Source organism: Peromyscus eremicus, unplaced genomic scaffold, assembly GCF_949786415.1.
Source record: "Peromyscus eremicus unplaced genomic scaffold, PerEre_H2_v1 PerEre#2#unplaced_75, whole genome shotgun sequence".
Taxonomy (NCBI): Eukaryota; Metazoa; Chordata; class Mammalia; order Rodentia; family Cricetidae; genus Peromyscus; species Peromyscus eremicus.
In genome coordinates this window covers 107,757-179,845 of record NW_026734316.1, presented here as the reverse complement: position 1 = coordinate 179,845, position 72,089 = coordinate 107,757, and the positions used below count along the sequence as shown (strand labels likewise).

The following is a 72,089-nucleotide window of genomic DNA, read 5'->3' as shown; positions in this document are numbered from 1 at the left end:
CTGGGTTTTCTAGCTAAATTTGTGACAACGTTTGTGAACGTCTTTCTGTATGCTGAAATACATCCCTAGATAGCTTAATAATACTTACCGCAATGCTCTTATTATGGAAGTACCTATTACCTATAGATATTTATTGTGTAGACAATAAAAAGAAGAAAAATAATCTCCTTATAGTACAGATGCAAGTTGTTTTTCCAATACTCTTTTCTGCTTTTGCTTAAGTTCACAGATTCAGAACACAGACACAGCTGGACTCCTGAACGTAGCCTTAAACACTTGCTCTGTCTGTCACGATTTACATGTTGGGTCCTATAACATTTACATATTTGGATTGCTTTTGGAAGGTCATACAATCTTCTGAAGGCACAAAGTGAATAATGGTTGAAATTAGTGGGTCCCCATGGGCCATTCACTTTCGTTCTAAAGATGCAGCTGTGGTGGAGTTGTATAGAATGATTTTTTTTAATTAATTTTCTGGAGCTGAGGACCGAACCCAGGGCCTTGTGCTTGCTAGGCAAGCGTTCCTGAGCTAAATCCCCAACTCTTAGAATGAGTTTTGAAACCCTTGGTCAAGTTGATTCTTTGAGAGGTCAGATTTATATAGCCATTAATATACTGAGAAAGTGTATTTTTAAGGATATGGATGAAGATGTTGTCTTACTGATAGAGAAACTTGGTTTGATTATTGCACATTTTACCAGTTTTCCTTTGAGCAGTTTTGTTGTTGCTGGGTGAAAGGTTTTTGTTTATTTATTTCAGTGCTGTATTTGTTTTTGTGAAGGATTTCTGTTTCCCTTTGCCTCCACAGACACTCAGGCTTGCATCATTCAGAAGCATTGGGGCACTTTCCTGTCCTCAAATTATCTTCCTGTGCATTGCCTTAGTGATTTGGCACATGCTTTCTCCTTGGAGTTTCTGAACACTTCACAATGCCTTCCATTGTTTAGCCCCAATTTATCCCACTACTTTCAATTTTAAATGTATCTGTTTCCAGGAAACCCATTCCTTTCCTGCAATCTGGGATAAATTGGCTTCTTGTCTAATTTTATAGTTCCCTGTGTTTATCTGAATACTATCACATATCATAACTCTCACGTATCTTTGACTCACTTATCTGAATTTCATGTTGGTCATTTGAGGTCCTTGAAAACATTGGATTTGCATACCAGCATGAATGTTGCTAGGCATGAAGAACTTGGTGTAGGGTAAAATGGACAGAAAATATGAATATCAAATCAGATAATATACACTTTTTGAGAATTAACTTAGCAATTCTAATGTCAGCACAAAATAACTTTCTCAATTTATCTTACAATGACTATGTTTAGTTCAGGTAATCTATTTAAGATAAATAGGGTAGTTTATACATACATGAATGAGTTCTCTAAAATGGTAATATTTAAAAGAAATTTCAAGTTTTCCCTTTGATAAACTTGTTCTACTATAATAACTTCTATGCATAGTGAATTTAATAATGAAAATTCTTAAATATTATTAAGGACCAGTTTTAATATTATTCTTCCCAGGGGCCCAGAAGAGATCCTACAAACGGCAAGAATTATTTTTGAGGAAAGAATCCAAGTACACTGCGCTCTTAGTCCGTTTACTTTATACTGTTACCTATACAGCTTCAGTTCAAACTCATGCCTAGCTCCTCTCTTGCCTGATTTCTCGCTGCCTCTATCGACTGCCCCCTCTATGTTCTGAATTCTTAATTCTCTCATGTTAGTTTTACCCCAATCTTGGTCTTTCTCATCTTGTTCTTACCCGTCTTGTTCTTCCCCATCTGGCTCTTCTTCATCTTCCATCTCATCCTCAAGTTCTCCATCTAGTTCTCCAGTCAAAATCCTCTCCATTTAAAATCCTCAAAAAGTCCTCTCTAAGTCTCTGAGGTTTACAGTCATATACCCTTGCAATAGTACTACTCTAGCTAAAGCAAGGTCACCAGGCTTGAAATCTTACTGGGTCATAAAAGAAGACAAGAGTTTTCCTCAGGCAGTGACCATCAGGCTTTCTTTAACAACTCAAAAGGGGAGTGGTAAAGGAGGAGGTCTACTAAGAGCTAAAATGGGTCAATATATCAGACAAAGGGAATTTATGTGCTCAAACTTCATTCCTAGAGGTGGTTAGGTAAATGTTAGGAGTCTAAAATGTTAGTATGAATACCACTAAGGTTGTATAAGAAAGGAAGGTCTGAGCTTAATTTACCTTAATTCAGGAGGTTGTTTGACCCTGGATGCTTGATAGGTGTTTCAGATAAGATACACTGTTATGAGTTCTTGGAAGCATACATAGCATACAAGGAAATCATTGCAGGAATCAGCTAATATATATACAAAAGCTAAAATGTCACCAGGATTTCTTAAGGCACAGCTTGACCTTTAGAAATGTCCTTGACTTTTCAAGGTAGTAGCTTTTGTGATAGTAGGTGAATTCCATTACATTTTCCTGTGGCTTACAGCAGTTCTGTTTTTTGTGTTTAGTAAAAAAAAAAAGGATAATGTTTAATTCTCTCTAGGGCAGTAAAAAACGTGGATAAATTTAAATATGAAGATGACTGACTTGAAAAATAAAAAGTAATGGTTAATTAATATGGATACTTAATATTTGTATCAATAATAATATATATTTATAATTGATAGTCTCTATAAATAGAAAGCTGAGAATTAGTATAACTATCTAATAGGTATAGTTGTATAAGTTAGAATACCTCTGTCCCAAAAAGGGAACAACGGAATAACATAAAAAATCTATCATAAACTAGTATGACATAATATGGTCAGGTGTGTCTGAATACTATGAGTCTCAGTTGTTATAAAGAAATGATTAGTTTGAAACATTAACTCTATCTATTAATCTCTGATTGGTGGTATTAATTGAGTAAAATTGTATTTTCAAGAGGCATTGTTAAATAAGGAGTTACCTGAGTTAGTCACGAGCATCTGTGCGGCCAAGGCTGCAGTTGAAGCTTACCTAGTTTAAATTTGTAATCAAGGCAATATTAAACCATTGAGCTATGTGAGGACAGTAATAACCTGTGTCAGGGTATACATAGCAAGGCTTTTATACAGAATAATTGTCATAAGTACATGAGGAGAATGTCTGATAGTGTATATATTTCAGGATCATGGGCAGAAGTTATACAATAATAGAACATTTTTAAAGGGCAGTCCACCCCTAGGCTGGAAAGTTCAGTATAGAAAGATGGGTAAGTGACAAAGGCTGTAGAAATCATTCTTGGTTGCTTCCTGCTGATATGGGAGTGAAGCTGGGGGTCCTGATGGCTACAATGCTGTGGAAGCCCAGGAAGCATAGGCTGTTTCAGGCTCTATGAGACATGTAGTGTCCTGTCTCGTGGGCTGGAGGGTGGGATGCAGGCCTGAGCTGGGTAGCACATCTGTGTGGGCTGGAGGAAGGGGTGCAGACCTGCAGCTAGACAGCATGTCTGTGGTCCAGAACATGACAACCTGTAACTCTCTAAATGATTAGAATTTCTGTATTAATGATAAACATGCAGTTGAGGAGTTTTAAGGAAGAAACTTTTTCTCATAGGAGTATGTAGATGAGGAGTCTTATTAAATAAGAAACACAGAGCCAAATGCACAGTTCAAAGCCCAAGAGGTCAGAGCAGTAGCTGAGAGCTGAGACTTAAAAACCTCCTGCCGCCTCTCCTCATGTACTTATGACACTTCCTGCCGCCAATGTCCTTCCGCTCAGAAAGAGACCTACTTCCTGTGTGTCTTTTTATTGACTTTTTTGTTCTGCCTCCTCATTGGTTGTAAACCCAACCACATGACCTCATCATCACTGCCTGTCTATACAGACCTCCAGGTCTTCTGTGGTTGGTATTGAGATTAAAGGCATGTGTCTCCATGCTGGCTGTATCTTTGAACACACAGAGATCTGTCTGTCATGTGATCTGGATTAAAGGTGTCCACCACCACTGCCTGGCTTCTGCTATGGCTTGCTATTAGCTCTGATCCCCACGCAACTTTATTTATTAAATACAAATAAAATCACATTTCAGTACAAATAAAATATCACCATATTTCCCCTTTTCTATTTTAATAAAAAGAAAAAAGGACAAAAGTTATAACTAATATAAGAAAAACTATATAAAATGTTATGACATTATGATTTTTTTGTTACATAAATTAATTTTAATTGATTTTACATTTGTTCAATATGTTAAATAAACATTTTATAAGCTTGTATTTTAAGGTACTTTATTTTTTTCACTAGTGAATTTTATTAGAATATTATGATTTTTTGCTACTACATAAATTAATTTTAATTCATTTTACATTTGTTCACTGTTAAATAAATATTTTATGTGTTTATGTTCTTTTCCTTATATGTTTTCTATGTTTATTTATACATTATTTAATTTTGAAATTTTTAGAAGTGATAATACAATCACATCCTTTCCTTTTCTATTTCCTTCCCTTCCATATCCTCTCCTCCTGGTTACCTTTCAAATTTATGATCTCTTTTCCTTAATTATCACACACACACACACACACACACACACACACACACACACCCATAAATATATTAATACAGCATTCCCAGTCTATTTAGTTTTTCTTGTATATGTATATGATTCAGAGCTGACGACTTGATATTGGTAACCAGTTAAAAGGGTCATCCCTGGGGAAGACTAATTCTTTTGCAGTCTGTAGTTATTTGTTTAAGGGTAAACCCTATGAGATTTCCCCCTTTCAAGTGAGCATATTGATTGGTTTGTCCTTATTCAGGTCTTGTTCAGGCAGTCATATTGTTGAAATATCAACTGTGAAGCTTCCCTTTGATTTCTGGTTCCTACAAACTTTCCTCTTCCTCTTAATGATGCTCCCTGAGCCTTAGGCCCAGGAGTTGATATATATGTGTGTGTGTGTGTGTGTGTGTGTGTGTGTGTGTGTGTGTCTTGGGGCTAGACACCCCACAATCACTTGTTCTCTGAATTTGAGTGGTTGTGGTTTTCTGCAATGGTCTCTCTCTGTTGCAAAGAGAAGCTTTTTTTTTGGTGAGGGTGAGAGCTACACTTATTTGTAGTAAGTGGAATTCACTTAGGAATTGTACTGATTTAGTCAAGTGGTAGTACTGCATTCTCCTCTAGGACGCATGACCTCACTAGCCCCAGCTAATTTCCTAGCTTTCAAGCACCTGGCATGATTTCCCTGCTGTTGAATGGGCCTAAGTCTAATTAGAGAGCTGTTGGTGGGGTTTCAGCAGCAGCGGTGGAATGTAGGTGTTGGAGAGTTCCAAGGACGAATTTTTAGACAATAACAGATTCTTGAACTAAGCCATGAGTATCCTTAGAAATTGAAAGTGAACAGGAAGGGAAGTACACATTTCTGTTCGCAGAAGTCCGGTGGCTTCCACGAGATGAGATGTGGTCTGAAGGATGGTGTGACTACAAGCGACTTCCAGGAAATCAAGCACAGGGATGGTATCACTACAAGTGACTACCAGGAAAACAAGCGCCTCCTTGGAACCATCCCAGTGATGGCAACCGTTGTGCCAAACAGACCGCCTCTGGGAGACAAGAGACCATCTCTGCTAGCCAGACTCGATGAAGGAGGCTACAGTAGATACTACTGTCACATGGATTACCAAAAATGGGATGAAGGCCGCTGTTTTTCTCAGAATCCAAGAAGTGGCCCACCCTACAAAAGAGGCCCTTATGGCTCCCCATGGTCAAGAGATGAGTATGCCACAAGCCGACAGCCTCAATACAGGGCCATGAGAAACGGCTTTAGTAGAAGACGTTTGTATTCTTCCCATTATTCAAGACAACGATCTCCCCATAAACGAGGCGCTCCATTTTTGAGAGAATCACGTGTGGGCGGGAAGGACTCCCTACCCAGCAGATTTGGCTCCAGTCTCAGCAGTAGAAGCAGGATGCGCTCCTTCCATCAGTCTCGACATCGATGTAAAGAGAGAGCCATCCAGTTTTTGAAAACATCAAGAGATACTGTGCCTTCAGGTTCTTCATCCAAGGTGTTAAAAAGCCCCAGCCGGCTGACGGAGAAGGAACAGGCTGATGCTGCAAGCAAGTGGGCTAATGAAAATCCCAAGAAGTCAGAAGAAAACAACTTGTCTGAAATTTTCGAGTTTGAGACGGGATCCAAGGCACCGTTATGTATCAACCAGACAGAAGAACCCGAGTCAAACACAAGAGCTGGCACAGAATTGTGTGAAGACAGCCAGCTTAGCAGTCGCTCAAAAGCGATTGCATCAAAAATCACGGAGATTGAGAAGGTTTACCGACAAGTCTGTGAAACTTTCGGGATGGTGGTGGAAAGGCTGGTTGAAAAGGATCGTTCCTTAGAAAAATCTATACAGTTTGCAATGAAGCAGAGTTTGCATGAAATAGGTGAGCAACATGTTGAAGAACTCAAGCATTTCACTATGGAGTATAGTAATTCTACTCCAGATTTTGTCGACCCTTTTTAGAAGAATTAGGGCTCGGTTCAAACCAATTTTTAAAGCTTCTAAATATTTCCCTTTGGACTTTTGAAATCCTTACTATTTTGTGATGAAGAGAAATACTTTATGATAACTGACCACATTGCTAGTATCAAATAAAAATCTACAATAGTTTTTAAAGTCTTTTAATTAGAATGTTTTCCCTATGTTTAGAATCGTCTAATCCATCTTCATACATCTCCTCTCTTCCAAAAATAATGTACCAGGCTTTCCTGTTCCCCCATGGAGGGACTAACCCTTTTGGAGGAGGGCATGGGGCATTGGGGGCGAAGGAGGGAGGAGATGGAGGAGCGTTGAGAGGGTGATCTGTAGTTGGTATGTAAATTGAATTAAAAAATTAAAAAATAAAGCCATTTCGTGTACCCAGGATAAGACCTGGTCCCATTGCCAGGGGATGGCATGAGGAGAACTTGCAGGGAAGCGGGAGAAAGGGAAGGAGGGAGAACTGGGGTTGGTAAGTAAAATTTTAAAAGGTATATAAAAAATTAAAAAAAGAAATGTGGCAGAAGACATCAAGGCCAGCAGAGCTCCCCTCAACTTGTAAGTGAGTCAGTTAACAGAGAGGAGACTATTTGGACATTACACTCACTTCTTGATCCTTCCCAGCATAGCACTGAGCCAAAATACACAATTTGGGGCAATAGGTACATTAAAAATCATGGTTTGAATTACATCTCAATTTCATTATCTCCTTTTTTTGAGTCAAGGTTTTACAGTCTGGACCTAGGTAGACTGGAAACCATTGTGTACACCAGGCTGTCCTCAAAATCACAGAGATCCCCCTGCCTCTGCCTCCTGCATGCTGGGATTAAACACATGTGCTACCATCCTCAGTATTCACTTCCTTATGGCCAAGATGTAAGAGTTATGATGCATACTTGTAGGCAGAGTTTTTTTCCTTTGGGCCTCCAGCTCACAATTTAAAAAATGACATGGAGACATACTATTAATAATGAAAAGCTCAGCCTATAGCTTATGCTTGTCCCACTAGCTCCCATAACTTAACCCATTTATATCAATCTATGTTTTGCCTCATGGCTTTTTACCTCTCTTCCATCTTGCAACTCCCCTTTCCTCTCCATGTGCCCTGGTGTCTGTCACATGCCTAGATGCATCTCTCTTCCTCACTTTCTGCCTGGAAGTCCTGTCCAACCTCTTTCCACCTAGCTATTGGCCATTCACCTCTTTATTAAAGCAATCAGAAGGCACCTTGGCAAAGACACATCTTCACAGTGTACAAAATAATTATTCCACACTACATACTTATTGATTTTTTGCCAAGCTGGTCTTTGTGGTACTTTGATGTCACAGCTGGTTAGGTGTACTTGTTGTTTCCTTCCCTTGGCAGCTTGCACAGCACCAAGTACTATGAAAATTAGTCCTCAGGGTGCAGACTTTCAGGTCAGTTCCAGCTTGGATCCTTCCAGTCCGGTGTCTGAAGCACATGGTATTTTCAGCAAGAGAGACTTACCTCCAACTTCTGTGAGATGGTCAAGGGCAATGTCAATAAACCCATATTGTTTTGGGACTCTCAAACTCCCCTTACCAACAACTCAAAAGGGAGTGTTTCATCCCTGGTACTGGGGATTTTGCTAGACAGTCTATGGCTTTTTGCAGAAACATTGATATCTCAGCTGAGTGAATTTTCATTTAAAGTACAGATGTATACACACACACACACACACACACACACACACGAACACATACAAGTAATTTTAGATAAATAATCATTTTCTTATTTAGGGTTTCTGTTGCTGTGATGAAGCACCATGACTCAAAAATGAGTTGAGGAGGACAGGGTTTATTTGGCTTACATTCCATATCACTGTTCATCAGTCAGGATACGAACCTGGAGGTAGGAGCTGATGCAAAGGCCATGAAGGAATACTTCTTATTAGCTTGCTCCCCATGGCTTACTCACCCTGCTTTCTTATAGAACCCAGAAACACCAGCCCAGAGATTGTACCAACCACAGTTTGCTGGGCCATACTCAACAATCACTAACTAAGAAAATGCCCTACTGGGTTGCCTACAGCCCAATCTTATGGAGGCATTTTCTCAGTTGAGGCTCCCTCCACTCAGATGATGCTAGTTTGTGTAAAGTTGACACAAAACTAGCCACCACAATCACTATGGCTTTTTTCAAGCATCCTTACTGCTATTTCTACCTCTTCTCCTCCATCCCCAATTGTATTGACCACCTTCTCTCCACTCTAATGAAAACCTCCCCTGTTTTCACTATTTCCCCTCACATCATTTGTGTATTGTTATTCTTCACTCTAGGGCTCCTTCCCATGACCTCCCCTCTGTGCTACCACTTGACTTTCATAGTTTCTGCACATACGCCAGTTTTCATATTCACATCTGAAGATTTGGAGGTAGGAATCACAGAATAATGAGAACATGTGTCATTTGACTTTCTGTGTCTGTGTTAATTCACTTAATACAATATTTTCTAGTTCCATCCCTTTGCCTCTAGATTTCATTTTCTTTACAGATAAATAGTATTCCACAGTGTATATGTACTGCATTCTCATTACCCATTCATTAGTTGAAAGCTATTTAGGTTATTTCCTTTTCCTAGTCTATGTGAATAGAGTGGTAATGAACAAGACTGAGCAAGTATCTGGGGTAGGATATCAAGAATTTTGGACATATGCCAAAGAACTTCATAGCATGCTTATCAGGTATGAGTTTTCCTGCATATGTATACACACTACATGTATGTCATGCCCACGGAGATCAGAAGAGGTATCAGTTCTTTTGGAACTGGAGATAAAAAATGTTGTGAGCCTCTAAGTAGGTAATGGGAATTTAAGCTTGGTCCTCTGCAAGAGAAAAATGCTGTTAACCACTGAGACATGAACCATTTCTTTCTCTTTTTTCATTTTTCTTTATTAAGAAATTGTCTACTCACTCTACATACCACCCACAGATCCCACCTCCTTCCTTCTCCAACCCCCAGCCCTCTCTTCCAAGCCACCCAACATCCCCACCTTTCCCAAATCAAGGTCTCCCATGTGGAGTCAGTAGAACCCAGCACACTAAGCCCGAGCAAGTCCAAGCCCCTTCCCACTGCACCAAGGCTGCACAAGGCATCACACCACAGGCACCAGATTCCCAAAAGCCTGCCCAATTTTTTTTATGAGGCTACAGTTACCCTGATATCGAAAACACACAAAGATGCAACAAGGTAAGAAAATTACAGACCAATCTCTCTCATGAACATTGATGTAAAAATACTCAATGGAATACTGCCCAACCGAATCCAGGAACACATCAAAAAATTTATCCACCATGACCAAGTAGGCTTCATCCCAGGGATGCAAGAATGGTTGAACATATGAAAATCTGTCAATGTAATACACCATATAAACAAACTGAAAGAAAACAACCGCATGATCATCTCATTAGATGCTGAAAAGGCCTTTGACAAAATCCAAAACACCTTCATGATAAAAGTTTTAGAGAGTTCTGAAATACAAGGAACATACCTAAACATAGTAAAGGCAATGTACAGCAAGCCAACAGCTTAATGGAGAGAAACTCAAGAGAACTTCAAGTACTATGTTGAATAAATATGGAGAGAGTGAACAGCATTGTCTTGTTCCTGCTTTTAGTAGAATCTCTTTGAACTTTTTGATGTTGGCTGTTTTCTTGCCGTAAATTGTAAACTTACAGTAAATTTAGTATGTTCAACCATCCTTGCATGTCTTGGATAAAGCCTACTTGATTATGGTGGATACTTTTTTTTATGTGTTTTTGGATTTGGTTTGCCAATATTTTATTGGCAATGTTCATGAGGGAGATTGGTCTGTAATTCTCTTTCTTTGTTGCATGTTTGTTTGGCTTGGGAATCAGAGTAACTGTAGCCTCATAAAAGGAGTTTGTTAAGGTCCCTTCTGTTTCTATTGTGTGGAATAATTTGCAGAGTGTTGGTATTAACTCTTCTTTGAAAATCTGGTAGAATTCTGGGTTGAAACCATCTTGTCCTGGGATTTTTTTGGTTGGGAGACTTTTAATGTCTGTTTCTCTTTCCTTAGGGCTTATTGGTCTATTCAAATTGTTTATCTGGTCTTGATTTAACTTTGGTATGTGGTACCTGTCTAGAAAAATTATCTGTTTCCAATTTTGAAGAGTACAGGTGTTAGAAGTATGACCTGATGATTCTCTGGATTTCCTCGTTGTCTGTTGTTATGTCTCCCTTTTCATTTCTTATTTTGTTAATTTGGATGCTCTCTCTCTCTCTCTGCCTTTTGGTTAGCTTGGATAAGGGCTTGTGTATCTTATTCATTTTCTCAAAGAACCAACTCTTTGTTTCACTGATTCTTTGATTTGTTCTCTTTGTTTGTATTTCATTGACTCCAACTCTCAATTTGATTATTTCCTGGCATCTCTTCCTCCTGAGTGAGTTTGTTTCTTTTTGTTCTAGAGCTTATAGGTGTGCTATTTAGTCACTAGTGTGAGATTTCTCCAATTTCTTTATGTGGGTATCTAGTGCTATGAATTTTCCTCTTAGCACTGCTTTCATAGTGTCCCACAAGTTTGAGTATGTAGTACATTCATTTTCATTGAATTGTAGGAAGTCTTTAATTTCTTTCTTCATTTCTTCCTTTACCCATTGGTGATTCAGTTGAGGATTATTCAGTTCCCATGAGATTGTAGGCCTACTGTAATTTTTGTTGTTGTTGAAATCTAAATTTAAACCATGGTGGTCTGATAGACTACAGGAGGTTATTCTAACTTTTTTTGTATCTATTGAGATTTGCTTTGTGACCGAGTATGTGGTTGATTTTAGAGAAAGTTCCATGGGGTGCTACGGATAAGGTATATTCTTTATTGTTATGGTGGGATATTCTGTGGATATCTATTAGGTCCATTTGAGTCATAACATCTGTTAGATCCCTTATTTCTCTGTTAAGTTTCAATGTGGCAGATCTGTCCAGTATTGAGAGTGGGATGTTGAAGTCTCCTACTACTAACGTGTGGAGTTTGATGTGCGATTTAAGCCTTATTAATGTTTCTTTTACATATGTTGGTGCCCTTGTATTTGGGGCATAAACATTCAGAATTGAGACTTCATCTTGGTGGATCTTTCTTGTGATGAGTATGTAATGTCCTTCCCAATCTCTTTTGATTGATTTTAGTTTGAAGTCTATGTTGTTAGAATTTAGGATAGCCACACCAGCTTGCTTCTTAAGTCCATTTGATTGGAAAGTCTTTTCCCAGCCTTTTACTCTGAGGTAATGTCTGTCTTTGCAGTTGAAGTGTGTTTGTTTTATGCAGCAGAAGGATGGATCCTGTTTTCGTACCCATTCTGTTAGCCTGTGTCTTTTTATGGGCAAATTGAGTCAGTCCATTGATAGTAAGAGATATTAATGACCAGTGATTGTTAATTCCTGTTATTTTTTTTTTGTTGGTGATGTTTGTGTGTATGCATTTTCCTTCTTTGAGATTTGCTGCTGTCTATTGCCTGTGTTTTTGTGGGAGCAGCTAACTTCCTTGGGTTGGAGTTTTTCTTCTAGTACTTTCTGTAGTGCTGGATTTATGGATAGGTATTGTTTAAATCAGGTTTTATCTTGGAATATCTTGTTTTCTCTGTCTGTAGTCATTGAAAGCTTTACTGCAAAATGTCTGTCTAGGACCTTCTTCCTTTCAGATTCTCCTTTGAGAACTTGGGTGTAATACTGATAGGTCTTCTTTATGTGTTTCTTGACCGTTTTCCTTTGCAGCTCTTAATATTCTGTCTCTATTCTGTATATTTAGCATTTTAATTATTATGTGGTGAAGGGGATTTTTATTTTCTTCCAGTCTATTTGGTATTCTGTAAGATTCTTGTACCTTCTTAGGCATGTCCTCCTTTAGGTTGGGAAAATTTTCTTCTATGATTTTGTTGAATATATTTTCTGTGCCTTTGAGATAGAATTCTTCTTCTATCCACATTACACTTTGTTGCTTGGATTCAAACGGCTTCCTAGGGGCCAGGGGTCAGAAGGTGTGGCATCAATGACACAGCCACCATAACTCTGTGAAAGCAAATAACAAACTCTTTAATTCAATAACCGGGAAGGCCTTATATACCCTCCTCCCAACACCCAGTCTGTGTGGTCATCCCTCATTGGCTGCGCATGATCAGGAACTCGGACAGAGACTGTTGTTAGGTCCTTAGGCAGAATTGGCATGATCAGGAACTCTGACATTGACTAGGAACTCTGAGCTTCTATTGCTAGGCCCTCAGGCAGACTCTAGGTTGGCTCTTAAGGAGTACACTATGAGCATGCCTTGGCTATAGGGCTGAGCCAATTTCCTCGACCCTATGGGCCTGTCCTACTACATATCCACCCTTTTATTTTATTACCTGGGTACTCAGCAGGAGTCGGAGTTCTTTGCTCCAGCCTTGTTGACCCTGCCTCAGGGCAACTCAGCAATTGGACTGTGCCTGTCTTAGGATGGGTTGCAAAAACAAGATCTTACCCATGTTTGACTACCGGCTCTCAAAGAACATCCATCCCTGTGGAGTCACCCTGGGTGGTGAATGTAGGCAGTATTTCGAACTTCAGAAAGCCAGACATGCATAATATCCTGTGGAGGGCTATGGGTTCGATGTCTAAGAGCCATCAACACTTATAGTCACCTTAGTGGCTGCCTGTCATTGTTAGATGTGCCAGATATATGTTAATGAAAATATACACAGCTGGGGGCAGTTATCCAATTACCCCAAATGTATAGGGAAAGTTGAGCCCAAGATTGAGATGCAATCATGAGATTACATGTACACATAACATGGAAATGCACCGTAAATGGAGAGAATCACAGCTGTTATTGCACAAGAAGTTTACAACAAGTGACAGCCAATTCATCCAAAAGGCAGGAATTTCATAATGCACTGAGTGATGGTTTCCTGTAACAGAACCCTTAGTTCTGATAGGTAGACCTTCTCAACTCTAGTTGTCACTGCTGCATGCTCTCACGGACTTTTGCTACCAGTGGCTCTAAATAACAAATGGTGCTTTTCTCAGTGGTTAATAGCATTTTTACTCTTGCAGGGGACCAAGCTTCGATTCCCATAACCTACTTAGAGGATCACAACATTATTTAACTCCAATTCCAAAAGAACTAACACCTCTTCTGTTCTCCGTGGGCATGACATACATGTAGTGTGGACACACATGCAGGCAAACAGATACCTTATAAGCAAGCTATGCAGTTCTTTGGCATGTGTCCAAAATTCTTGACATCCTACCCCAGATACTTGCTCAGTCTTGTTCATTACCACTCTATTCACATAGACTAGGAAAAGGAAATAACTTAGATAGTTTTTAACTATCTAATGAATGGGTAATGAGAATGCAGTACATATACTGTGGAATACTATTCATCTGTAAAGAAAATGAAATCTAGAGGCAAAGGGATGGAACTAGAAATTATTGTATTAAGTGAATTAACCCAGACACAGAAAGTCAAATGGCACATGTTCTCATTATTCTGTGAATCCTAACTCCAAATCTTCAGATGTGAATATGAAACCTGGAGTAAATGCAGAAACTATGAAAGTCAAGTGGTAGCACAGAGGGGAGGGTGTGGGAAGGAGCCCTAGAGTGAAGAATAACAATACACAAATGATATGAGGGGAAATAGTGAAAACAGGGGAGGTTTTCATTGGAGTGGGGAGAAGATGGTCAATACAAATGGGGATGGAGGGGAAGAGGTGGAAATAACAGTAAGATTGCTTGAAAAAAGCCACAGCGATTGTGGTGGCTAGTTTTGTGTCAACTTTACACAAACTAGCATCATCTGAGTGGAGGGAGCCTCAACTGAGAAAATGCCTCCAAAAGATTGGGCTGTAGGCAAGCCTGTAGGGCATTTTCTTAGTTAGTGATTGTTGGGTATTGCCCAGCAAACTGTGGGTGGTGCAATGCCTGGGGTGGTGGTCCTGGGTTCTATAAGAAAGCAGGCTGAGTAAGCCATGGGGAGCAAGCTAGTAAGAAGTATTCCTTCATGGCCTTTGCATCAGCTCCTGCCTCTAGATTCCTGTCCTGACTTCCTTCGATGATGAACAGTGATATGGAAGTGTAAGCCAAATAAACACTTTCCTCCTCAACTTGTTTTTGGGTCATGGTGCTTCATTACAGCAACAGAAACCCTAAATAAGACAATGATTATTTATATAAAATTACTTGTATGTGTTGATGAGTGTGTGTGAGTGTGTGTTTGTGTGTGTGTGTGTGTGTGTATACATTTGTACTTTAAATGAAATTTCCCCAGCTGAGCTGTCAATGTTTCTGCAAAAAGCCATAGACTGTCTAGCAAAATCCCCAGTACCAGGGATGAAACACTCCCTTTTGATTTGTTAGTAAGGGGAGTTTGAGAGTCGCAAAGCAATATGGGGTATTGACATTGCCTTTGTCCATCTCACAGAAGTTGGAGGTAAGTCTCTCTTGCTGAAAATACCATGTGCTTCAGACACCGGACTGGAAGGATCCGAGCTGGAACTGACCTGAAAGTCTGCACCCTGAGGACTAGTTTTCATAGTACTTGGTGCTGTTCAATCAGCCAAGGGAAGGAAACAACAAATACACCTACCCAGCTGTGACAAAAAAGTACCACAATGAAGAGCTTGGCAAAATATTGCTAAGTACATATGGTGGTATTTTATTTGTACTGAAATGCAATTTTAATTGTATGTTAATAAATAAAGTTACCCGGTGGTCAGAGCTATTAGAGCCATAGCAAGAGCGTGGCGGTTGTGGCGCACGCCTTTAATCCCAGCACTTGGTAGACAGAGCTAGGTAGATCTCTGTGTGTAAAAGGATACAGCCAGCTTTGGAGACACATGCTTTTAATCTCAATACCAACCATAGAAGACGTGGAAGTCTCTACAGACAGGCAGTGATGAGGCAGTCATGTGTTTGGGTTTACAACCAATGAGAAGGCAGAACTGAAAGACTATATAAAGACATACATACAGGAAGTAGGTCCCTTTCGGAGAGCTCTCTTGGCTGAAGCAGGAAGGGTAAGGCTCTTAGTTCTGATCTCTTGGCTTTCTTCTCTGAATCGGCTCTGTGTTTCTTATTTAATAAGACAGTTGGTTACATCTACAAGTATATATTGTGGAATAATTGTTTTGTACACTGTGAAGATGTGTCTTTGCCAAGGTGCCTTCTGATTGCTTTAATAAAGAGCCCAATGGCCAATAGCTAGGCATAAAGAGGTTAGACAGGACTTTTGGGCAGAAAGTGAGGAAGAGAGATGCATCTAGGTGTGTCACAGACACCAGGGGACATGGAGAGGAAAAAGGAAGTGCAAGAAGGAAGAGAGGTAAAAAGCCATGAGGCAAAACATAGATTGATATAAATGGGTTAATTTAAGTTATAGGAGCTAGTGGGACAAGCATAAGCTATAGGCTGAGTTTTTCATAATTAATAGTGTGTCTCTATGTCATTTTTTAAATTGTGAGGTGGAGGCCCAAAGGAAAAAACACTGCCTACAAGTATGCATCATCAACTGTTACATCTTGGCCATAACAAACATAATACTGAGGATGGCAGCACATGTGTTTAATCCCAGCATGCAGTAGGCAGAGGCAGGGCAATTTCTGTGATTTTGAGGCCAGCCTGGTCTACACAATGGTTTTCAGTCTAGCTAAGTCTAGACTATAAAACCTTGACTCAAAAAAAGGAGGCAATGAAATTGGGAAGTAATTAAAACCGTGATTTTAATGTACCTATTGTCACAAATTGTATATTGTGGTTCAGTGCTATGCTGGGAAGGATCAAGAAGTGAATGGAATGTCCTAATTATGTCTTCGCTGATTCACTGACTCACTTACAAGGTGAGGGGAGCTCTGCTGGCCTTGCTGTCTTCTGCCATGTTTCTTTTTATTTTAATTTTTTATATACTATTTTTTTCATTTTACTTACCAACCCCAGTTCTCCCTTCCTCCCCTTCTCCCGCTTTCCCCCAAGTTCTCCTCATCCCATCCCCTGGCAATGGGACCAGTTCTTATCCTGGGTACATGAAATGGCTTTATTTTTTAATTTTTTAATTCAATTTACATACCTACCATAGATCACCCTTTTATCTCTCCTCCATCTCCTCCCTCCTTCCCCCCCAAACCCCCATCCCCTCCTCCAAAAGGGTTCGTCCTTCCATGGGGGAACAGGAAAGCCTGGTACATTCAGTTGAGTCAGGACCAAGCTCCTCCACCATGCGTCAAGGGTGAGCAAGGTGTCCCACCACAGGTAATGGGATCCAGAAAGCCAGGTCATGCACCAGGGATAGATCCTGATCCCACTGCCAGGGGACCCTCAAAGAGACCATGTTTCTCCTGCATGCAGAGGGTAGTATAGTCCCATGAGGGCTCCACAGCTGTTGGTCTAAAGTTCATGAGTTTCCACGAACATGGTCCAGTTGTCTCTGTAGATTTCCCCATCATGATCCTGACCCCGTATTCCTCATTCTTATTCCTTCTCTTCAACTGGCTCCTGGAGCTCGGCGTGATGCTTGGTTGTGGATCTCTGTACCTGTTTCCATCAGTTACTGGATGAAGGCTCTATGATGACAGGATATTCACCAATCTGATTACCAGGGTAGGCCAGTTCAACCACCTCCTCCACTATTGCTAGTAGTCTAATCTGGGGTCATTCTTGTGGATTCCTGGGAATTCCCCTAGCTCCAGGTTTCTCCCTAGCCCCATAATGACACCCTCTATCCAGATATCTCTTTCATTGCTCTCCCACTCCAACTCCCCTAGGTTAGCCATGTTCTTAATCCCCATCCCCTTCCCCCACTGCCCCCCTCACCCCCAGTTTACTCATGTAAATATCCTCTGTTTCTCCTTCCCAAGGTGATCCATGTGTCCCTCTAAGTGTCCTCCTAAATGTTTCATCTCTGCTGGCTACTTTTCATGTGAAGGAAGGTGCTATGCAGGCTACCAAAGGAGAGCAGTAATCATCAGTCACACCTATCTATGAAACCTTTGAGCCACAACAATGATCAGCCTAACACATGGACATTGGTGTAATAGTAGCTCAAACGGTATTGGTGTAACCAACCATTTTTTATTGGATTTGAGTTCCTCTCCACAAGATGAAACCCATACTAGCACCATTATTAGACCAAGAACATACAGCTAGCAGTCATAGGCCCTAGGGGAGAACTTACCACTATCATGCTGCTAAATGGACATAGTATTAAAGTGACTCATCATTACAGCCATAGATCAATGTATCTCTTATCCCTCATCTAAGGAGCTTTGATTTGCAGTAAATGGTGGTTAACATAGTGGCCCACAACTGGCCAAGGTGCAGAGAATAAGAGACAGAAGAATGCACAGCCCTAAAGGGAACCTATGTTCCTCATCCTACCCTCACAAGGTTCAGAGATCATTGAGGAAGAGGACAAAGAAAGAGTATAATAATCTGAGGTGGTGGAGGAACACAAGGAACATCTGGACACAGGAGAGCAGATGCACATATGAACTCACACAAACTGAAACACCACGAAAACATGCACAAAGGGAAAATAATTTAACCTTACATAAGGCTGTCTGAAGGAAATTACATTTTATTTTATTCTACAAAGAACAGAGGATAGCCAGCCAAGGCAAAGCAAGAGTAGTTGAAAACATTCCAGGAAAAAGTAGTAGTGAAATTTAAGGACCATAGCAGGAGAGGCCATATCATGACTAATGAACAACAGCTTGTTCTGTGTGATAGAAAGATGAGGGGAGGTAAAGACAGATAGGAGGGTAGAATATGAGATTGAACAGACATGAAGAGACTGAGAAAAAGGAGTGGGTTAGAAGCATATATAAACAAAACAGTGAAACCCTACAGAGAGGCCACATCAATTTCAGTCTATACAACAAAATTGAACATTACTGTGATAGCAATAATAACACATTAAAGATTTAAACCAGGAATTTACAGAATAAGAAATCACTGCAGAAAACATACTCGGGCAGAAGTTATTATCCTTAAAGTTTTCTACTAATTTCTGGTACCTTAACCATTGTGATCTATTCTGATTGCTGACTCATTAATCTGTAGTATCTAAGGAGAGCTGCTGACAATCTAAATCACTTAGGAATTCAGACACAAGAGTCAGTTCCCCCAAATGGAACAGCGATTCATGAGAGTCATGTAAATTCCTGATATCAGTTGTGTCAGTTGAGTGCATAACAGGTCACAAAGAATCTTCAACTTGTTATTTCTGTAAGAAAATCATGTCCTTGTTGATACTTTATTTTTAAAACATCTTGAAGTTTGTAGTTCTCCAATTAGAGTGGGGGTTTCTTTATTCAACTTTATTCAATTTATCTTAATTCATCACTGTCCTAGAATTAGTTATTTACCAAGAAATTGAAGAATTTCTCCTCTTACTGTAAGGCATATGTGAAAGAATCTCATCATTACATTAGAAGATCCACAAGCAACTACAATGTAACAACTCTAGTGACTCTCATGGCCAATCCACCAGGATATTATTTACTATATGAGGAATTCTGGCAGTGAAATCACCCCATAATACTAGAGCCCCGTTCCAGGTAATTTCCCTGGGACATACATTCATTCAATGCCCTAGAGTGATTTTTTAGTGCTACAAATTGTCACACAGTCTATATAGAATTATAACTAGTAATTATAATGGGGAAAATGCAAACAGTTCCATTTGCAAATATATATATATATATATATATATATATATATATATATATATGCACACTGGCAGACACAGTATGCATTACCTCATAAGTGTACAAATTCCTTACAAAATTCTATTAGCAGATTGGAAATTTCCTCCAGGCTATATAGCTTCCATAGTGTTACAAGGTGGTATGCAGGCTGCTGGAGGAGAAAAGGCATTATGAACTACAATAAAACATGCTAGACAAGATGTGCCCACTTGTACTACAGTAACATCAAAGTTATGGGGGTAAACAACTATTCTCTGGTAGAGTTTCAGATCTGCATTACAGGATGAAATCCATACATAGTACTGTAAAACCAGGAATCAATACATTTGAAGAAGTCTTAGGCACAAATAGTAACTTACAACTCTTTCTGTAGCTAAATTGACATGGCACTAATCTGCTTTCTAAATACCTATGTTCATATTCATACACTAATGCTGCTCTCAGCCTTCATCAAGGAGCTTCTGTTTGCATTGGAAACAGTTAAGACATAGACTCAAAGCTCATACAACTGATAATTGAATTCTTAGCTCTAAACAGAAGATTCATATCACCCCTCTAAGGTTCAGGGAATACCCCAAAGGAGAGGATAGAAAGAACGCAAGAGATGTAAAATGGGGAGAAAACCTGAAAAATACACTTTTCTGGGCATGATATAGGCATTGCAATCATGAACTCGGAGCAGTTAGGACTACTTGTACTAGTTTTATACAAGACTAGAGCTGCCAGAAGTAAATCATGGATATGGAAGGAGCTCACACCGCACTAACATGTCCTACTGACCTTTGGGCTACTGATAGGTTCTGGGGGAGGGGCAAACATTATCTTCAGTTGTACACGTACTGGTGAGGTCACTGAGCTCCAAAGGGTAGTACCAAATCCATGGTCACACAGACAGGCTGATGAAACTCAGTGGATCATGAAAAAAGATGTGAATGTGGAAAAAGGACTTCAGGTGAGGGTTAATGGGGTAGGACTGATCAAAGAAGTCAAGAGCTGAAAGTAATCAGAACACATTATCCACAAATACGAAATTGTCAAAGAAAAAGTTTAATATGTTATTTTAAATGGGAGGGAAAGGGAAGAGTACAATGACAGAGGGAGTACGGGAAGGTACAGCTAAAATTAAGGGGCTATTTGAAGTTTGTATGCAACTCTGATACAGTAGAGACTTCCACAAATAGATACATATATGAAGGAGATCAAAATAAAACTCCCAAAACAATGGAGGAGACAGAGCCTCAACTGAGCACTTCTCATCACCAAAATGAAGCCTCCAGTTCTGGAAAGGGTTACATCTAATTGAGTTGTTGGCCAAAGGGGCCTTATGGCAACATTCACACAACCTAGGCTTCTGCCAAGGTCATTGATTGCTCTCTGCAAACTGATGGTGAGGCTCTATTGTGAAGACAACACCCATACAACTCACAGAGTTATAACATGGAGAAATTGAACTGGGGCCTATCTAGGGCCTTCACCACTGCTGACTAGTGCTCATGGTAGTGGAAGGTACTCTGTACACTACAGGTAAACACTAACCCAGCTGCAAAACCTTTCATACACAATGATGACCTGTGCTAATGCAATAGTGGTACAAAACCTGTAAGAGTAACCAACCAATTACTGATTAGATTTAAGGCCCCACTCCATGAGATGGGACCTATCCCCAACACTGTTCAGACCACCAAGATCCTGAGACCAGAATGCACAGGAACCTATCAGAAGACCAAAGGCTACTGTTCCGATAAAACAAAAATAACTCCTAAAAACATTCTTATACCCATAGATCATTGTCTTGATGAGTCTCCATCACAGAAGCTTCCTCCTGCAGCAAATGCAAATAAATACAGAAACTCAGATCTGTACAATGTGTAGAAAGTGAGAGACCATGGGACATTCAATCCTCAATGAGATGTGTCTATCAAATCACTCCCCTCAGGGCTCAGGAAATCCTGTGCAAGAGGTGTTGGAAAGACTGTAGGAGCCAGAGGGAAAGGGAAGACACTACCATTGCCCGGGGGATGGGCCTCCAACAGGGCAGGGCTCAAAGGGAATCCAGAGTCAGTGGGTACTACACACTAAGGCTTTATCTGAGGGGGTTAGGGAAAATGACACTCACATACTCCCTTGATGGCTTCCTTCAGACCTTTTCTTTATTCTTCTTTTGCAGTCTCTATTCTTTATTTACCTGATGATTTCCTACTCTCATTCTGAGGTTTTCCTTCTAATGCATTTTAACTCTACCTTTATTCTTTCCCTTAAGCTTATATACCCCAGCAAAATCTTTCAGGCAGTATAAAAATTACAGTGGGGTTATATTCTGCTAGTGTGACAATGCACAGAGGTCTAGTATTAGTTTATTAGGGGTGCAATGGGGATACAGACTCACTAATACAGAACCAGGAAGACACCATGGCTGATCCTGCTGGTCCAACTGCTCATGTCCTGTCCTCCTGCCCCGAGGGGGATGGGGACCAACTGCGAGCTTCTCCACACCACTTGACCTGGTCCTTGCCACCAAGAGAAGAGTGACTCCTCTCTCTCAGCTCTGAAGGGGTCACTTACACAGACAAAGCCATGCCCTAGGGCTTGTACCCCGAAGCCATTGGCTGAATGGAACAAATTCCCACAACATTCTGTTTTTCAAGTGAATGATTACAACCAATACAAGTAAAAAACAGCATGTTTTCTATATCCTTTACATGATTAAACTTTTTACACATTACAGGTGAAAAACCAATTACCCCAAGAACCCATTTACACTCATACCCAAGCAATCTGTCATAGATTAAGAGTGTGTAAGCAAGCAAAATATTCTTTTACTGGCAGGCTGCATTTGCAGTTACAAGGAAGGACCAATCACTTTATTCCTTATCTTGAAAGCTAATCTTATAACGAATCTTAAAGATATCACAAATCTGACCTTTTATATATGAAAAAGAATCAGTCAGCTCTACTTTAAATCTTTAGGGCATATACCCACGCGTCAATAGTTCCTTACATCAGGAGATTGAGGGCAGAAATGGGTATAGAGATTAATCATCACCTTTGGTCATCATCCAATCCTACCACGAAAGGCACATCAACTAACGATAATTGGGCTGCTTTCTTCTTGTTCCCTGACCTTAATGAGTTTCTCATTCAACTATGTGCTGTTCTAAAACTTCAGATTGTCTTCTTGGGTTTTTCACCTCAAAACTATTTAACAAAAACATCTTAGTCTAACTTTAAATTATTTTGAAATCTTTGTTTCAGCTATGCTGTACCCCAAAACCTGTGAACACATGTCCCAACATTAAGATTAAAAGAATTCTAGTCAGCCTGGCTCCTGGGACTCAATTGTTTTCCTTAATCATTAACTTGATTCGCAGTCCATATGGCTACTCAATAGAAACTCATGTGTTCTAGCTGTGTGACACTTCCTTGTTTTATTTTTCATTCATCAAAATTCTGTATAGGGCGGGAGGGGGGAGAACAAGGGAATCCGTGGCTCATATGTAAAATTAAATTAAATAATAAAATAAAAAATCTCTGTATAAACTAACATTATTATTATCAGTTAGACAGTACAGCTTAGGAAGTATCATCTTCATAATAATCCACAGGTAAAAATGCCCAGTAGGACAGGATGTATCCATGAGTTAAACATACTACATTATAGGCAGTGGAGATCTCCTCACACCCATTCACATCATACCAGATACCAGAGAAAGATGGCAGCAGCCAACATGTAAAGGCACAGCAGAAGCAAAAGACATTCTGGATTCTGTGGTGTCTGGGACTTGCCTGTCCAATATTCACCCATCAGGGATTTGCCTCCTGGTGGCCTGACATCCTGAACTTCAATTGACATCTGCTGCTCCTTGGACATGGCTAATGGCAGGACAGGAAGGAAACAAGGCTTCTAAACTCAAAAGGACTGAGTCACATATGAACTCACAGATACTGAGGCAGCATGCCCCTGGCCTGTACCAGTTTGTGCCTGATAGGGTCCCAATGCATAGAGGGGACATAGAGACAAGCTCTCATCCTGTCCCTAAATCAGCAGTTATCTTTAATTGGTAAAGCTTGGAAATAAAAAATTACTATTCTTTAACAGAGTCTCACTGGGGATACAAACCAATCTTAAGGTCAGGCCCATGCCCAACCGTAGATGGCCAACACAAAACAAACTGAATAGCATTTTAGAAGGTTCTTTGTCCCATTATCAAGGCAATTTTTTAAGGGTTACAGGTCATATGTGCATATATTATGGTTTCTGATTTGGGTTTTTTCTGGGATTCCTGTGTGTGAGAACATGTATGTCTCTGCATCTTTATGAGTTTCTTGTGCTTTTACTTTGGTTCTTTTTTCTTTTGTTTGTGCATTTTCTTCATTCTGGACTGATTTTTTTAACTTATTTTACTTTGTTATTAATTTTCAGAGGTCTGTTTTCTAAGGAGAGGCAGAATGTGTAAGGGGAAACCACCATCAAAATATGTAGAATGAAAAAAATTTCAAAAACTAAAAATAAAAATCAATGAACAAGACCTTCACATGATGAAGGCAATCAAAATTCCAACATAATCCGGGGATGTGCTTTCCAGACCCCCCACCCCTTACTGAGGAGCTACTGGTAGTTGATGGCTGTATGATAAGGAGGACTCATTCTTGTTTGAGCATGTTCAACTTGTAAGTTTCCTGTGTTCCAATGGATGGTCCCACACTTATATACATATATCAGCATTAACTGGACTTAGTGGATTAGCAACAAAAAGAAGGCATGAGGTTGGGAAGAGGCATACTAGAGGTATATAGGGGTATACATATATATGTATGTATTTCTTAGAAATTAAGAAAAGTAGTAACGTTTTAAAAAGAACCTGCATTGTATCCTTAACATGGCGGTAGATACATTCAGACACTGGCAAAAAAAAAAAAAAAAAAAAAAAAAAAAACATTCTTAGGAAATCAGAACTCATATCAGGTATTTCAACAGAGTCAAATGCAAGAAATTGCTTTGGCCATCAATGGAAAAGCAAAATGAGAAAAACAAACTACCACAGAGCTGGGCCTCAGACCTCCAAGGGGGACACACTACCCAAAATGTTTCTGGTGCAAGTAAGGAGCATAGCAAGGTGGCCACTGGAGGACTAAAGGCAGGCGAAGGCCAAGAAACTCTACCAGGCTTTTTCTTTTGGACCAACAACCAGCTCCCACCTCAAGACACTTGATTAGTTTTGAATGCTCGGCATAGCTTAAGCAGGTTTCTGGCTAGCCCTTTTAACATAAATTCACCTGTTTCTCTTTATCTACCTTTTGCCTCGGGGCTTAGAACCTTTCTTCTGTATCTCTTACTTTCACTGCTTCTCTGTGTCTGGCTGGTGTCTGCCTGACTTCCTGCCCCAGGCATGTCCCTCATTCTCTCCTCCTTTTTTTCTCATTCTTCCTTCACGTGAGCTTAGAGTTCTCCTCCTCCTATTTATTCTCTCTGCCTGCCAGCCCCGCCTATCCTTTCCCCTGCCTAGCTACTGGCCATTCAGCTCTTTATTAGACCAATCAGGTGCTTGGGCAGGCAAGGTGAAACAGATGCAAGACAATTTTACATAATTAAATACACATCCTTACATCATTATAGAAATGCAGCATAAACAAAAGTAACACACCGTTACACAGTTAAAGTAAAATTCTACAGCATGTTTGCCTAGTGAAACTATTATTCCACAACACTCAACTGCCATTGCTTCTGTAATGTTGACAGGAGCAGCAGACAAAAGGGGAAGGAATAAGCACCTTGCCCCCTGTCACTAGTTCCATTTTGGGGGCACTACCTACTAGAGAGCAAAAATGATAAGTGGTTCATATCTCTTAGGCCCACCATCACAAGAAGTTTGGACATGTAGCTCACACAGCTTAACAACTGACCTACATTTCATCCAAGGAGAATGGCGAGAGCAAGGTAAAAGTTAGATTTATTCTTTATCTAGACTTGTAGCTGGAACCCAGGGAGGAAGCAGGAAAGGTAAAGGGAAGGAGCTGGAAAGATAGTTCAGCAGTTAAGTACACTGGCTGGTCTTCCAGAGGACCTGGGTTCGATTTCCTATACCCATATAGCAGCTCACAAGCGACCATCTGTAACTCCAGTCCAAGGAGATCCAATGCACTTTTCTGGCCTCCAGGGGTACAAGGTATGTATGTCTTACACAGACATGCATGCAGAGCAAAGACCCATATCCAGACAATAAATAAAAAATTTAAAGGTGGCTGTAGAGTGATGGCATGCATAATCTTAAAATCGATTATTTTATCTTTTGATTTCTTGTTGTTATTCAATCCCAAAAGTCATCTGGCTCTAGGAAATTTTCCACAAGAAATGAACCTTAACTGAGCATGATGATTTCCAAAACAACACTTCAAAAATTTTTTACCATGGAGACCAGTGTAGATTCACTTAGATTCTCTGGAATGTAAAGAAGCCAAACAGGAAGGAAACTCAGTATCCTTGTATTTGTCTAGGAAATTCTAAAAGTGGGGTAAGACTGAGAGGAGCGCTCAGGAGGGACATGGGGATGCCTGAATTCAGAAATCCCAGCCAAATGTAGGGATAGGTGGACTCAGAGAGCAACATACAAAATATGGGCATTGACAATGGCACTTAATGTGTCATCACTACACTCATGGGAATAAAATTGCAAAAGGCCAACGATCAACAGCTTTAAGGTTATTAATCTTACCTCTCACAGCCAACCATTTGCTGATGGTTTTTGTTTGTCATAAGATCTTGTCATACGTATTAAATTGTCAGAAGTAAAATGTAAAAATGCATTTGCTTTTCTCATTGCCTCCTTTGAACCCCATTTTTTACAAGCAGATAAAATGAGAGTTAAGGGACAGGGCCCTATCCTGTCAAAAGTTTTAATTTGTTAGTAAAAGCTAGATCTGTCACCTCTTTTCTCTCCACATCCATCCACATGACAAGAAGTCATAGGATCTTGGTCCCTGAATTACTTCTGGTCAATGACTTTCAATTCTCCTCTTATCTTTTAGATAAGCATTTGGAACAAGGCCTCAGATGGTTGTGTTTATGCCATCACTCAGGCCGTGGATATACATCCTTTTCACACCACCCTGAGCAGCAGTACAAGGAGTGGGTTTGAACTATTAAAGGGAGTGATTAGACTTTGGAAAGGATAGATTAAAGAGTCTGTGGGACATCTGAGTGGAGACATACGTCTGAGATTGAAGTCAGAGCTCTATGTTTGTGTCATAGCGATGGGAATTATCACAAACCTGGAGAGAATTAGTGAAATTATACAAGAGGAGGATAAATGGAAGGGACGTGAGGAGAGGGAGAGGAGGATGTGTTCGGCACATAGCAGTGGGATCTAACTACGTGCTAACAGCTGAGGCCAGGGGAAAAGGACTTGTTAAGGAAATGAGCAGAGGACAAATTATCTATTTGTTTACCTCCGATACTCTAAATAGTTGTCAGGGTAGTCCTTGAGGAAGCAGGAAGATCAATTCCACTACAAATGATGTTTTGTGTTGGCTCTGCTGGCGATGGAAGCTAGGTTTTTGTACATATTAGGCAAGTGCTCTACCACTGGAGTTCTCATTTACTGGCTGTCATCTTCTTTCTCAGTATTTTTTTGTCCTTGAGGACTCTGAATAGATAAGGTATTCCTCACTGACAATCAGTTGGTATCACAGATGTTTGGTTAAGCTGATAGTAAGCAAAGCTAAGCCCCCATGTACCAAAGACATGGTGACATTGTTTCAGAATTAGTGTTAATTTGTTTTTTGGATGAAAGCCCTTTGCTGTCTCTAAAATATTGTATTGTGAGATAAATATAACTATGGTCTAAAAAACTGGTTCTTAAGTCAATTAAAACTGAAAAATGCTGGATGCTATGTGAGAGTCAAAACACAGTATAACAAAGGCTGTGCCAACTCCTCTGTCAAAAAGTTTTGAATTCATTGAACATAGAATTAGTGAATTTTTAATTTTTTTTTTTTGGTTTTTCGAGACAGGGTTTCTCTGTGTAGCTTTGCGCCTTTCCTGGGACTCACTTGGTAGCCCAGGCTGGCCTTGAACTCACAGAGATCCATTTGGCTCTGCCTCCCGAGTGCTGGGATTAAAGGCGTGTGCCACCACCGCCCAGCGAATTTTTAAATGTTAAGTTAAACTATTTGATATCAGATTCCTCTTCCCTGGAACAGTACAATCTAGAGGAACAGAGTTGCACAGAACCCATGTATATCTATTAAGCCAGACTCTTTCCTAATACTGTCAGTAAAATTCAGGATGATTTAGAATCACCTGAGAGATTCGAGAAACACACCTCTCAGTATATCTGTGAAGGCACTTGCACATAGGACTGTCTAAGGTGGGGAGGAGCCTGAGAGAAAATATTTAGAAACACAGTAATTGAAAAAAGTCATCCTGTGTAAAATTATAAGCAGTAACCCCCAACAGTAAGAAAACCATCTCCCAACTAGCTGGGCGGTAGTGGTGCACGCCTTTACTCCCAGTACTTGGGAGGCAGAGGCAGGGGCATCTCTGTGAGTGAGTTGTCTACAGAGTGAGTTCCAGGACAGGGTCCAAAGCTACACAGAGAAACCCTGTCTCAAAAAACCAAAAAAACGAATAAATAAATAAATACATAAACACATAAATAAATAAATATAGGAAAGAAAAAAAGGAAAACTAACAATTTGAGAAAGACACCCAACATATATCTCTGGCCTGAACACACATACAGGTACATGTTCAACACTCTGCCACACACATAAACATGAATATGAACGAACACACACACACACACACACACACACACACACACACACACACAAATAAATGTGCATATGACATGCTGACAACTGCAATGAGGTAATGGTATCATCCATCCTGTGTCAGGAGATGCAAAAAGGCAGCTCTCCTTTGCATAAAACATTGTCACTGCTCACTTATGGAGCTGCCATAGCATTGTGTGAAGCTAATAGTTGGAGACATAGGATCCTGGACACAGCCTTACGGTTTTGATGACTTCGTGATTAACATGAGTAATCTTATACATTTTCTAGGTGTGTTATGAGAAACAATTATAGATCTATTTATACACATTCTGTGAAATGCATAGAACAACCTAGCAACAGCATCATCACTGTTACACAGGATTCTCTTGACCAGAATCAACACAACCCAAGGTTCTTTATGGGATTTTAAATCTCTATGCAGAAAATAATCACCTTCTGGTCCGGCAAGATTATTAAGCAGGTAACGGCACTTGCTGCCAAGCCTCATGACCTCAGTTCAATCCCTGGGACCCACATGGCGAAAAACCAATTCCCACAGACTGCCTCAGATGCAAAGGAGTATAAACAATGGAATAGGAATCCAGAGTTCAGAGTTGAGTTCAGATACTTTCATTGATTAGAATTCAGACTGTTTTTTCCAACATTGACCTTACTTTTTGTTTTGTTTTGTGTTTGGGTTTTTTATAGGGGGGTTTTGGTCTGTTTTGTTTTGTTTTACCTAGAAAAGACAGGAATTAATTTGGAACACAGTAACCAGATGTTGGGCCCTGACCCTAGGTCCTTGGGGAGCTGTTGCCTTGCTTGCTGACCTTGATCAGATGTCCTCCCTATGCTAATTCCCTGCCGGTTTCATTCCTCCTAAACAGCTTACCGAAGGTTCCTTGTTTGTGTATTCTGCATATTGGTGGAATGCTAGAATGTAAAACACCTGTAGCCTACTTTTGCCCTCCCAGGTTCTTCCACTGTACTGTAAGTCTGTATTTAAGGCTTCCTCCCTCCTACAATAGGGGGCATTCTACTGAGAGGAATGGCCTGCTGTCTTGTCTCTCTTTTTAATCCTCAGCCACTCGCTCGGACATGGTGAATGGGTAGTAACGCGGGCATCGCTACAACCAGAAAGCTTCTGAAACCTGATATTTGTCTTCTTTTGAGTCTATAAAAAACTTTGCTAATATGAGTTTATGATACTCCTGTTTGCTGAATAACAATGTCAGGTAATTTGATATTTAGCCAATAAATCAAAATTTATTAATGTACTTGTGTCTATTGAATTACTCTTGTCAGAGAACAGGATGAGTTAAATCAATCTCCCTTTAATGAGATCTTTCTTGATGAACATATTAAGGGTGGATATTTCAGAGTGAGACTTCAAACAAGGTGAATCTTATGGTGATGCAGTCTAAAACCAACAGTGTCCTGATGGATTAAAAAAGAACAATGGTGTTGATAGAGAATTAGATGACCTGGATAAACCTTCAAATGCAAAACATAAAAATACTAAAAAATAACCTTAAGTCTCCACAGATACCTGCTTACTGACAAAACAAAAGAATATTTAGGCTAAGCAATGAATGATGGTAAAATCTCTGAGAACTTCAACTGACCTGCTTCCAAGAGAATTGGGTGAGATTGAGTTAACTCTCAGAATCATGGGGAAATTCAGTTGTTGAAGCCCAACAGAAGATCCCCCATAAGACTAGGACAGGAAAATTTTCTCCAGCATAAGGCAAACTAAGAATTAAACCCTCATGGACAATCCAACCCCAAGAGAGAAGCCTGGAGAACTACAAGTAAATTTGCTAGTATCAACCTTGTTAGTGAGTACAAAAATAAAGCCTCAGAATTCATAACCACAAACAGGTACATATGAGTAAGTCTAATTCACACTAACTTAATTGTGCCACAAAACCTCAAACCAAGAATGTAATTCATATAGATTCCAGACTCACAGAAGAAAACTCAAATCTTTTAGAGGAATGTCCTTTCTCTCAGCCCTCAAACATTCCATTCAATTTTTTCTGAGAAATGATCATGTTATATATACAAAAATTCTTACCTAATTTAGGAAACAAGACTGAAAAAGACAATAGAAAATTTAGGCTAGTGGATCATTATACATTAGAATTATTAGATATAAAACATAAAACGTAGTTAAATATAGCTTATTGAAAACAAAATGTTTAAACATAAGAATATGTTTACCAGGCAAATAGGGAAAAGTATATACTTTCTGGAAAATTAAGATGATTTAAATAACCTCAACATTTTAAAGATAGTAGAACACATAGTGAGTACTTATGATATTTTGTTGAATGAATACATGATTATAAAAAAATGTATTACCCTAAGCACAAAAACACTTGAAATGATATGAGAATGTTGTGTTTTGCTAAATGGGTCCATTACCAATGAAAATTCGAGGATCAGATATTGGGTAAAACCTTAGGGATCAAAGAAGCACAGGAGGAGTGAACAGCTGACCTTCCCTTTCTTACCAGAGACCCACCCAGCACACCTTCTATCCACATGTCCCAGGTCAAAGAGAGCTCTTTAACTCCAAGTCCCTCCCTCCTCCTTCCTGTCCAACTTCCCTATCTGTACTCCTGGCTTTTCTATGGCTAATTCCAGTCAGTTAGCCACTGGTTCCACCCCCTCATTCAATGTTAACACTATTAACATAGTCTAAGAGTGTCACAGTGTGATCAAATATCCTGCAACAAGAGAAGATATATAGGTATCTCTGGCTCCAGAGAACAAGCATAGACAAAAGGACAAATAGATTGCCATCTACACCTTGTCCATAACAAGTCTAGAGTATGCAACACATCCAGTGAAGACTTTCTAAGTTTAATAAATATCAGAGAGTAGCTGAGATTATGAAATAGTGAAGAGAGAATTTCTAAAGAGAAGGAAAGCTTAAAGCAGATGACAGTATTCCTGAAGAGAGTGAGCGGGAGAGAGGGAGAGAGTTGTTTCAATAGCTGATTCACTGAAGTAGAATAGTTAGGTGAGAATTTGAATGTTGCCTCTCTAAAAGCTAAACATTTCAGTCAATACTAAGAAAAATTAAATACTTCTGCTTTCTGTTTACTTTGTATGTCTCCTGTCTTATTAACAAAATGTCAACTACATTGGAAATGCTTTTTCTTGAATATTACTAAGGACCAGCCTTAATAATCGTCTTCCCAGGGGCCCATAAGAGAAGCTATGAATGGCGAGAATTATTTTGGGGCAAAGAATCTAAGTACACCGAGCTCTTTTGTCTGTCTACCTTATTCCTCTGGGATAAAATTCTGTCTACACAGCTTCAGTTCTGCGCTCATGCCTAGCTCCTTTCTTGCCTGATTTCTCTCTACATTTACCTGCTGTCCTCTAAGCTCTCTCTTAATTCTCTCATCTTAGTTCCGCCCCATCTAGGTCCTCATCCATCTAGTTCTTCCCCATTTCAGCTCCTCTCCCATCTCCTTCTTTCTCATCTTGTTCCTCCTCATCTTGTTCTTCCCCATCTGGCTCTTCCTCATCTTCCATCTCTTTCTCTATTACTCTCTTCTAGCCCTTCAATCTAGTTCTTTCCCATCTCAATCCATCCCTCTCCAGTTCTTACCCATCTAGTTCTTCCATTCTCTTTTCTCTTTTAAATATAGTCCTTCTCTGAAAATAAAACTGCCCTTTTATCCCTTTGACTCTTATCTCTCCAAGATATCTCTGCTCCCACAGTTTCTGGCAAGTATGCTCGGTCGATGGGCAACTTGACTAGGCAACTTTCATCACAGCTAGATGTACATGTAAGTTGGAACCCTTTAGTTCTGAGTTAATTGTTAAGGGTGGATCTAAAACTAGAGGTAAGATTTTGGAAAGGAGAAGGTTAAACTTAATTAGCACATCTGTGATGCCTTCTCAAACAGATAGTCTAGATGCTTAATTCTGTTCTTAAAGAGTACAGAGGTATGTCTGATAAGACTTTCATCCATCTGGGGATGGTCCTGGCCAGATGCTGCTTATGACAATAAGTACAGAAAGGCCTGAAATTAGGAATCCTGGCTGTTACTGCCCAGAAGGTTATCTAAATATCCCTTTAGTAGAGGGGAAATTGTGCTAAAAGAATGATGGAAAAGCTACAATAGCACATGAGATATTCATAGTAGGAAATGGCAAATAATCAAAAGCCAATATCACCAAGACTCTTGAGCCTCAGCTTGACCTCTGGAAGGCCCTTGGCTTCTTCCAGGTATTAGCTTGCCATAATCAGCTGAAATCCTACTTCATGTATTTTTGAGGTTTGCAGCAGCTCTTCCAACCTTCCAGTTTCTTCAATATAGAGAGACAAGAAATAGACAAGAAAGAGGAGAAAGATGCTGTGTACTAGAAGGCAGTTAAGCACACACCCTGACACAAAAGGCTGGTACTCTATAGGTCTCCACTCTGAGTCCAGAGAATTCTGCTGGATTAGAGCTCTATCTTGGCCTCTGTACCCTGTATATTCACACAGATAACTGGTCTAGGAAGAGCTACTCTAAAGAATTTAAAAGGAACCAATGCATATGCACATATGCTACAAGTGGAAACAAAGGCAAGAAAGGGGGAAATAAATAGCATGATGGATAGGACCTACTCAAAGAAACAAATTGCACTGCAATAAAGTCAAATAATGAGTGAACACAGTGCTAATAATTTTTAAAAGTTAATGGGGAAAATCCATTTCCATAAATTGTGCACGCACGCGCACATACTCACACACACACACACACACACACACACACACACACACACTCTCAGAACAAAATTAAATTGCTCAAGAAATGTTAAAACAATAGAAAATTTTGAAATGATTTCAGAGAGCTCAGGAAAAAATGAAAAGGAGAAAAACAGAAACAGATATTAATGAAGATAGCATAAAGGAGGAAAGACATAACTAAGATCATGAGAGGTAGAGTGGATTATAGAAGGAGAGAAGGAGAAAGGGGAAGATTGGTTGGAGAAAAGCATATAAAAATTAAAGAAAAATATAAAAGACATAGGAACTTAATTTTGTAAGATAGACATTGGAGATCCAATACATATTGATTTTCCAGAAAAAGGGACAAGGACAAAATGGAACAAAAATTACTCAAATCTGTGTTAGACAGTTTCCTTAGTTTCAACATGTTTGATTATTTGAACCGATTATCAAATTGGATCAAAGGATATATGATTTATTTGATGTTTTAAAACACTTGATCAAAAACACATGGCATGCTATGAAAAATGATATTGAACAATAAATTTATTGATTTACAAGGCACAAAAAGATATATATTGAAACCGACCAAAATCATACATGTAGAAGGAGATCATATTGACTTCAAATCTTCATCTAGAAGCACTAATCATCAATGAACAAGGCAATCTTTAAAAGATAATATGTTGCAAGTGTTGCTTACATAGAAAGCCAAATATTTTTAGATATAGATGAATCCAAAGAATATCCTTCTTTTTCCCCATAAATATATGTATATATTTCCCATTTATTGACAATGGATCTTTTTCTCACATAATATATCCTGATTAAGGTTTCTCTTCCCTCTAATCCTGTAGTGATATTTTATTTGTGCTGAAATGTGGTGATATTTTATTTGAATGTTAATAAAGTTTGCCTGGAGATCACAGGAAATAGCATGAAGTTTTAAGTAGACACAAAAGTCAGGCAGGGGTAGCACACTCCCTTAATCTGATCACTTGGCAGGCAGGGTCTCTATTTGTTCAAGGTCACGCTAGGGAACAGAGCCAAGCATGGTGACACACACCTTTAATCCCAGTACCAACCATAGAGATCCTGGAGGTCTGTACAGATAGGCAGTAACAAGCAAGTGAGCTAGCTGGGCTAATAGTCAATGAGAGGGAAGAAGAGCAGGGCAATAAAAGCCTGGGTAGACAGGAAGTCATGGCATTTTGGAAGCTACAGAGCTGGTGAGGTAAGGTAGTTGGTGGCTCTCACTATTTCCCTGATCTCTAAGGCTTTCACCCTTATATTTGGCTCCATGTTCTTTATTTAATAAGACCACTTAGAAATTCGTCTACATAATCCTCCCAGTTTCTTTCCACCTCCTTCTCATCCGATCCACCCCCTTTTTGTCTCTCATTAGAAAACAAACAGACATCTAGGGGATAATAATAAAATGAAATATAAAAAAAACAACTAACACATCAGAATAAGACCAACAAACAAAGGGGAAAGCATCCCCAAAAGAACAAACAGACACACAGAAACCTACTTGAGCAGAAGATTATTTGACACATAGACTTGGAGGATAGGAGACTTGACCTCCCAATCCGGGCTGCTGTAGTGCTGCCTTGCTGCTCTGTAACATTCTGGGATACATCATGAGGACAGAAAGGCCAGGTGAGGGGGCAAGAGCAGGAAGGGAGGAGCAAGGGAAGTTTCCCTATCTGCAGTTCCACATGTCAGCGCCATCACAGTAGCAATCACTTTGAACTCAAGCTTCCTAAGGGACCTTCAGTTTCAGACAAGTACCTCTGTTTTCTTTTCTGAAGTAGTTAAATGTGAAGGATCCACTGGGAAAGGCCAACTTACAACTACAATCCGTTTTTAAGAATCCATACAGTACTGGAGACAGACGTTAAAGTGATTAGGATTCATTTTAGGAACATCGCCTCTTTAGTGTTTCAGCCCATCTGTGGGTATTGTCTTTTTTTTCTTTTTTCGTTCCTTATTTTATTGAAAATATTTTTCTCATATATTATATCCTGATTAAGATTTCCCCTCTCCTACTTCTCCCATTTTTCTCCCAACCTCCCTCCCATCCTGATCCACTCACTTTCTGTCTCTCATTAAAAAGCAATTCCTTCTTAAAGTACGTGAAGAGGATTCATTTAACAAATTAAAGGGATTTATAAATAAGAACAAATTTCTGGTAAGCTTTAGCTCTACTGAAACAAAAGTTTAAAAATAAGATACTTGTGAAAATAATGATGATAAAATACAGCATAAATGTTAGAAAAAGTGGCAAACTAAAATTAATGTCTTCTCAAAATAAAGCCATAAAATTGAAACCAAGTATAACTACATACTTTCTAAGAATTGGTTTTTGTTTATTTATTTGTTTGTTTGTTTGTTTTGAGAAAGAACTTAAAGTTGGATGAGTAGGGAAGGGTAGAGGATTTGGAAGGACTTGTGGGATGGGGAAATCATGATCAAAGTATAAATTTAAATATTGTCTTAAATAATAAAATGTATAACAAGAAAACGAAATGCCAATCCAGAGCCTGGAGAACAGTGGCAAAATGGTTCCCTGGTGTGGTAGCTTCTTTCTCTACTGCTGTGACAAAGCACAGACCAAAAAAATTCTGGGAAAGGGTTTATTTGGCTTACAGGTGACAGTCCACTGTGAAAGGAAGTCAAGGCAGGAACTTGAGCACAGAAATCTGGAGGCCGAATCTGAAGCAGAAATTATGAATGGATGTTGCTTGCTGGCTTCTGCTCTGCCTTACTATGCTACCTTTCTTATATAACCTATGGCCACCTACCTAGGCAAGGGACCACTCACAGTGGGCTAGACCTTTCCTCTATCAATCAGCAGTCAAGAAGATGTCCCACACACATGCCCAAAGGCTAGCTAATAAAGGCAGTTCTTAAACAAATGTTCCTTCTTCCCAACTTGACAAACAAAACCAAAAATCAGACAGTATATCTTGCATATACAAGCGTCTGGTCTTGAATTCCAGTACTAGGACACAAAAATGAAAAGAAATGGTCATCTTTTTAAAAAAATTGTATCAGTTGCTTGTTAAGACACAGAGTAACAGGGACACACAACCATTTCTAATAGAAATGCAAAATAAGAATGCCACTTTAGAAATGGTGTGACAACCCCTTACCATGCCAAACACTGACATACCTTTCTCCAAAGTACTGACCCCCCAACACACACACCTACAAGGATGGAGGTATGCCAAAGGAAGAAAAAAAGTCTCTATCAAATTGCAGCAATGTACACAATAAAATGAATATAGACATATTGAATGATAACACAAAGTATAGAATAAACATGTATGCATCCACACTGATATAAATAAATGTGAATGCTGTGACTTGGATTTTAGTTCCTTCCGACAGGCTCATATGTTTAAGAACTTGGTTCCCATATAGTACTGCTGTGGAGTATTTGGAAGACGGGTCTCCTAGCTGGTGGATATGGATCACTAGGGGTGGGTTTTGAAGGACAGAGCCTACGCAGATTCTGGTCCTCTTTCTGCTTTTTGATACGTTAAGACCTTAACATGTCTGTCACATCTTCTCCCACCATACCATTCTACCTAGTCTTTTCTGTCATGGTCTGAGTGCTGACTCTGAAACCAGGAGCCCCAGAGTGAAATTCAATCAGATGCTTTCTAAGGCAGGGACGGTCTTTGAGGTTTTCTCCTAACATCAAGAGGGGTTTTCTCAGCTGCTTGATGTTCTTGTTTGTAAAGAGGAACTATCCATTGTTTTCACTTGCTACCAGCACTATTGTGGCTAATCTTCTCTTGATTGCTTGCCAGCAAGATCTACATTTTAATAGGTCCTTGCATTTGAGTCTTCTCATTCTTGCTTCAGAATAGTTAGTCCCCTTAGGAAGCATTATAGAGCTCTCTGTTCTAACAGCCTAACTCCCAGCATTGGCAGGCATTGTTTATTACTGCTCTGTGGATGGAGGCAGAAGTCTATTATTCTCCCACCTATACCTTTTAGTGTCAGGACAAAGTCATCCCTAGACTCCCTGGCTCCTCTTTACCTCTCAGTATGAAGTCTTTTCCTTATAAACCAGCTTAGGTAAGGTTTAGGAGGACCATCGTTCTTGGCCAGTTTATGGAGAAAGTTGCCCAGTTGCAATGGGCCAAGCATCCCAACCATCAGCTCCCTTGGACCTCACATTCATTCTCTTCCTGCTCTCTGCAGTTCTCAGAGCCCCCTAACGTCATAGGCCCTCAAGTCCCATCACCAGCCCTAAGCGCCGCCTTGTGGTTTTTACACAGAAACTCTTCCCCAAACTTCCCGTCACCCTTACATGGATCCTAGGAAACGATCTAATGATCAACTTACACTTAAAATGTGAACTTTTTATGGTTAGCGATCTTGATCTTTGTATAAATATTTTCTGTATAAACAAAAATGAAAAGAATTTATACTAACTTATGGTGCCTTCTATCACCAGTAACTATTATTCTAAATAATGGTATTTGGGTTTACAAATCAGGTTTAGCAGTTTTTCTCCTTTAAGAAATGATCAGCCACAATGAAAGTCACAATTATGGTACCCCTCCTCTCCATTAAATGACCTCAGCAACTATCATTCTATAACAATTAGATATCAGTACTTTAATACTGAGTACGTACATGAATCCCTGAAGAATGATGTTCAAATGTAAACTGCTTGGTAGGTCTGCAGTAGAGAATTCTAACTTGTTCCCAGGGGAAACTTTACTTAGAATAACACTGCATAAAAATTAATCTAAAGGAGACTTGATCCTTGACTGAAAATTGGAGTCTTTAGTTCCATTCGTCTACTCCACCAAGGATGCTAAGTTATTTACCTTTGGGATGGACTTTTAAAATATTACTAAATTCAAAAACGATCCCTGACCTGTATGTCCCCTCTTGAAAACCCCTGACCCACACAAACCATAACACTGACAAAAATGAAGATACAGAAGGCAACAGAAAGCTTAGCAAGTAAAGGAGTTTGCTGTGCTAGCCCAACAACCATAGTGTAAGCGCCAAGTCCCAGGGTGGAAGGACAGAACTGACTCTTGAAAGTTGTCCTTGAACCTCTACATGAGGTCCTTCACACGTGTGCGCGCACACACAGATACACACACACATACAGACACAGACACAGACACAGACAGACAGACAGACACACACACACACACACACACACACACACACATACGCACACAAATAGCACGTTGCAGAAATCCAGCAGCAGTCTACAAGACTCCACCTACCAGGGTGAGCAGTACAGCTGCCAGGATGGCCTTAGGTCTGCTGACCCAAGCTTCCAGGTCAAGGCGGCGAGCAAAGAAGGGCCTCCCAGGTTGACCCCCGACATGCTAGAGCAGTGGGTTGGTGGTGTCCCAGAACCAAGAGCACACGGGAAGTTGTGACACCAAGGGAGACTATCGCCCAACTCAGTGGGACCCTAGTCCTATAGCTTAAGTTTTCCTGCCTGGCCCACAGTCAGGACAAATCTCTTTCACCGGCCAGTCCCACAGCCTCTCAGACCCAACCAAGTAAACACAGAGACTTATGTTGCTTTCAAACTGTATGGCCATGGCAGGCTTCTTGCTAACTGTTCCTATAGCTTAAATTAATCCATTTCCATTAATCTATGCCTTGCCACATGGCTCGTGGCTTAACGGCATCTTCACAAGCTGTTCCTCACCGTGGTGGCTGTCAGTGTCTCTCTCACTCAGCCTTCCACTTCCCAGCTTTATTCTCCTCCTTGCCCCGCCTATACTTCCTGCCTAGCCAACGGCCAATCAGTGTTTTATTTATCGACTAATTAGCAACACATTTGCCATACAGAACTTCCAACAGCATAGTCCCAGCACCGGGTTCCCACCTGGCAGAAGACTGCTCCCGGATGGACACAAGGGAAAGGGATAGGCAGCTGTGTACACTAATCAGGACTCCTAGGTGGGGCGCCAGAGCTTCCTGTCCCATGCTCCGATGGTCTAATATTGAGATGGGAGTGGAGAAGGGCTTCCTTCCAAAACCTTGGCCTCCTTGGTGAAGTGCATTCAAGTGGATGCTGCCCCACATCATCCAAAGCAGGGAACACTGGGGCCAGGGACATCCGCCTCAACAGGCAGGCCGTCCAAGTCCCTGAGGTGGAGACAAGGACACATCAAAAGAAGAAACATTGCACCCACCTGCCCTCTTGCCTACCAAAACTTGGGACCGGTCCCCACCTTAACCGTCTCCTAGACAGCACCAGGCAACCATTCTGACCTACCTCCAGCTCTGTCACAATCTCTCTCCTCTGCACAGCCCTCCACCTCCCACTCCTATGATCCCACCTCCTGACCCTACCCTACACCAACTACCAGGAACCACTCAGGAAACTTCTTTTCCTGTTCTGTAACTTCCCCAAAACCTGTCAGGCAAGGAACTCTCTGTATCCTCTGTGGACAACCACCTACCTGTGGCAGGGCCTAGGAAGACACAGGACTCAGCTCTCTCAAGAGATTCAAGTGGACTGAGGACAGGCAACATAGAAGCTGAGGGACAAGAAGCAATTCTCACTCTTAACACCAGGATGCCTGCAGCACACAGCCATCCTGTCTGTACTTATGGATTTCCCACAACATTCCAGGTGTCCTCACACAAAATTCCCTCCAGGGGCACAGACCCATGGAACAGAAAAAATTGTCCATAGACAGAGTGGGTCTGCCCAACAGCCTGCATGAAAATAACACCAACAATCACGAAAACACCCAACACCCCACAAGCAGATTCTCATTTGCTCTCCCACCCTCTCTCGTTGTAGCCCCCCTCTCTCATTTATCTAACCTCATCCACCTCCACCTCCACCTCTATATCTGTCTCCCTATATCCCTCGCTCCTATGTAAAGTCCCATCCCTGGTATCCACGGTATCTAGGCCATGTTCAGGTGGTGGAGTGGAGGCCCTGAGTTCCTAGACCTGCCTGGCAGGCCACTCCAAACGACAGTCCTGCCACCTTTCCGATGGTTCCTACACAGTGCACTCATCCACCATGCCCCGGCACGCCCCTGAGCCCCAAGCCACACACGATGCACCACTCCAAACCTTGTGCTCACCTGAACTGGACCTGAAGGATGGAGCCCTAAAAGGCTCCCCTACATGCAAACCTGTCATTCCCCTACATCCCAGAGCTGACCACCATAACTCTTACATACTGAGCCTCTCAGGGACTGCTATGTCTTATCTCAGGACTAGGCCACAATAATCCCAGGTACACACACACACACACACACACACACACACACACACACACACACACAAAAGCGTTCCTGCATGCTTAGCAGTTCTAGGACTCCAGATAGTGCCCTCTGTTAATTTCAGAGCCTTCTCTAAGTATTCTTCCTGCTGAGATGATGTCTGGACATGTGAGTTCAGGACAAGAGGTTTTCGACTTTCACTCTGGGGGTTCTCCCCGGGTATAAGATAAGTCCAGCTAGGCAGGAGAAGACAGAACTATGTGTGTCCTGCATGAAACAGAGGAGGCTTGTCAGGGGAGGCAGGGGCCATAAAACCTGGCCACTATGTTACCTAAAGTCCTGCCTGGCCTCTTTGTGAGCACACCTGAGTCCAAACCCTGTTCTGTCTGCTTCTACTGGGATTCACCTTGAGCCAACACAGCCATACTGGGTACGAACAATCAGGTTGGATAGGATGATGATGGGGGGTTGAGGGTTCCAGATCCCTTACAGGGATCTGGTGATGTGGCTCTGGAGCTGGAACCTTTTCTAACAGGTCCCAGTCCCTGAATTCCACCTGTAGCACAGCTCAAGAGAAAATCCAGTTGTAAAAGAAACAAAAGGCAAGCCAGAGAGAAGTCCAGGCAGCCAGAGAGGAGAGGGGATGGCAGGAGGAGTTAAATGGATGACAGACATTTGGGCACAGTGGCTAGCAACCAGGCCTGAGACCCTGAGCACCTCCCAGAGATGCAGGGCAGAGTTTGTGTGGTCTCCGGAAGTGAGCTGTGGATACTGCTAGGGAGGCTCAGACAAAAGCTAGAGGGTCCCGGGGTGGCCTTGTGCTCCATGGTAAGGGCAGGCGAGCTGGCAAGCAGGCAGGAAAAGTTCCACACACCGACCATGATGCAGCCCAGGCTGCACAATCCCCTGCAGAGAGGTCATCTCCTGCTGCCAGACATGGCGGCCACAGGACCTGGAGGCTGTGCTTCCATGACCTGCAAGCCAAGTCTCCTGGCCCCCTCCTGGAGCCAGTCACCTGGACCCTGCTTCCTCCTCCAGCTCTCCTGGGTCATGGAGCAGGCCAGAGAACCGCTTTGGTGCTAAGAGACCCAGGCGGGAGCCCTTCCTTAGCCAGCCCTCCTCCATTTCCAGGGAAGCACAGGGACCTGCTGGCGGAATTGGCAAACTGAATCCGCGGGATGGCAGCAGGGCACCGAAAATGCCAAGGGCCAAGGCGGAAGGGTGCTATCCCTCCGCCCTTCGCAAAGCAAAAAAAAAAAAAAAAAAAAAAAAAAGCCAAAGCTCCAAGATGGAGGACAACCATCTAGGCTAGGACTGGACAGACATGCCACTCTAGGGCTGCTGCTAGGGATTCAGCGGTGTGTAGAAGGGGAGGGTGTGGTGTATAGATGGGGGTAACAGACTTTAACTGGTTCCTCCATTGTAACCTCCATGCACTGCACTTCCCTGACACACTCGGCTTTGTGCCAGCCCCTGAAGGCCCTGCCTGAGGGTATGGTGGGGTGGAGGGAGAGAGGACAGGTGGTGGAGGGTGTCATGGAGGGGGCCAAGTGGGGAGTGTGTGGATGTGGGGGCAGGCTCACTTGAGAGTCTGAGCCACACCCTAAGGAAGTCCTCCACAAACCACATCTGGACTATAGGGGAGGAGCCAAAGAAACATAATAATGGGGTTGGGGTTCAGGGGCAGAGCATGGCCCCCTAGCTGCCAAACCAGGGTATTCTAACAGCTGCATCCCTGCCCTAGCCCAGCCTTCACCCCAGACACACAGACACACACACACACACACAGACACACACACAGACACACACACACACACACACACACACACACACAAACACACAAACAGCAGCTTTCAGAGATCCAGTGGCTGTCTACATGACTCCACCCACCAGGGTGACCAGTACAGCTTCCAGCATGGCCTTGGGTCTGCTGACCCAAGCTTCCAGGTCAAGGTGGCCCGGCAAGAGGGGCCTCCAAGGCTGTACCTGGTTCTTCTAAGGCAGTGGGATGGAAGGTGTTACACCAAGGGAGACGACCACCCAACTCAATGGGACCCTAGACCCAGCTCGGGCTTCCCACCTTGCAGAAGGCCGCTCCAGGATGGACACAAGGCAAAAGGGCAGGCAGCTGTGTATGCTTGTAAGGGATGCAGAGTCAGCGGCCTTAGTCCCGTGTCCCAAATCCTAATACTAAGATGGGAGAAGAAGGACTTCCTTCCAAAACCTTGGCCTTGGTAGTGATGAGCGTTCAGATGGATGCTGCCCCACATCATGCGAAGCAGGGACCATAAGGCCCGGGACATCCACAACCTTGCCTCAACAGGCAGGGCAACCAGGTCCCTGAGGTGAAGACAAGAACACATCAAAAGAAGAAACATTGCACCCACCTGCCCTCTTGCCTACCAAACCCTGGGCCCAGGCCCCCACCTTAACCGTCTCCTAGGCAGCACCAGGCAACCATTCTGACCTACGTCCACCTCTGTCACAATCTCTCTCCTCTGCACAGCCCTCCACCTCCCACCTTTAACCTCCCACCTCCCGACCCTACCCTACACCAACTACCAGGCACCACTCAGGAAACTTCTCTTTCCGTTCTCTAACTTCCCCAAGACCCTGTCAGGCATGGAACTCTCTGTATCCTCTGTGGACACCCACCTACCTGTGGCAGGGCCTAGGAACACACAGGACTCGGCTCTCTCAAGAGATTCCAAGTGGACCGAGGACAGGTAACATAGAATCTGAGGGACAAGAAGCAATTCTCACTCTTAACACCAGGATGCCTACAGCACACACCCACCCTGTGTGTCCCTATGGATTTCCCTAAACATTCCAGGTGTCCTCACACAAATTTCTCTCCACGGGCCCAGACCCATGGAACAGAAAAAAGTGTCCAAAAACAGAGTGGGTCTGCCCACCAGCCTGCATGAAAAAAAAAAAAACACCAACCAACTAGAGAACACCCAACACCCCAAAGGCAGATTCTCATTTGCTCTCGCCTTACTTTCTCTCTCTCTCATTTATCTATCCTCCTCTACCTCCACCTCCATTTCTATCTCTGTCTTTCTCTGTCCCTCGCTCCTATGTACAGTCCCATCCCTGGTATCCAGGTTAGCTAGGCCATGTTCAGTAGGGAAATGCTTTTCACTCCTCAACAGGAAGCCTTCCTTCAATGAGCACTGAAAGTCTCCAGAGGCTCTCCTCCACACTGCTGACATCTTCCATGATGAAGCCTAGAAGAAAATCACTCTCCCTGCCACCTGGAGACAAGCCTGTCTATGCTCTTCCAAATCTCCCTCTCTACAAAGCTTCCTGGAGACTTTTGCTGTGGCTAAAAAGGGAGCTTCCTGGTGATGGGGGTGGGTGTGGAGGACCTGACTTCATGGACCTGCCTGTCAGGCCACTTTAAAGGACGGTACTGCCACCTTCCCAATGGTTCCTACACAATGCTCTTACCAACCACGCTCTGGCATGCCCCTGAGCCCTAATCCACACACATGAAGCACCACTCCAAACCTTGTACTCACCTGAGCTGGATCTGAAGGATGGAGCCCTAAAAGGCTTCCCTACATGCAAACCTGTCCTTCCTCTACATCCCAGAACTGAAGACCATAACTCGTACATACTGTGCCTCTCAGGCACTGCTATGACTTCTCACAGTACTGGGCCACAATAATCCCAGGTATACACACACACACACACACACACACACACACACACATACACAAAAGCGCTCCTGCATGCTTAGCAGTTGTAGGACTCCAGATAGTGCCCTCTGTTAATTTCAGAGCCTTCTCTAAGTATTCTTCCTCCTGAGATGATGTCTGGACATGAGAATGCAGGACAAGGGGCTTTTGGACCTTTGATGGTGGGAGTTCTTCCTGGGTTTAATGCAAATGAAGCTAGGCAGGAGAAGACAGGACTATGTGTGTCCTGAATGACACAGAGGAGATTTGTCAGGGGAAGCACGGGCTGTGAAACCTGGCCACTATGGTACCTAAGTCCTGCCTGGCCTCTTTGTGAGCACCCCTGAGTCCAAACCCTGTTCTGGATGCTTCTACTGGAATTCACCTTGAGCCACCACACTGCCATACTGGGTACGAACAATCAGGTTGGATAGGATGATGATTGGGGAGTTGAGGGTTCCAGATCCCTTACAGGGATCTGGGGATGTGGCTCTGGAGCTGGAACCTTTTCTAACAGGTCCCAGTGCCTAAATTCAACCTGTAGCACAACTCAAGAGAAAATCCAGTTGTAAAAGAAACAAAAGGCAAGCCAGAGAGAAGTCCAGGCAGCCAGAGAGGAGAGGGGATGGCAGGAGGAGATAAATGGATGACAGACATTTGGCCAAGGTGGCTAGCAACCAGGCCTGAGACCCTGAGCACCTCCCAGAGATGCAGGGCAGAGATTGTGTGGTCTCCGGAAGTGAGCTGTGGATACTGCTAGGGAGGCTCAGACAAAAGCTAGGGGGTCCCGGGGTGGCCTTGTGTACCACCTTAAGGGCTGGCGGGCTGGCAAGGAGGCAGGAAAAGTTCCACACAACCACCCCCATGCAGCCCAGGCTGCACAATCCCCTGCAGAGAGGTCCTCTCCTGCTCCCAGACATGGCGGCCACAGGACCTGGGAGGCTGTGCTTCTGTGAACCCCAAGCCAGCCACGTGTCGCCAGCCCAGAGCTGGTCATCTGGACCCTGCTTCCTCCTCCAGCTCTCCTGGGTCATGGAGCGGGCCAGAGTACCGCTTTGGTCTTGGGGGACCCAGGCGGGAGCCCTTCCCTAGGTGGCATGCCTCCATTTCCAGGGTAGCACAGGGACCTGCTGGGGGAATTGGCAAACTGAATCCGCGGGATAGCAGCAGGGCACCTAGAATGCCAAGGGCCAAGGGCAAAGGGTGCTCTCTCTCCGCCCTTCACAAAGCAAAAAAAAAAAAAAAAAAAAAAAAGCCAAAGCTCCAAGATGGAGGACAACCATCTAGGCTAGGACTGGACAGACATGCCACTCTAGGGCTGCTGCTAGGGATTCAGAGGTGTGCAGAAGGTGAGGGTGTGGTGTGTAGATGGGGGTAACAGACTTTAACTGGTTCCTCCATTGTAACCTCCATGCACTGCACTTCCCTGACACACTCGGCTTTGTGCCATCCCCTGAAGGCCCTGCCTGAGGGTATTGTGGGGTGCAGGGAGAGAGGACAGGTGGTGGAGGGTGTCATGGAGGGGGCCAAGTGGTGAGTGTGTGGATGTGGGGGCAGGCTCACTTGAGAGTCTGAGCCACACCCTAAGGAAGTCCTCCACAAACCACATCTGGACTATAGGGGAGGAGCCAAACAAACATAATAATGGGGTTGGGGTTCAGGGGCAGAGCATCGCCCCCTAGCTGCCAAACCAGGGTATTCTAACAGTTGCATCCCTGCCCTAGCCCAGCCTTCACCCCAGACACACAGACACACACAGACACACAGACACACACACACACAGACACACACACACACACACACACAGCAGCTTTCAGAGATCCAGTGGCTGTCTACATGACTCCACCCACCAGGGTGACCATTACAGCTTCCAGCATGGCCTTGGGTCTGCTGACCCAAGCTTCCAGGTCAAGGTGGCCCGGCAAGAGGGGGCTCCAAGGCTGTACCCAGTTCTTCTAAGGCAGTGGGATGGAAGGTGTTACACCAAGGGAGACGACCACCCAACTCAATGGGACCCTAGACCCAGTTCGGGCTTCCCACCTTGCAGAAGGCCGCTCCAGGATGGACACAAGGCAAAAGGGCAGGCAGCTGTGTGCACTTGTGAGGGATGCAGAGTCAGCGGCCTGAGTGCCGTGTCCCAATGTCCGATGGTCTAATACTAAGATGGGAGAGGAGAAGGACTTCCTTCCAAAACCTTGGCCTTGGTAGTGATGAGCGTTCAGATGGATGCTGCCGCACATCATGCGAAGCATAGACCACTAAGGCCCGGGATATCCACAACCTTGCCTCAACAGGCAGGGTGTCCAGGTCCCTGAGGTGAAGACAAGAACACATCAAATGAAAAAACATTGCACCCACCTGCCCTCTTGCCTACCAAACCCTGGGCCCAGGCCCCCACCTTAATCGTCTCCTAGGCAGCACTAGGCAACCATTCTGACCTACCTACAGCTCTGTCACAATCTCTCTCCTCTGCACAGCCCTCCACCTCCCACCCCTAACCTCCCGCTTCCCCACCCTACCCCACACCAACTACCAGGCACCATTCAGGAAACTTCTCTTTCTGTTCTCTAACATCCCCAAAACCAGTAAGGCAAGGAAAACTCTGTATCCTCTGTGGACACCCACCTACCTGTGGCAGGGCCTAGGAACACACAGGACTCGGCTCTCTCAAGAGATTCAAGTGGACCAAGGACAGGCAACATAGAAGCTGAGGGACAAGAAGCAATTCTCACTCTTAACACCCGGATGCCTACAGCACACACCCACCCTGTCTGTCCTTATGGATTTTCCACAACATTCCAGGTGTCCTCACACAAAATTCCCTCCAGGGGCCCAGACCCATGGAACAGAAAAATGTGTCCATAGACAGAGTGGGTCTGCCCAACAGCCTGCATGAAAATAACACCAACAATCACGAAAACACCCAACACCCCACAGGCAGATTCTCATTTGCTCTCCCACCCTCTCTCTTGCTGTCACCCCCCCTCTCTCATTTATCTCTCCTCCTCCACCTCCACCTCCACCTCTATATCTGTCTCCCTCTATCCCTCACTCCTATGTACAGTCCCATCCCTGGTATCCAGGGTAGCTAGGCCATGTACAGCTGGTGGGAGTGGAGGCCCTGAATTCCTAGACCTGCCTGGCAGGCCACTCGAAACGACATTCCTGCCACCTTTCTGATGGTTCCTACACAATGCTCTCATCCATGATGCCCTGGCAGCCCCCTGAGCCCCAAACTACACACAGGATGCACCACTTCAAACCTTGTGCTCACCTGAGCTGCAGCTGAAGGAAAGAGCCCTAAAAGACTTCCCCTACATGCAAACCGGTCCTTCCCCTACGTCCCAAAGCTGACCACCACAACTCTTACATACTGAGCCTCTCAGGCACTGCTATGACTTCTCTCAGGAGTAGGCCACAATAATCCCAGGTATACACACACACACACACACACACACACACACACAGACACACACACACAGACACACACACAGACACACACACACACACACACACACACACACACACCCAAAAGTGCTCCTGCATGCTTAGCAGTTCTAGGACTCCAGATAGTGCCCTCTGTTAATTTCAGAGCCTTCTCTAAGTATTCTTCCTGCTGAGATGATGTCTGGACATGTGAGTTCAGGACAAGAGGTTTTCGACATTCACTCTGGGGGTTCTCCCCGGGTATAAGATAAGTCCAGCTAGGCAGGAGAAGACAGGACTATGTGTGTCCTGCATGAAACAGAGGAGGCTTGTCAGGGGAGGCAGGGTCCATAAAACCTGGCCACTATGGTACCTAAAGTCCTGCCTGGCCTCTTTGTGAGCACACCTGAGTCCAAACCCTGTTCTGTCTGCTTCTACGGGAATTCACCTTGAGCCACCACACAGCCATACTGGGTACAAACAATCAGGTTGGATAGGATGATGATGGGGGGTTGAGGGGTCCAGACCCCTTACAGGGATCTGGTGATGTGGCTCTGGAGCTGGAACCTTTTCTAACAGGTCCCAGTCCCTGAATTCCACCTGTAGCACAGCTCAAGAGAAAAGCCAGTTGTAAAAGAAAATGCAAGCCAGAGAGAAGGCCTGGCAGCCAGAGAGGAGAGGGGATGTAAAGAAGGGAGTTAAATGGATGACAGACATTTGGGCACAGGGGCTAGCAACTAGGCCTGAGACCCTGAGCACCTCCCAGAGAAGCAGGGCAGAGTTTGTGTGGTCTCCAGAAGTGAGCTGTGGATACTGCTAGGGAGGCTCAGACAAAAGCTAGGGGGTCCCGGGGTGGCCTTGTGCACCACGGTACGGGTAGGCGAGCTGGCAAGCAGGCAGGAAAAGTTCCACACAACCACCCCAATGCAGCCCAGGCTGCACAATCCCCTGCGGAGAGGTCCTTTCCTGCTCCCAGACGTGGCTGGTCCCCTGGACCCTGCTTCCTCCTCCAGCTGTCCTGGGTCACGGAGCAGGCAAGAGAACCTCTTTGGTCCTAGGGGACCCAGGTGGGAGTCCTTCCATAGCCAGACCACCTCCATTTCCAGGGAAGCACAGGGACTTGCTGGCGGAATCGGCAAACTGAAAATTCGTGATGGCAGCAGTGCACCAAGAATGCCAAGGGCCAAGAGCGAAGGGTGCTCTCCCTCCACCCTACGGAAAGCAAAAAAAAAGCCAAAGCTCCAAGATGGAAGCCATTTATCTAGGCTAGGACTGTCCAGACATTGTGCTCTAGGGCTGCTGCTAGGGATCCGAGGGTGTGCAGAATGTGAGGGTGTGGTGTGTAGATGGGGGTCACAGACCTTAACTGGTTCCTCCATTTTAACCTTTAAGCACTGCACTTTCCCTGACATACTTGGCTTTGTGCGAGCCCCTAAAGACCCTGCCTGTGGGTATGGTGGGGTGTGGGGAGAAGGGACTGTTGGTGTAGGTTGTCATGGAGGGGCCAAGTGGAGAGTGTGTGGATGTGGGAGCAGGCGCATTTGAGAGCCTGAGCCAGACCCTAAGGGAGTCCTCCACAAACCACATCTGGATTCTAGGGGAGGAGCCTCACAAACATACTCATGGGGTTGGGGTTCAGGATCATAGCCCCTTAGCAGCCAAACCAAGGTATTCTCACAGCTGCATCTCTGCCCTTTACCAGCCACCACCCAAGAAACACACACACACACACACACACACACACAAACACACACACACATACACACACACACAGCTGCTTTTAGAGATTCAGCACCTGTCTAAATGACTCCACCCACCAGAGTGACCCTTACAACTCCTTGGGTCTACTAACCCAAGCTTCCAGGTCAAGGGTCCAGCAAAGAAGGGGCATCCCAGGCTGACCCCGGACTTGCTAGAGCAGTGGGGTGGTGGTGTCCCAGAACCAAGAGCACACGGGAAATTGTGTCACCAGGGAAGACCTAACTCAATGGGACCCTAGGCCCAGCACCAGGTTCCCACCTGGCAGAAAGCCGCTCCCGGATGGACACAAGAGAAAAGGGCAGGCAGCTGTGTACACTGGTCACGACTCCAGGGTGGGGGGCCTGAGCTTCATGTCCCATGGTCCGATGGTCTAATATTGAGATAGGAGAGGAGAAGGGCTTCCTTCCAAAACCTTGGCCTCCAAGGTGAAGTGCATGCAGGTGGATGCTGCCCCACATCACCAGGAGCAGGGACCACTGGAGGTCGGGGACATCCACAACCTCCCTTCAACAGGCAGGCCAGCCAGGGCCCTGAGGTGGAGACAAAGACACATCAAAAGAAGAAACATTGCACCCACCTGCCCTCTTGCCTACCAAACCCTGGGCCCAGGCCCCCACCTTAACTGTCTCCTGGGCAGCACCAGGCAACCATTCTGACCTACCTCCAGCTCTGTCACAATCCCTCTCCTCTGCACAGCCCTCCACCTCCCACCCCTAACCTCCCACCTCCCGACCCTACCCTACACCAACTACCAGGCACCACTCAGGAAACTTCTCTTTCTGTTCTCTAACTTCCTCAAGACCCTGTCAGGCATGGTACTCTCTGTATCCTCTATGGACACCCACCTACCTGTGGCAGGGCCTAGGAACACACAGGATTCAGCTCTCTCAAGAGACTCAACGGACCAAGGACAGGCAACATAAAAGCTGAGGGACAAGAAGCAATTCTCACTCTTAACACCAGGATACCTGCAGCACCCACCCACCCTGTCTGTCCTTGTGGATTTCCCTAAACATTCCAGGTGTCATCACAAAAATTCCCTCCAGGGGCCCAGACCCATGGAACAGAAAAAAGTGTCCACAGACAGAGTGGGTCTGCCCACCAGCCTGCATGAAAAAAAAAACACCAACAATCACGAAAACACCCAACATCTCACAGGCAGATTCTCATTTGCTCTCGCCTTACTTTCTCTCTCTCTCATTTATCTATCCTCCTCTACCTCCACCTCCACCTCTATCTCTGTCTTTCTCTGTCCCTCGCTCCTATGTACAGTCCCATCCCTGGTATCCAGGTTAGCTAGGCCATGTTCAGTAGGGAAATGCTTTTCACTCCTCAACAGGAAGCCTTCCTTCACTGAGCACTGAAAGTCTCCAGAGGCTCTCCTCCACACTGCTGACATCTTCCATGATGGAGTCTAGAAGAAAATCACTCTCCCTGCCACCTGGAGACAAGCCTGTCTATGCTCTTCCAAATCTCCCTCTCCACAAAACCTCCTGGAGACATTTGATGAGGCTAAAAAGGGAGCTTCATACTGCTTGGGGTGGAGGCCCTGACTTCCTAGAGCTGCCTGGCAGGCTACTCTAAAGGATGGTCCTGTCACCTTTCCGATGGTTCCTACACAATGCTCTCATCCACCATTCCCTGGCACGTCCATGAGACCCAAACCACAGACATGATGCACCAGTCTAAACCTTGTGCTCACCTGAGCTGGACCTGAAGGATGGAGCCCTAAAAGGCTTCCCTACATGCCAACCTGTCCTTCACCTTCAACCCTTGCCTGACTATCATAACTCTTAAATACTGTGCCTGTCAGGCACTGCTTATGGACGCTCACAGGATTAGGCCACAACAAACTCAGGCACACACAAACAACCAATACACACACACACAAACACACACACACACACACACACACACAGAGCAGTTCTAGGACTGCAGATAGTGTCCTCTGTTAAATTCAGAACCTTCTTTAAGTGTTCTTCCTGCTGAGATAATGTCTGGATGTCTGGACAGGGCAGTGTAGGACAAGTGGCTTTGTTAACTTTATCCTGGGAATTCTCCTTGGGTTTAAGGCAAAGGGAGCTAGGCAGGAGAACACAGGAAGGAGTATTTGGACTGCATGTGTCTTGCATCCCAGAAGGGAGGCTTGTCAGGGGAGGTAGGGGCTGTGAAACCTGGCCTCCATGGCACCTAAGTCCTGCGTGGCCTGTTTGTGAGCACCCCTGAGTCCAAAACCTGTTCTGGATGCTTCTACTGGGATTCACCTTGAGCCACCACACTGCATTACTGGGTAAACACAACCAGCTTCCATAGGATGATAATGGGGCAGGGGGAGCTTTCAGACCCCTTGTAGGGATCTGAGGATGTGACTCTGGAGCAGGAACATTTTGTGACAGGTCCGAGTCCCTGAATACCACCTGTAGCACAGCTCAAGTGGAAAGCTATTTGTAAAAGGAACAAAAAGGAAGCCAGAGAGAAGGCCTGGCAGCCAGAGAGGAGAGGGGATGGCAGGAGGAGATAAAAAGATGACAGACATTTGGCCACAGTGGCTAGCAACCAGGCCTGAGACCCTGAGCACCTCCCAGAGATGCAGGGCAGAGTTTGTGTGGTCTCCGGAAGTGAGCTGTGGATACTGCTAGGGAGGCTCAGACAAAAGCTAGGGGGTCCTGGGGTGGCCTTGTGCACCACGGTAAGGGCATGTGGGCCAGCACAGAGTAGGAAATTTCCCCACAAGGACCCCCATGCAACCCAGGCTGCACAATCCCCTGCGGAGAGGTCCTCTCCTGCTGCCAGACATGGCGGCCATAGGACCCGGGAGGCTGTGCTTCCGTGACCTGCCAGCTAAGGCTTGTAGTGCCCGCCCGGAGCTGGTCATCTGGACCCTGCTTCCTCCTCCAGCTCTCCTGGGTCATGGAGCGGGCCAGAGAACCGCTTTGGTCCTGGGAGACCCAGGCGGGAGCCCTTCCCTAAACCGCTGGCCTCCATTTCCGGGGAAGCACAGGGACTTGCTGATGGAATCGGCAAACTGAATCCGCGTGATGGCAGCAGTGCACCGAGAATGCCAAGGGCCAAGGCAGAAGGGTTCTCTCCCTCTGCTCTTTGCAAAGCAAAAAAAAATAAAATTAAAAAACAAAAAAATAAAATAAAAAAATAAAACAAAAAACAAACCTAGGCTACAAAGCTCCAAGATGGAGGCCAACCATCTAGGCTAGGACTGGCCAGACGTGGGGCTATAGGGAGGCTGCTAGGGATCCGAGGGTGTTCAGGGGGTAAGGGTGTGGTGTGTAGAATGGGGTCACAGACCTTAACTGGTTCCTCCATTGGTTCCTCCATGCACTGCACTGCCCTGAGACACTGGGCTTTTTTCCACCCCCTGAAGACCCTGCCTGAGGGTATGGTGGGGTGCAGGGAGAGAGGGCAGGTGGTGGAGGGTGTCATGGAGGGGGCCAAGCGGGGTGTGTGTGGATGTGGGAGCAGGCACACTTGAGAGCTTGCCCCAGACCCTAGGGGAGTCCTCCACAAACCACATCTGGATTCTGTGAGGGGAGCCTCAGAAACATACTCATGGGGTTGGGGACCAGGGGCTCAGCCTCGCCCCCTAGCTGCCAAGCCAAGGTATTCTCACAGCTGCATTTCTGTCCTTGCCTGCTCTCACCCCAAACACACACACACACACACACACACACACACAAAGACACACACACACACAGACACACACAGACACACACAGACACACACACACACACACACACACACACACACACACACACACACAAAGCAGCTTTCAGAATTCCAGCAGTTTTCTACATGAATCCACCCACCAGGGTGACCAGTACAGCTGCCAGGATGGCCTTGGGTCTGCTGACCCACCCTTCCAGGTCAAGCCGGCCACCAAAATAGGGGCCTCCCAGGCTGACTCTGGTCCTGCTAGGGCAGTGCCTTGGTGGTGACCCAGAACCCTGAGCACACGGGAAGATTTCAAACCAAGTGAGACGACCACCCAAATCCATGAGAAGCTAGGTCCAGCACGGAAGTCCAACCTGGCAGAAGGCTGCTCCCAGACGGACACAAGGCAAAAGGGCAGGCAGCTGTGTGCACTGGTCAAGACTCCAGGGTCGGGGGCCTGAGTCCCGTGTCCCATGCTCCGATGGTCTGATATTCAGATACGAGAGGAGAAGGGCTTCCTTCCAAAACCTTGGCCTCCATGGTGAAGTTCTGAATTCAGGTGGATGCTGCCCCATATCATCAGAAGCAGGGACCACTGGGGGCCCGGGACTTCCACAACCTCGCCTCAACAGGCAGGCCAGCCAGGGCCCTGAGGTGGAGACAAGGACACATCAAAAGAAGAAACATTGCACTCACCTGCCCTCTTGTCTACCAAACCCTGGGCTCAGGCCCCCACCTTAACCATCTCCTAGGCAGCACCAGGCAACCATTCTGACCTACGTCCACCTCTGTCACAATCCCTCTCCCGTGCTCAGTCCTCCACCTCCCACCCCTAACCTCCCACCTCCCGACCCTACCCTACACCAACTACCAGGCACCACTCAGGAAACTTCTCTTTCTGTTCTCTAACTTCCCCAAGACCCTGTCAGGCATGGAACTCTCTGTATCTTTTATGGACACCCACCTACCTGTAGCAAAGAATAGGCACACACAGGACTCAGCTCTCTCAACAGATTCAAGTGGACCGAGGACAGGTAACATAAAAGCTGAGGGACAAGAAGCAATTCTCACTCTTAACTCCAGGATGCCTGCAGCACCCACCCACCCTGTCTGTCCTTATGGATGTCCCACAACATTCCAGGTGTCCTACACAAAATTCCCACCAAGGGCCCAGACCCATGGAACAGAAAAAAGTGTCCATAGACAAAGTGGGTCTGCCCACCAGCCTGCATGAAAAACAGCCACAACTATAGAACACCCAACACACCACAGTTAGATTCTCATTTGCTCTCCCACACTCTCTCATCCTGTCCCTCCCTCCTCTCTCTCCCTGTCACCCCCCCCTCATTTATCTATCCTCCTCTACCTCCACCTCCACCTCTATCTCTGTCTCCCTCTGTCCCTGTCTCCCATGTACAGTCCCATTCTTGGTATCCAAGGTAGCTAGGCCATGTTCATTTGGGAAATGCTTTGTATTCCCCAACGGGAAGCCTTCCTTCCATGAGCACTGAAAGTCTCCAGAAGCCATCCTCCACACTGCTGACATCTTCTTGATGGAGCCTAGAAGAAAATCACTCTCCCTGCCACCTGGAGACAAGCTTGTCTATGGTCTTCCAACTCTCCATCTCTACAAAGCCTCCTGGAGACTTTTGGTGAGGCTAAAAGGGGAGCTTCCTGATGCAGGGGGTGAGGTTGGAGGCCCTGACTTCCTAGACCTGCCTGGCAGGCCACTCCAAAGGACAGTCCTGCCACCTACCCGATGGTTCTGACACAATGCTCTCAGCCACCATGCCCCGGCACACCCCTGAGCCCCAAACCGCACCACTGAAAACCTTGTGCTCACCAGAACTGGAGCTGAAGGATGGAGCCTTAGAAGGCTCCACTACATGCCAACCTGTCCTTCCCTCAACCCTGGCCTGACCACCATAACTCTTACATACTGTGCCTCTCAGGCACTGCTTATGGACACTCACAGGATTAGGCCACAACAAAACCAGGAACACACAAACACCCAATACACACACACACACACACACACACACACACACACACACACAGCAGTTCTAGGTCTACAGATAGTGTCCTCTGTTAATATCAGAGCCTTCTTTAAGTGTTCCTCCTGCTGAAATGATGTCTGGACAGGGCAGTGCAGGACAACGGGCTTTTTGAACTTGACCCTGGGAGTTCTCCCTGGGTTTAAGGCAAAGGGAGCTAGGCAGGAGAACACAAGAAGGAGTATGCGGCCTGCACGTATCCTGCATGACATAGAGGAGGCTTGTCAGGGGAGGCAGGGACCATGAAACCTGGCCACCATGGTACCTAAGTTCTTCCTGGCCTCTTTGTGAGCACCCCTGAGTCCAAACCCTGGTCTGGATGCTTCTACTGGGATTCCCCTTGAGCCACCACACTGCCTTGAGCTCCTGGATCACTGGGTACACACAACCAGCTTGCATAGGATGATGATGGGGGCGGGGGAGGGACCTCGCAGACCACTTGTAAGATTCTGGGGTTTTGCTTTGGAGCAGGAACCTTTTCTGACAGGTTCCAGTCCCTGAATTCCACCTGTAGCACAGCTCAAGGGCAAACCCAGTCAAAGGAACCAAAGGCAATCCAGAGAGAAGGCCTGGCAGCCAGAAAGGAGAGGGGCTTTCAGGAGAAGTTAAATGGATGACAGACATTTGTCCACAGTGGCTAGCACCAGACCTGAGACCCTGAGCACCTCCCAGAGATGCTGGGCAGAGTTTGTGTGGTGTCTCAAAGTGAGCTGTGGATACTGCTAGGGAGGCTCAGACAAAAGATGGGCGGTCCTGCGTGGCCTGGTGCACCACGGTAAGGGCAGGCAGGCTGGCACACAGGATGTTTCCCCAAAACGACCATGATGCAGCCCAGGCTGCACAATCCCCTGCAGAGAGGTCCTCTGCTGCTGCCAGACATGGCGGCCCCAGGACCTGGGAGGCTGTGCTCTTGCCACCGGCAAGCCAAGTCTCGTGGCCCCCGCCCGGAGCTGATCACCTAGACCCTGCTTCCTCCTCCAGCTCTCCTAGGTCAAGGAGCGGGCAAGAGAACCTCTTTGGTGCTGGGAGACCCAGGCGGGAGCCCTTCCCTAGCCAGCCTGCCCCCATTTCCAGGGAAGCACAGGGACTTGGTGGCAGAATGGGCAAACTGAATCCGTGTGATGGCAGCAGTGCACCAAGAATGCCAACGGTCAAGGACGACAGGTGTTCTCCCTCTGCCCTTCGCACAGCAAAAAAAATAAAAAATTAAAAATTAAAAAAAGCCAGAGATCTCCTCCCAAGCTCCAAGATGGAGGCCAACCATGTAGGCCGGGACTGGACAGACATGAGGCTCTAGTGCTGCTGCTAGGGACCACAGGTTGATCAGCAAGTGGCGGTGCGTGGGGCAGATTGCGGTTACAAACCTTAACAGGTTCCTCCATGCCCTGCAGTGCCCTGAGACACTCGGCTTTGGGCACTTACCAGCCCAGAAGGCCCCGCCTGAGAGTATCATGTGGTACCTGGAGAGGGGCCAGGTGGTGGAGGGTGTGATGGAGGGAGCCAAGTGGGGAGTGTGTGGATGTGGGCATAGAAGCTCTTGAGAGCCTGCACCAGACCCTAAGGGAATCCTCCACAAACCACATGCCAATCTGGACTATAGGGGAGGAGCCTCAGAAACATACTCAAGGATTTGGGGACCAAGGGCTGAGCGTCGCTCCCTAGCTGCCAAACCAGGGTATTCTCACAGCTGCATCCCTGCCCTTGCCCAGCTAGAACTCCAAACACACGCATACACAAACACACACACACACACACACACACACACACACACACACACACACACACACAGAGTAGCTTTCAGAGATCCAGCCGCTGTCTACATGATTTCACCCTCCAGGGTGACCAGTACAGCTGCCAGGATGGACTTGGGTCTGCTGACCCAAGAAGCTTCCAGGTCAAGGCTCCAGCCAAGAGGGGCCTCCCAGGCTGACCCTGTTCCTTCTGGGGGCAGTGGGGTGGTGATGTCCCAGAACCCAGAGCACAGGAGAAGGTGTCATACCAAGGGAGATGTCTAACCAACTGAATGGGGCCCTAGGCCCACCCCCGTGCTTCCCACCTGGCAAAAGGCTGCTCCCTGATGGACACAGGGCAAAAGGACATGCAGCTGTGGGCACTAGTCCGGTCTCCAGGATAGGGGGACTGAGTCCCGTATCGTCCCATATTCCATGGTCCCATTGACTAATAAAATGGGAGAGGAAAAGGGCTTACTTCCAAAACCTTGGTCTTGGAAGTGATGTGCATTCAGATGGATGTGCCCCACACCATCCAAAGCAGGGACCACAAGGGGCCAGGGACATGCACGACCTCGCCTAAACAGGCAGGCCGTCCAGGTACCTGAGGTGGAGACAAGGACGCATCAAAAGAAGAAACATTGCACCCACCTGCCCTCTTGCCTACCAAACCCTGGGCCCAGGCCCCCACCTTAACCATCTCCTAGGCAGCACCAGGCAACCATTCTGACCTACCTCCAGCTCTGTCACAATCCCTCTCCTCTGCACAGCCCTCCACCTCCCACCCCTAACCTCCCACCTCCCGACCCTACCCTACACCAACTACCAGGCACCACTCAGGAAACTTCTCTTTCCATTCTCTAACTTCCCCAAGACCCTGTCAGGCATGGAACTCTCTGTATCCTCTGTGGACACCCACCTTCCTGTGGCAGGGCCTAGGCACACACAGGACTCAGCTCTCTCAACAGATTCAAGTGGACCGAGGACAGGTAACATCAAAGCTGAGGGACAAGAAGCAATTCTCACTCTTAACTCCAGGATGCCTGCAGCACCCACCCACCCTGTCTGTCCTTATGGATGTCCCACAACATTCCAGGTGTCCTACACAAAATTCCCTCCAGGTGCCCAGACCCATGGAACAGAAAAAAGTGTCCATAGACAGAGTGGGTCTGCCCACCAGCCTGCATGAAAAACAGCCACAAACTAGAGAACACCCAACACCCCACAAGCAGATTCTCATTTGCTCTCCCACACTCTCTCATCCTGTCCCTCCCCCCTCTCTCTCCCTGTTGCCCCCCAACCCCTCTCATTTATCTATCAGTGCACCAAGAATGCCAACTGCCAAGGGAAGGATGCTCCTCCCTCTGCCCTTCGCAAGGCAAAAAAGCAAAAAAAAAAAAATTTAGAACCAAAAAAAGCCAGAGTTCTGCCAAGTTTCAAGATGGAGGCCAACCATGTAGGCAGCGACTGGACAGACATGAGCCTCTAGGGCTGCTGCTAGGGATCCCAGGGTGTTCAATGTGTGGGGGTGTGTTGGGCAGATGGAGGTTACCGCCCTGAGACACTGGGCTATGGACGCATGCCAGCCCATGAAAGCCCCCCCTGAGGGTATCATATGATACCTGGAGAGGGTGTGGGTGGTAGAGGGTGTGATGGAGGGGGCCAAGTGGAGAGTGTGTGAGTGTGGGTTCAGAGGCACTTGAGAGCCTGCGCCAGACCCTAAGGGAATCCTCCACAAACCACATCTGGATTCTAGGGGAAGGAGCCTCAGAAACTTACTCATGGATTTGGGTACCGGGGCTGAGCGTTGCCCCCTAGCTGCCAAACCCGGGTATTCTCACAGCTGCATCCCTGCCCTTGCTGGCCCTCACCCCTAACACACACACACACACACACACACAGACACACAGACAGACAGACAGACAGACAGACGGACGGACACACACACACACACACACACACACACACACAGAGCAACTTTCAGAGATCTAGTGTTGTCTACGTGACTCCACCCACCAGGGTGACCAGTACAGCTGCCAGGATGGCCTTGGGTCTGCTGACCCAAGCATTCAAGTCAAGGTGCCAGCCAAGAGGGGCCTCCCAGGCTGACGCCAGTCCTGCTAGGGCAGTGGGCTTTTGGTGTCCCAGAACCCAGAGCACATGGGAAGGTGTGACCACAAGGGAGACAACCACCCAGCTCAATGGGACCCTAGGTCTAGCACGGGCTTCCCACCTGGCAGAAGGACAGGCAGCTGTGGGAACTGGTCAGGACTTCAGGGTCGTGGCCTGAGCCCAATGTCCCATGGTTCCATGGTCTAATATTGAGATATGAGAAGAGAAGGGCTTCCTTCCAAAACCTTGGCCTCCGTGGTGAAGTGCATTCAGGTGGAGGCTGCCCCACATCATCCGAAGCAGGGTCCACTAGGGGCCGGGGACATCCACAACCTTGCCTCAACAGGCAGGGCGTCCAGGTCCCTGAGGTGAAGACAAGAACACATCAAAAGAAGAAACATTGCACTCACCTGCGCTCTGGCCTACCAAACCCTGGGCCCAGGCCCCCACCTTAACGGTCTTCTAGGCAGCACCAGGCAACCATTCGGACCTACGTCCACCTCTGTCACAATCTCTCTCCTCTGCACAGCCCTCCACCTCCCACCCCTTACCTCCCACCTCCCGACCCTACCCTATACCAAATACCAGGCACCACTCAGGAAACTTCTCTTTATGTTCTCTAACTTCCCCAAGACCCTGTCAGTCATGGAACTCTCTGTATCCTCTGTGGACACCCACCTACCTGTGGCAGGGCCTAGGAACACACAGGACTCAGCTCTCTCAAGAGATTCCAAGTGGACCGAGGACAGGTAACATAGAATCTGAGGGACAAGAAGCAATTCTCACTCTTAACACCAGGATGCCTACAGCACACACCCACCCTGTGTGTCCTTATGGATTTCCCTAAACATTCCAGGTGTCCTCACACAAATTTCTCTCCACGGGCCCAGACCCATGGAACAGAAAAAAGTGTCCACAGACAGAGTGGGTCTGCCCACCAGCCTGCATGAAAAAACACCAACCAACTAGAGAACACCCAACACCCCACAGGCAGATTCTCATTTGCTCTCACCTTACTTTCTCTGTCTCTCATTTATCTATCCTCCTCTACCTCCACCTCCACCTCTATCTCTGTCTTTCTCTGTCCCTCACTCCTATGTACAGTCCCATCCCTGGTATCCAGGTTAGCTAGGCCATGTTCAGTAGGGAAATGCTTTTCACTCCTCAACAGGAAGCCTTCCTTCAATGAGCACTGAAAGTCTCCAGAGGCTCTCCTCCACACTGCTGACATCTTCCATGATGAAGCCTAGAAGAAAATCACTCTCCCTGCCACCTGGAGACAAGCCTGTCTATGCTCTTCCAAATCTCCCTCTCTACAAAGCTTCCTGGAGACTTTTGCTGTGGCTAAAAAGGGAGCTTCCTGGTGATGGGGGTGGGTGTGGAGGACCTGACTTCATGGACCTGCCTGTCAGGCCACTTTAAAGGACGGTACTGCCACCTTCCCAATGGTTCCTACACAATGCTCTTACCAACCATGCTCTGGCATGCCCCTGAGCCCTAATCCACACACACGAAGCACCACTCCAAACCTTGTACTCACCTGAGCTGGATCTGAAGGATGGAGCCCTAAAAGGCTTCCCTACATGCAAACCTGTCCTTCCTCTACATCCCAGAGCTGACGACCATAACTCGTACATACTGTGCCTCTCAGGCACTGCTATGACTTCTCACAGTACTAGGCCACAATAATCCCAGGTATACACACACACACACACACACACACACACACACACACACACACAAGCGCTCCTGCATGCTTAGCAGTTGTAGGACTCCAGATAGTGCCCTCTGTTAATTTCAGAGCCTTCTCTAAGTATTCTTCCTGCTGAGATGATGTCTGGACATGAGAATGCAGGACAAGGGGCTTTTGGACCTTTGATGGTGGGAGTTCTTCCTGGGTTTAATGCAAATGAAGCTAGGCAGGAGAAGACAGGACTATGTGTGTCCTGAATGACACAGAGGAGGCTTGTCAGGGGAAGCACGGGCTGTGAAACCTGGCCACTATGGTACCTAAGTCCTGCCTGGCCTCTTTGTGAGCACCCCTGAGTCTAAACCCTGTTCTGGATGCTTCTACTGGAATTCACCTTGAGCCACCACACTGCCATACTGGGTACGAACAATCAGGTTGGATAGGATGATGATTGGGCAGTTGAGGGTTCCAGATCCCTTACAGGGATCTGGGAATGTGGCTCTGGAGCTGGAACCTTTTCTAAGAGGTCCCAGTGCCTAAATTCAAACTGTAGCACAACTCAAGAGAAAATCCAGTTGTAAAAGAAACAAAAGGCAAGCCAGAGAGAAGTCCAGACAGCCAGAGAGGAGAGGGGATGGCAAGAGGAGATAAATGGATGACAGACATTTGGCCAAGGTGGCTAGCAACCAGGCCTGAGACCCTGAGCACCTCCCAGAGATGCAGGGCAGAGTTTGTGTGGTCTCCGGAAGTGAGCTGTGGATACTGCTAGGGAGGCTCAGACAAAAGCTAGGGGGTCCCGGGGTGGCCTTGTACACCACCTTAAGGGCAGGCGGGCTGGCAGGGAGGCAGGAAAAGTTCCACACAACCACCCCCATGCAGCCCAGGCTGCACAATCCCCTGCGGAGAGGTCCTCTCCTGTTCCCAGACATGGCGGCCACAGGACCCGGGAGGCTGTGCTTCCATGAACCCCAAGCCAGCAACGTGTCGCCCGCCTGGAGCCGGTCATCTGGACCCTGCTTCTTCCTCCAGCTCTCCTGGGTCATTGAGCAGGCCAGAGAACCGCTTTGGTCCTGGGGGGCCCAGGCGGGAGCCCTTCCCTAGGCGGCATGCCTCCATTTCCAAAGTAGCACAGGGACATGCTGGCAGAATTGGCAAACTGAATCCGCGGGATGGCAGCAGGGCACCGAGAATGCCAAGGGCCAAGGGCGAAGGGTGCTCTCTCTCTGCCCTTCACAAAGCAAAAAAAAAAAAAAAAAAAAAAAAAAAGCCAGAGCTCCAAGATGGCGGACAACCATCTAGGCTAGGACTGGACAGACATGCCACTCTAGGGCTGCTGCTAGGGATTCAGCGGTGTGCAGAAGGTGAGGGTGTGGTGTGTAGATGGGGGTAACAGACTTTAACTGGTTCCTCCATTGTAACCTCCATCCACTGCACTTCCCTGAACACACTCGGCTTTGTGCCATCCCCTGAAGGCCCTGCCTGAGGGTATGGTGGGGTGCAGGGAGAGAGGGCAGGTGGTGGAGGGTGTCATGGAGGGGGCCAAGTGGGGAGTGTGTGGATGTGGGGGCAGGCTCACTTGAGAGTCTGAGCCATACCCTAAGGAAGTCCTCCACAAACCACATCTGGACTACAGGGGAGGGGCCAAAGAAACATAATAATGGGGTAGGGATTCAGGGGCAAAGCATCGCCCCCTAGCTGCCAAACCAGCGTATTCTAACAGCTGCATCCCTGCCCTAGCCCAGCCTTCACACCTGACACACAGACACACACAGACACAGACACACACACACACACACACACACACACACACACACACAGAGCAGCTTTCAGAGATCCAGTGGCTGTCTACATGACTCCACCCACCAGGGTGACCAGTACAGCTTCCAGCATGGCCTTGGGTCTGCTGACCCAAGGTTCCAGGTCAAGGTGGCCCGGCAAGAGGGGCCTCCAAGGCTGTACCCGGTTCTTCTAAGGCAGTGGGATGGAAGGTGTTACACCAAGGGAGACGACCACCCAACTCAATGGGACCCTAGACCCAGCTCGGGCTTCCCACCTTGGAGAAGGCCGCTCCAGGATGGACACAAGGCAAAAGGGCAGGCAGCTGTGTATGCTTGGAAGGGATGCAGAGTCAGCGGCCTTAGTCCCGTGTCCCAAATCCGATGGTCTAATACTAAGATGGGAGAAGAAGGACTTCCTTCCAAAACCTTGGCCTTGGTAGTGATGAGCGTTCAGATGGATGCTGCCCCACATCATGCGAAGCAGGGACCATAAGGCCCGGGACATCCACAACCTTGCCTCAACAGGCAGGGCGTCCAGGTCCCTGAGGTGAAGACAAGAACACATCAAAAGAAGAAACGTTGCACCCACCTGCCCTCTTGCCCTACCAAACCCTGGGCCCAGGCCCCCACCTTAACCGTCTCCTAGGCAGCACCAGGCAACCATTCTGACCTACGTCCACCTCTGTCACAATCTCTCTCCTCTGCACAGTCCTCCACCTCCCACCCCTAACCTCCCACCTCCCGACCCTACCCTACTCCAAATACCAGGCACCACTCAGGAAACTTCTCTTTCCGTTCTCTAACTTCCCCAAGACCCTGTCAGGCATGGAACTCTCTGTATCCTCTGTGGACACCCACCTACCTGTGGCAGGGCCTAGGAACACACAGGACTCGGCTCTCTCAAGAGATTCCAAGGGGACCGAGGACAGGTAACATAGAATCTGAGGGACAAGAAGCAATTCTCACTCTTAACACCAGGATGCCTACAGCACACACCCACCCTGTGTGTCCTTATGGATTTCCCTAAACATTCCACGTGTCCTCACACAAATTTCTCTCCACGGGCCCAGACCCATGGAACAGAAAAAAGTGTCCACAGACAGAGTGGGTCTGCCCACTAGCCTGCATGAAAAAAAAAAAAAAATCCACCAACAAACTAGAGAACACCCAACACCCCACAGGCAGATTCTCATTTGCTCTCGCCTTACTTTCTCTCTCTCTCATTTATCTATCCTCCTCTACCTCCACCTCCACCTCTATCTCTGTCTTTCTCTGTCCCTCGCTCCTATGTACAGTCCCATCCCTGGTATCCAGGGTAGCTAGGCCATGTTCAGTAGGGAAATGCTTTTCACTCCTCAACAGGAAGCCTTCCTTCAATGGGCACTGAAAGTCTCCAGAGGCTCTCCTCCACACTGCTGACATCTTCCATGATGAAGCCTAGAAGAAAATCACTCTCCCTGCCACCTGGAGACAAGCCTGTCTATGCTCTTCCAAATCTCCCTCTCTACAAAGCTTCCTGGAGACTTTTGCTGTGGCTAAAAAGGGAGCTTCCTGGAGATGGGGGTGGGTGTGGAGGACCTGACTTCATGGACCTGCCTGTCAGGCCACTTTAAAGGACGGTACTGCCACCTTCCCAATGGTTCCTACACAATGCTCTTACCAACCACGCTCTGGCATGCCCCTGAGCCCTAATCCACACACACGAAGCACCACTCCAAACCTTGTACTCACCTGGGCTGGATCTGAAGGATGGAGCCCTAAAAGGCTTCCCTACATGCAAACCTGTCCTTCCTCTACATCCCAGAGCTGACGACCATAACTCGTACATACTGTGCCTCTCAGGCACTGCTATGACTTCTCACAGTACTGGGCCACAATAATCCCAGGTATACTCACACACACACACACACACTCACACACACACACATACACAAAACGCTCCTGCATGCTTAGCAGTTGTAGGACTCCAGATAGTGCCCTCTGTTAATTTCAGAGCCTTCTCTAAGTATTCTTCCTGCTGAGATGATGTCTGGACATGAGAATGCAGGACAAGGGGCTTTTGGACCTTTGATGGTGGGAGTTCTTCCTGGGTTTAATGCAAATGAAGCTAGGCAGGAGAAGACAGGACTATGTGTGTCCTGAATGACACAGAGGAGGCTTGTCAGGGGAAGCACGGGCTGTGAAACCTGGCCACTATGGTACCTAAGTCCTGCCTGGCCTCTTTGTGAGCACCCCTGAGTCCAAACCCTGTTCTGGATGCTTCTACTGGAATTCACCTTGAGCCACCACACTGCCATACTGGGTACGAACAATCAGGTTGGATAGGATGATGATTGGGGAGTTGAGGGTTCCAGATCCCTTACAGGGATCTGGGGATGTGGCTCTGGAGCTGGAACCTTTTCTAACAGGTCCCAGTGCCTAAATTCAACCTGTAGCACAACTCAAGAGAAAATCCAGTTGTAAAAGAAACAAAAGGCAAGCCAGAGAGAAGTCCAGACAGCCAGAGAGGAGAGGGGATGGCAGGAGGAGATAAATGGATGACAGACATTTGGCCAAGGTGGCTAGCAACCAGGCCTGAGACCCTGAGCACCTCCCAGAGATGCAGGGCAGAGTTTGTGTGGTCTCCGGAAGTGAGCTGTGGATACTGCTAGGGAGGCTCAGACAAAAGCTAGGGGGTCCCGGGGTGGCCTTGTGCACCACCTTAAGGGTAGGCGGGCTGGCACGGAGGCAGAAAATGTTCCACACAACCACCCCCATGCAGCCCAGGCTGCACAATCCCCTGCGGAGAGATCCTCTCCTGCTCCCAGACATGGCGGCCACAGGACCCGGGAGGCTGTGCTTCTGTGAACACCAAGCTTTCTCAAAGCAAAACCAACACTGACATTTAGTAGCCATATAAAAATATCTCAGCCAGGTATGCAACATACATTTGAATTCCAGGGCTCTGGATTCAGAAGCAAACAAATCTCTGTGCTTGAAGTCAGCATGCTCTACTCAGTAATGCTAGGCCCACCAAGGATGCATATTGAGACTGTTTCATAGAACCTAAATAAAGACCAGACATGCTGGTGTAAGCTTTCCTTCTCAGCCCTTGAGAATCAGAGACAGGAGGATCTGTCTGAGTTTAAGGTCAGCCTGATCTACATGTAAGTTCCAGGACAGCCAGGCCTACATAGGAAAAATGTGTCAAAAAAAATCAAAACAAGGACTCTTTTTATTACAGAAAAACATTAAAGTTGCTTATTATAAGCCTACAAAGTCTTTAAAATTTCAGTATCTTCAATACTTGTAGCCTTATATGATACTGTAAAAGATTTGAAATTTTTCTGAAACACAAAAATTAAATGCAAAAATGTTTTATGCATCTTCTCCTCATAGAATCCAAATTATCCCATGTATCTTACTTTCCAAATATCTATTTTATGCCTACCAAAAAAGACTAGTTCTATGAGGTCAGAATTTTCAGAACATAGTGTCATGTTATACAAAATTGGTGAAGGTCAAACACTTTCCAGAGAAACAGCAATATAGTTAGATGATAATAAAACTAAAATCATAGATGGGACCACTGAAAAAGAAATGAGACATAAAGACATACCAACAAATATATATCATGATACATTAAACAAGAATGACAAGGTTCTAATCAAAATCAACCACAAGAAATCACTGGCCATCACTCATCCTGTATACTCATTCTCTCCTTTGCCAATAATAGAAAATGTGTTATGTGAGGAGCATCTTTTACTGAAATTGGAGAGATTCACTTGAAGCCCTCTGATATTTTAACTTTGTAGAAAACACTTTTGACTACTAAAAGGATCTCATTCTCTTATGATCAAGAAAAGGATATCTGTTAGGATCACTAACAGACAATATCTACTTTCCTATGACTGATAATTCCCTGTAAGTCTGCACCAGAGTGAGGAAATGAAAACTTTTTAAAACAAAATTCAAGGTAAGAGATTTTTAAAGAATGAGTGTACACTTAAAGCACATTGGTATGCTGTAATTACATTATAAGTCACAAACAATTTTCAAAACAAGTTTATTGCTATTTTAGCATGATTTTGCTTGAGAGAGTATGTTTTCCTTCTGTATACAGTATCTGCAAGAGTGGATAGTATGAGTCTCTTAATTGAATGTTGATATCTGAACTCAGGCCATCTCCAAAATGAATATGTGCTGAGCCACCTTCTAAAACCCATAATATGCGTTATCCAATAAACTAAAAGGCTTATACAGATTAACAGCAAGAACAACAAAACCTAAATAATTAAAAATGAAAATATTTTTTAGAACATGATGCACCAAAACTAAGATGTTGTTTATGGTAAATCTAGAGCATAAAATGAATACAATCCATCAACAATGCCCAACAATTTATAACAGGAAAGCTAATTACATTGCTACTTTAACTGTGAAAACACTCAGGATGATCAACGGTAGTATGAAAAAATAGTACACAGATTGACTTAATATGACTTCTATACTTAGTACAAAGCTATAACAATCAAGAATGTATACAATATTTATGAAAGAATAAAGGAGATAGAGACAAAAACCAAGAATAAAGGCAGAAAAGTGCAGTCAACTATTAATCAGAGAGCGAAGGAAACTTAACCAGAAAAGTGTGACCTTGATCACTGTTATCCAGACAACTATAATTCTATGTGTATAGAAACTAAACAAGTACAGACTTCACAACTATCACAAACAATTAAATAACAGTTCCATTAGGCATGGCCACAACGTTTTAACCAATTCTATTATGAGTGAAGTACTATAACTATAGCAATTTGGTTCCATGATAAGATCAGTCTTTTATCCAGATTCTTGACTGCCCTTGTCTGTGGACTCCAAGAAAGGGACAATCAGGATATTTATAGAACATCTAAATTGATTACCTAATTCCTCATTGCTAATCTAAGGTACTGTTGAAGTAGGAAATCTCTCAACCCCCACCCTACCTCTCCCTTCTTGTGCTGTGACTCCACTAGCTTCAAAGTTGGTCAGTGAACTCAATTCTTTCAGAGGTTCCTCTTCATTTAAAAGTCTCCCATAAAAGACAGAGAGGTTGGGGGTCACTCACTTACTGGTTTACTTTTTCTTCTGACAGACCAGTCAAGGCCCAGACTGGAAGGAGTTGCAGGACTATTTTCCCAGCACTGGACAGCAGAGGAAGGATTAGGTGTTCAATGCAATTCTCAATTACATAGAATGAGGCAAGTCTCAACTAAAGGAGACATTGCTCTACACAGAAATCAATAATCAACATTACTTGAGAAAAAAGAAATAAAGCTCTTGATTACCTAGAGACATTAGAGAACAGAAACAGAGATAAGAGCAGAAATGCACTAAAAGAAAGTATTAAAAATGATACCAATAAGTCGTCTTTAAATGTTATAAATAATGTATTTTTAAGATAAAAAAAATTGGCAATATTGATTTTGAAAAAGAGTAGGTCCTTCCCTAGTAGAGGGAATGTCATTAATATGAGATAGATTGATCTTGCTCATATGCATGTGTTGGCTGCTGAGATGTATAATTTGACACAACCAGTTACTGTTAATAGTCTGTTTCTCAAACCATAAGCTGACATAACTATGTCAAGCAGGACTTGACATATCTGCATAGGAGAGTTTCCTAATACCAAATTCAATATTTATTGGCTCAAGATAACCTTCCCAAACTCCACACTCACACGATCTGGTCTGTGATCATTCATGTAACATAAATTAAATCATGATGGGAAATTATAAAATAACTCCTGCTACCATAATCAAGTCCTTTTCTATAACAGAGACTCCAGCTGCTAATTACCTATCCTGCTTCCCCCTGCAGTGTGCACAATAAACTATTTCTGCTATTTGGTTTGAAGTCAGAAGCAATGTTCCACATGCAAAACCTTTTCCTGGTGACAACCATGGATTGTCAACTACATGACTCAAATGGATAATTTTAAAACTCATTTAATTTAAGAATTTTGAAGGTATAGTAGAGAGAACAGTGAGATCATTGGCCTGGAGAGCAACAGAATGAAATCCTTTTGTTTTTTAGCTTCATGCTCCAGGTTGCACTTTGAACAATTTAAACAAAGATAGACAACTTGTAGGTCTAGCCATTTGGGCCGATGGGTGAATTAGACAGCAAAAATATTCCCAGAATTGTTTCTTAAATAGACCAGACACCTGAAACAGCAGGTCATACTTTAGTGACATTGTGCTGGGGTGAAGATGACAGTGGATGAGAATGATGGGAAAAGTGGAAGGTAGAAAAAATAAAAGGTGGTAGGAGGAGACATTGCACAATCTATATTGCATGCCATGTAAGCTTCTTAAAAAGAATAGCACTTACTTCCAGGGAGGAAATGGAAGGAAATGAGGAACTTCCAGGAAGTCTACAGAAACTGCAATACAGTGGGACAGAATCAGGAGGAGGCTTATCAAACAATGCTGCAGAAGGGAGCACAGGATATCTCAAGATCATTATTGAGTAAACCCATCAGTGGTCTTGGGACTGATATCCATAGCTCCATGTGGGATCTGAAGCAACCCCACCATAAAAGCCCTGGTTCCACACCATTACCAGTTCCCCCAAACATGTTCCTGATTTTATGGAAGTAGCTCTGTTTTATTGTCAATAAATCAGGCACTTAGGGAAAGCTCCCAAGGCCTAGGCCCCAAGCTGTTAATTGCTCTCCCAAGAATGATACTTTTCCTTGTCTGAGTGCCAAAATGAAAGCCTTGCTTGATCAGTCTAGTCCTTAACACAACATTATTTAACTTTTCAAATACTTGTCACCTGGTGTCATATTGACCTTCTGGCTGAACCATGCTTTTCTCAAGAAGAAAACTGGGCCTGGGCACTGGTGGTTCACACCTGTAATACCAGCACTCAGGAGGCAGAGGCTGGTGGATCTCTGTGAGTTTGAGGCCAGCCGGGTCTACAGAGCTGGTCCAGGACAGGCTCCAAAGCTACAGAGAAACCCTGTCTTGAAAAACTAAAAAAAACAACAAAAAAATGGAACTTTATGGCACAACAGGCCTTAGGGTTGGCTGTGACATATAATGTCTCAATAAGCAGCTTGTTAGAATCTCATTCTTTTATATAAGTTTGGGCCTAGTTGCTTTTTGTAAATCAGCAGTTGTTCCTTTGTAATGGTTTGGAAACAAATGTCTGGACAATCCTGGTGAACAAATTTGTATCCTACTGTTCTAATCTCTAAAAAGCCTGGCTAGAACACATTTATCTTTGGGGAATTTTTTTTTGAGACAGACCTCCCTCCTCTAAATTCTGTTTTGTGAGAGTTACTATCTCCTAAGCATTAGTAAATCCTTTAAATCAACCATTATACTCATCTACATCATATGCTAGTAGTGGAGTGCTACCCAATGCATGAGATGCCTTTTACAACCACCCACAAAATTAATTATAAATGGATCTTATACGTAAAAATTAAATGCGAAATACTGATTCTCACTCAACAAGGTACTAGAAGGTACTCTCCAAGTTAGGCAACCTGCGTTCTATGGGTGCAAAAAAACATGTTTAAGTTCAAAGATATTTTTAAGCACAGCTTTGTACTTTCAATTCTGTGAGCAGATTCAGCCCATAGAATAGGTATTCAGAGGCCTGCCTCTGGATCCAGGGAGTTTCTGTTATGCCCAGATTGGGACCCCAAAGACTTTACCGCAGACCTTAGGTTCAGAATGCAAGAGTATGGTTTATTTCTGTTTGTTTACAAGCCGCGGGCAGGGAAGCTCAATCCAAAGCACTCACTCGTAGTCGTGAGGCCAGGAGGAACTTGCTTTTTCTTTGTGTGGCTAGCTTTTTAAAGGCAAAATCCACAAGCCCTTCAAGGGGGTTGGGGGAGTTTTGCACGGGTTTATTTCTATCTCTGTTCTCTTTTAATTGGGTGAGGGTATGTAACCTTTGAATTTACTGGTTGGTGGTTACAATTTATTACTTTGGGGGCAGGCCAGCACAAGTCCCAGGCTTTGTCCTTGAGCCACCATGGGGGCGGGCTGGCCAAGCACGTACTGCACATAACTCTAAGTTGGTGAGGGGCCCCAGAAAGTAAACATCTGGCTGAACTTTGAGCAGTCAGAGTACGTGCAGAAAGGGAGCTACTGCAAGGACTATGTCTTTTGTTCATGGCCCTCCCAGAAACTTCTTGCTCAAGTCTCAGGAAACTGAAATTGAGGCCTGATCTCTGAGAGAAGACTGAGCAGCCAGTTATGGCATCTGTTTGGTCCTTTTATTTCAAGTACCACATGGGACATCAGAGGACAGGGATATTGCAGGCAGGTTCCCACTCAGACCCGAGGAGGACCCACCACACTGGATCTTCCACCTCACCATCTGCTCCACCCCATCTGAAGACAGCAGCCTCTCACTCACCATGTCATGGTTTCCCAGCTCAGCCATGCTGTCTGCTCAGCTCCCTGCAGCAGCACTCACAGCACACCATACCACACAAAACTGCTGGTGCCAGCTTCTCTTCAAAGAAAAGTCTGAAGCCTGGGGTGGCAAGAAGCACCCTGCACAACTTCTGACGGGCAGCCCACCTGGAGGACCTGATTGGCTAATGAGACCTGAGTGACAATACCACATCTCATAGGGTTAAAATGTGTTCAAAAACCCAGCACAATGGCTCCTGTCCCTCCCTTCCACCCAGACAAAGACTTTTTCTAGATCAGCAGAGATATGCATATCAATAGCACTTGCCCTTGGCTGCAAAAGTAAACCTGCTCTCTTCCTGCTCTCCTTAGGCACTTCCCCTTCTTCCTCCTGGACACAATGTAACTAGCTAGCTTGTACAGACCACTATACTATGTGGGGTGGAGATTCCCTGTCACACAGGTAGAAGGGTGCCCAGAATATTAACAGCAACAAAAGATACGTAAAGACAAACAAGGAGTGTTTGTTGTGTCACTTAACACTGACATCAGGTGAACTGAAGGTATTTTTTCCCTGTTTGTCACTGGGACTTCAGACAACCAGCAAAAAAAAGCAGGAATTAGATCATACTCAAGATAATAAGTCTTTCTCCCATCCAAAAGCTGGATGATGGCTCCGTTGCTTAAGGAGTTTTTATTCCTGAAATTTGGAGTAAACAGTTGGAAAACTAAATAATAATGAAGAGTACTCTTCATGGAAAGTTGAATACTTAGAGAATAATGGAGCTAGGAAGAAAGCATTTATGAGTATCATTGTTAGTCAGCACATGTTCCTTCCTGGGTAGGTGAAGAAAAATGACAACTGTAATATTCAAACTTTTCTACATAATCAGGACTGGTAGAATGAATCTCTCCATGAATGCAGAAAATTGATTTTATAGAATGTCTTACAAGCATGCAGGATGGGAAGGAGATCATTTTAACTAGCCCTGCCTGCTGTCTGTCTCAGGGCTGGGACATCATTGCAGAGAATTCCATTTTTAAGCTTTATTTTATTTTATGTATGAGGTTGTTTGCCTCCAGGAGTCTGTGCAGAGTTCTTGCAGAGGCCAGAAGAGAGTTACAGGAGATGGTTAGGTATAATGGAACCTCTGTCCTATGTAACAATACCTGGTGCTGCTTTTAACTGTTAAACTATCTCCCTAGGACACTTCTTTAATTAAAATTTATTTTTATACATTTTAATTCATATGTATTAAATCAATTTCCCCATTCCTTCTCCTCTCGCCATCCCTTCCCAAATTCTTCCCTTCCAGTTTCTTCCTTGTTATGCCTGTGAGAATATGTGTGCACAAATATATGAATAAACACTGCTGAGTCCATTTCTGTTGGTTGTGTTTATAGGGATCCTAGGATGAACACTTTTTATTGGACATGCACTTGGGGAGCTCGTCCCTGCCTGAGGCTAATTCTCCCATGTGCAGAAGAATTCCACTATTTAATGAGCAACAAGAGTCTTATCATTTAGGTGCCTTGGACTGGAAACATTATAAAGAATAGAAAATATTATCCAGAATAGTAAGGTTGAGGTGGTAAATACCTCAGCTAACAATTGCTGATGCCATGACCCTGAAGTTTGGAGCTGAAGGGAAGACTATGGACACCCTCCTAAGCCAATTACAGTCTTCTTTCGTTCTATGGTCCTCCCACCAGACCCCATTGACCATTCTCATTTTGTATAACTTTGAAAACTTAAAATTCCTACCTCCACATTCTAAGTAATATGATTACAGGCCTGAACCACCATGTCAGGCTTAGGTTCCTTCAAATGCATTTAGTGAGGT

General features: G+C 44.9%; 1 protein-coding gene and 4 long non-coding RNA genes across 5 annotated transcripts; 2 read left to right on the top strand and 3 right to left on the bottom strand.

Annotated features, from left to right (window-relative positions):
- The first annotated feature begins 5,287 nt into the window (after positions 1-5,287).
- Positions 5,288-6,459, top strand: LOC131901413 (periphilin-1-like). The gene has a single exon (XM_059252577.1). It carries the CDS (start codon positions 5,389-5,391, stop codon positions 6,457-6,459), a length of 1,071 nt encoding a protein of 356 aa, XP_059108560.1. The 5' UTR covers positions 5,288-5,388.
- Positions 6,460-37,311: 30,852 nt separating this feature from the next.
- LOC131901408 (uncharacterized) lies at positions 37,312-38,143 on the bottom strand. Its single transcript, XR_009376527.1, has 2 exons — positions 37,967-38,143; positions 37,312-37,401 (listed from the first exon to the last, which is right to left on the bottom strand). It is a non-coding gene; the product is annotated as an uncharacterized LOC131901408 (long non-coding RNA).
- Positions 38,144-38,663: 520 nt separating this feature from the next.
- Positions 38,664-42,128, bottom strand: LOC131901407 (uncharacterized). Its single transcript, XR_009376526.1, has 3 exons — positions 42,024-42,128; positions 39,164-39,241; positions 38,664-38,846 (listed from the first exon to the last, which is right to left on the bottom strand). It is a non-coding gene; the product is annotated as an uncharacterized LOC131901407 (long non-coding RNA).
- A 344-nt stretch (positions 42,129-42,472) lies between these two features.
- Positions 42,473-43,364, top strand: LOC131901409 (uncharacterized). Its single transcript, XR_009376528.1, has 2 exons — positions 42,473-42,669; positions 43,099-43,364. It is a non-coding gene; the product is annotated as an uncharacterized LOC131901409 (long non-coding RNA).
- Positions 43,365-58,691: 15,327 nt separating this feature from the next.
- Positions 58,692-62,806, bottom strand: LOC131901405 (uncharacterized). Its single transcript, XR_009376523.1, has 4 exons — positions 62,706-62,806; positions 62,119-62,385; positions 59,058-59,136; positions 58,692-58,738 (listed from the first exon to the last, which is right to left on the bottom strand). It is a non-coding gene; the product is annotated as an uncharacterized LOC131901405 (long non-coding RNA).
- Between the last annotated feature and the right edge of the window lie 9,283 nt (positions 62,807-72,089).

Bases quoted from the DNA above. Each gene is read 5' to 3' on its own strand.
- LOC131901413 (XM_059252577.1), top strand. From the start codon at position 5,389: ATGAGATGTGGTCTGAAGGATGGTGTGACTACAAGCGACTTCCAGGAA.